Here is a 72,089-nt window from a genome sequence, read left to right as displayed (position 1 = left end):
AGTAGATGCACATATATACAGTTGTATAGAGCCTACATTCATCTTGTGCTTCATTTATACATTCTCATTTACCTTGCATGATACTAACGACATTTAAATTTCTATCATCAATGGCTGAAATTACAGATTTATACATCATGCTGAAGGAAACTACCTTTTACTGAGGCCTCCATCCTGCAGCAGGCCTACCGGTGCTGACCAATATATTGTGAATTTCCTTTAAAATCACATGCAAGTCAATGAGGATTCATCAAGTTCCTTCCAGATCTAAATACAAAATCTGGGCCTGAGTTAGAGTTAGGTTCCCGTCAATCACAGACATTACTTAGCAGGTTTTGAACATTAATGCACATGCCCACTGATTATAAAAATCAGACTCTAAGCCTTTTGTAATAAAATCTTACCTAGTTTAGTCACAAATAATATCGTTTTCACAAAGATTTGAAAATTAAGTCTCAAGAGCTGCAGTAGGTAAACTCTGAACTGTTTGTAGCTCTTCTAGTATTGTAATATGTATTTTGTCCTTATTAACTATTCTAGGATATTATTTTGGACCATTATCAAAGATCTGTTTAAATACAAACCTGGTGAATTTGTCTATGCAATAAGTAATCCAGATAACAACCCAATTGCATACTAATATTCAAAATAATGGTTCCATTATGTGGGAAGCCTTCAAAGCTGACCACTTATTCAGAGACAGCCCTATTAATTAATGATTTATGACAAGAAGGTTTATGATTATCTTTTTCTAGGTTGTCCCCATTCTGGGTGATAGGATCTGCTCTGCAGGATTTGTACGTGGAACCCTTGTGATCACTATCCAAATCTCAAATAAAAGGGAAACAAGCAAGCAATGACATCCGTCTCACATGAGGTATGGAAATGAGTTGTAACAAAATAAACCACTACTCAGCGGGAGGAAGAAAAAGAGGATTCAAACCTGGCCACAAAGGCCTTGGGCAAGCATTGTGCAAATAGAAAAACTTGTAAATAATAAACACATCTTTGTAGTTCTGAAGCCAGTTAGATAACTAGTGGCATGTTGGTGCCTTATTTATCCAGCAGCATGTGTGGTCGTCATCTTCCTTTCTTTGGTGAAGATCAATCAGACTCTGCAACATCCCCTTTTTCCTGGCCCAAACAAATAATTACATCAAGTTCTCCAGTTCTGAAAAACAGATTAAAGAGCCTAAGGTCTCAGAAGTACTACCTGTTACATGATAGAGGTGAATCACAGATGACTATCACTTTACAGATTTTCCCTCTCCTTCATTTTCTACACACATTTTCTCTTCATTTTCTAGTACAAAACACAACCTCTTTGCCCATCCATTTGACCCTCTCTTCTGGCTCTTTCAAAATTCCAGCAAGACTTTTTCATTTGAGAAAAATAATACCAGCTGTAGAAGCTCAAGAATTGTCTGATTCCAGAGTATCATGAGTTTTCCCTCTACCCCAAACTACCTGTAATCCCACCTCCCCAAAAAAGCCAACAATAAAACATACTAAAGAACAGACATCTGTCTGCGCAACAGCACAGCTTGCTCTTTTAGAGATGAGAGGGCCTGGGGCCAGTCAGCTCCACACACTTATGAGGGTCAGCTGTTGTTTACTAAAATAAGTATTAGAAAAGAGATTGCAAAAGAGAAACCGGCTCCTTCCAAGGGCCCTGAAGCAGGGGGCTCTGAGGGAGGCACTCATAATAAATAGTAAAGTTTCATTTGAGCACTTCCCTAATTTTCATGAGTCAGAAAAATTCCCTTTGAAAGAGATGTGATAGCAAGTGCTCCCAGCACTGGATAAACAAACTGATTGCTCCAAATGTAGAAGGGACAACCTTTCATTCAGTGAAGAGCATAACTGCATACTGGGTCCCAGCTGCAGCCAGACAACTTTAGCCATGCCACTCTGTCCCAGACCAGTCAATGTTTTACCTGCCCTGGTGCCCATTTCTCTGTACGTTTCTGTTAATTTCTGCAAACTTATAGGGTGGCAGTTTTGAACCTTATTCCTCACACAATTAACTTTTTTGTTGTTTTGTTTTAAATGCAGACATCCTATATTTTTTCCATCACACTTCTACCTTTCTTACTCCTCTGAAGTCTCTCCACCTTTATCAGAGCTGATAACAGGGCATTTCCAGGCATTTTCAGCTTCTCTTTGTCCCAAAGTCCATTGCTATGGAAGCGTCATAGGAAAGGAGGAAAACGCTAGTGTGGCTGTCTTTAGGAAACCAAAGACCAGAGGGCTCCAAACTGGTCACTACCCCATATTAAACACTTCCATAATCCCCTGAAAGGGCAGAGACCTGCGTCAGCATACTGAAGTACTTCTGGTTCCTTCCTCATACTCTCTGTATTAAGTGGGGAAAGTAGGCATGACAATAGGATTTTCTCACAGTTTTATAAAGTGTGAGGAAGGATGCAGCCTTTTCCTGTTGGGGGAATTTCCAAGAGCAAGAGTAAAAACCACATTTCTGGTATGTATAATCTCTTGAGTCAGTAATATGTTACCCAAACAGACAGAAAATTGGCTTTCTTTCTTTTCTGGCTGCACTTAAGCTCTCTGGTTTCCCTTTGTTAGCATATTCAGTGGGCATCTCCCACAGCTCCCAGGCATTTTAAGACAAGTTAATACACTTTGGAACTGACCTGAAAACAGGTCCAGAGTGGTCCTTTGAGTCTCTCTTAATGGACTAATTTAGCCTACAGTAGACCAAGTTACTCGGTTTGTACAAAATACTTTGGTTAGGATTGCTTATTAAGCATATCTGTTCTTACTTTCACCATGATGTTGCTAGAAATACATCAGATGGTGAACACTCCAAGTGTGAATTTCTGAGTAATGGTGTATTACAGAAGAAAACTGACAAGTAGTGCTCATTAAGATTACACAAAATCATACCCTCTCAACACTTCCCACCAGAAATAGAGAGGCTGTAAGCTCAACATAACAAACAAGAAAGGTAGTGACTTACAGGACTCAGTAAATCAGATGAATTCAGCTTTAAGTTGAAATTAATTTTAGTAGTGCAATTAAAAAAAAAAAAAGTACTTATTTTACCTGGTGATTTTGGGTTGGATATCTAATATAAGCAAAGTACCAGCTCTCATATTCTCAGGTGATAGAATGCAGAGATGAGCTAATTCACAGCAGCTGAAGTCTTTTCCAACCTTGTATTCCAGGGCTGAGAGGCACAACTGATTGAATATAGCTACAAATAGCTATAGGCTTTGTCCTGTTTCCATGCATTTATGATTTCATCTTAAAGTCAATGTTGTTATAGCATTGTTTACTGAAGGTTTTAATTTGCTGAGCACACAGAATTCCAGCTGAAGCTCATGTGAATTGCAGGTGCTTGAACTGCTGAAAAATAAACTGCCCCTTTTGTATTTAAATGTATGTTAATAGGGATCTATCAGGTTGCTGTGCTTCCATAATGATTAAAACATCAAAGAAGTCAATAAATATATTCATAAATAAATAGTAATTTGAAAAACAAACAAACAAACAAACAAAAACATTAAATTATTCTTTGTGTCCTTCAGCCCAGCTTTTCCCCAAGGGCTTGATCAAAACTTCCTGACATCAATTAAAAACCTTTCTTTTGCTTTTAGCGGACTTTGAACCAGGCTCTGGATGCTTGAGAAGAGAAATGAGCCAATCTGACCTGAACAAATGCCAGCCTTGGCCCCTGCCTTCCAGTGGAGACAAAGTCAGCACTAGAGTATGGGACGTGGGAAGTTGTGCATGGCTTTCCAAGCCTGGTGCTGGGGCAGCAAGCCCAGAGACCCCAGCATGTGGTGAAGGGTTTGGCAAAATGCAAAACAGGACAGGGCTGCAAAAATACATTTGTAGGCAGGGGCTTTTTCATCCTGCCAGCTCTGCAAGGCACAGCTCATGGGCTAAGCACTAGGCCATGTTAACAGGATGTCAGGGGAGATTATGTATCATTTCTGCCATTCATTTCCTTTCCTGGACTTCAGCCTAACTCTTCAGTTCTTTTCAGGACATTTCAGAAAGCATTACATAAAGTGAAAACCTCAGGCTTGCATCTAAACTCCAAAATTAAACTGTTATTCATATCTCCTGGTCACCTTCAGAGACAGAGAAAGAACGAACAATGCCACTGGCCAATATACTGGCCAACTTTTTGGGGTCATCTGGCCCTGACTGTGTGATTGAGAAACTGCTCAGACATTAGGTTCATAAGCAGGGGAGGACAGAGAGGAAAAAATGTCCCCTAGCCATCACTGTGTAGTAATATTACAAATTGTAAATTAGGAATTTTAATTTTATAATCTTCTCTATGGGTATTTCACCCCCCTTACCTTCCTCCCCTCACTATGGGGAAAGCTAAAAGGTATGGGGGTAAGGAGGTTGGTTGGCTTGGGAAGAGGATGTTTTTTTAAAGACTTAAAGTTGGGGGTTAGGATCAGCTATTGCCCTTTAGCATTTTTTTAGAATCACTTATTTCTGCATTTGTGAAGGAAATATAACATTCTTGTAAATTGTGGCCTTTCTCACAGGCTTCCAACACATTTCTTTCTGGGCCTTTTGTAGAATGAAAACCCAGCTGACGTGTTGTGTACATCTAGGACCAAGTGTTCACCATGCCTCTCTCCTGATTCAAAACTGCAGACTTCTGAGAGGAAATTTATTTACTGTAGGGGCAAGAATGTATTGTGAGTCACAGTGTTTTTCTGCTGTCTGCATTACGCTGGAGCGAAATTGAAATCATACTTCAGTCCCTATTTAAATGCCTTCTCTTGGCAGGAAAAAAGAAAGTTTGGCCTCCGAACTCTGATTGGCAGCATGCTGCTTGGTTGGTAGCTGACTCAATAAGGTTGGTAGCCTTATTGGGTCCTCCCTGTTGTCAATATGACAGATCTTGTCCAACAAAAGCAACATCCTGTCAGTTACTGCTTCTTCCAGGAACCTGCCTTTTCCTCCCCCACAGCTGCTCTCTTTCTCCAGGTTCAGGCAAGAAAATACATGAAAATGACAGAGCTACAGAAGGAATAGCCATCAGACCTTAAACACGTGCTTCCTGTGGGACTTTAATATCCTCCCCCATTTCTAAGGACATTAAGAGTGAACAAAATCTTGACTAACAACTAAGGAGAATCAGATAAAAGGGGAAAAATACTTTCAAGTGAGGAAGTCATAGAAAAAGAAAGGTGGATATTTTTAGCCCTCTCTCCATGTATCTCAGGAATATGAACTTGGAGTTGTGGCTACAGGAATTTCAGCAAGGAAGACCAACTTATTCAGAACAGGGAGGGCGGCCAGTCAGGTAATACAGAGACAATGTTTGGTGGCTTGCCAGCATCCTGCCACCAAGGCAGAAAAATCCCACACTTTAAGACTTATAAGGGCATATGATAATTTATCTCCAGACGTTAGAAAACAGCTGTGTAGAAATGGAGTATGCTGGGAAGAATGAGAGAAGCAAGAGGGAGTGTGAAGGGTTGCAGAGGTTTCATTTTCATATTGAAGGCTGGGCAGGAGACATTCTTCTCTTTCTTGCTCTCTTCTCTGGGAATTACTATTCTTTCTTCTTTAGCCCCCAAAAAATGGGAGAGAGAAGGCAAAGATACCCATTCTGTCAAAAAGGAAGGTGAAAAGAGCCACTCACTGGGATGCAGATAGCAGAATGGTACAAAAGCCCTTCCATTACCCAAAATGGTAACTCAGAACCTCAAGACTGTGAGGGAGTAGGAGGAGTCCAAGATTTCCCAGCCAAGGACTGGGAGAGAAGGTACAGGAGTATTTTTCCTCAGAAAGAATATACATGGGAGAGAGATTGTTTTCACAAAGGGAAGCAAAAAGGCTGAAAAGCTGACCTAGAAACAGGGTATAACACACACAATGGGGAACACGCAAGAGAACTGATGACAGCCTTAGGCATGGTTTCAATATAGCCTAATAATTTACAGGAATGGATTAGCTGAGAACATCCCATAAAGAGTCCACAGTGTTTTCAATTAATACTTAGGTATATACCATGATTATAAAATACCTTAGGGCTATCCATTTTTCAATGACATGTCTATATTAATCCTGTATTTTTTTCACTAAGTGATGGCTGCTACTGACTGCTAAGAATGTTCTGCTTCAGTAAACTTTGATTTCACTTGCAGTTGTGCATTTATTAGGCAAGATTATCATCATCCAAGTTTCCAGGGTTGGGAATTCGTTTGAAAAATATGGTCTATTTGCATTTAATTATCACATATTTACTGAGGAAAAATATAAACACGCCTGTTCTTCAGCAAGGAATGGAGCCAGTAATGTACTGCAGACTTGGGATTGTGCTTTTTAATATAATCAAACTACTGTTATAAATAATTCACAGTTTCCACTGTGGAAAAAAATAAAATGAATAATGTTTTCCTGTTAGTTTTTTATTATTTTTTCTACTTAAAAGGGCAGAAATTATTTGCAATATACTAAAATTACTGAGACAAATTGCTCATATCATATGAGATATAATTAAAATTCACCTTGAAAGAGGATGTAAAGGGGAAAAAATATCCCCTATATGAGAAGTAGCTACTAGTTGCAGCTGCTTGAAGAAGAAGAAAGGAGAAATATATTGTTTGTAAGATACCGAAACTAAACAACAAGACGACAAGATGAGGAAATGTCAAATTGATTTTTGGGAAACAAATTATCTGTTTAAAGTTCACCTAGTCATCACACAGACCTCTTACAGTGTCCCCAGCACAAATGACTCACAAAATGGAGATGAGGGATTTGAATTTACATCAGAAAGGCAGAATTATTGAATTGATATTAGACAAGAGAAATTTAATGGCATTGCAAAATTTCTGCATGAGTGATTTTTCATCCATTTGCTATGGCAATCCTTTGTATTAATTCTGTTAGGCTGAAACAGAAAGAACAGCTTCATTTCAGCAAAGGACTTCCATCCTTTGACAGTGACCTGAAAAGACCATCAGAGGCAGTCACTGAACTATAAACCAACACCTTGCCAAAAACACCTACTGCTGGTTGATGAAAAACTCAAAATGAGCCATCGATGTTATGTGTGCTTGCAGCCCAGAAAGACAACTGTATCCTGGGTTGCATCAAAAGAAGCATGGCCAGCAGGTCAAGGAGGTGAATCTCCCCATCCACTCTGCTCTCATAAGACACCTCCTGGAGTACTGCACTCGGGTCTGGGGCTTCCAGGCCATGGACCTGTTGTAGCAAGTCCAGAGGAGGGCCATGAGGATGATCAGAGGACTGGAGCACCTCCTGTATAGAGACAAGATGAAGGAGTTGGGGCTCAGCAGGGAGAAGAGAAAGTTCCAGGAGACCTTATAGTGGCCTTCCAGTACCAAAAAGAGAGCTACAGGAAGTCCGGGGAGGGACTTTGTCAGGGAGTGTAGTGATAGGACAAGGGGGAATGGCTTTAAACTAAAGGAGGGTGGATTTAGATCCACCCTCCTTTAGAGGAAAATTTTCTTTGCTCTGGAGGTGGTGAGTCACTGGAACAGGTTGCCCAGAGAAACTGGGGATGCCACATTTCCTGAAGGTGTTTCAGGCCATGTTGGATGAGACTTTGAGCAACCTGGTCGAGTGGAAGATGTGGAACTAGATGATCTTTAATGTCCTCTCCAACCCAAAACATTCTATTAAAACAAAACAAACTAATAACAGCAACAACAACAAACAACTCACTCTGTAGAACGTGCTGCACTCGGTTTGTTCTAGGCTAGAAAAGATAGACCCTAAAGGGGACTGGTGGGCTAGCAGGTGAGTTCTGCCTGCTGAGACACTGCAAGTAGGTAGCCTGGGGGCAAGTACATAGGCCTGAAGTGAGGGGATATACACCAGTGAGAAGAAAAGCTGAAGATGTCAGTACATTTTTTTATGCATTTCATGGGGCCACATGGAGATGTCTAGAATGAGGCAAGTAGCTCTTTTAATCCATTTACAGAGGAGATGCCTACCTTACATGTAAACACCTATACTGGCCAAGGCTTAAACAGGTGTCTTGTGATATCTGAGGTGCACAGGATGCACTGGTGTGACAGACACGACATGGAAGACCTGCACATCCTTCACCAGCAGCTGGAGGCTAGACAGGTTAGCCCAAAGTTTCCCAAATAGTGCCAGACAGCTACATTAGGTAACAAAATCCTACCTTTTTTACCTCTTGTTTATTTTGATTTTATTTTGAGGCTCTAGAATATTTGCTTGAAAAATATTGTAAATAAAATTTATTGCTACAGTTTCTAGATATTTTTATTTAACAAATGAATACTAATGCTTGTTCCTCTTATACCAGAAGCATAATACTTTCTTTCATTAGCTTATTATTTAATTACTATTTTTTCATGTTTAGCTTCCTTCCTCATCTTTAGATGATATGAACATTGTCAATTGTGTCATGTCTGTTTTTCATAGTCTTGGGCTTGGTGTTTATTTTATCAAGTAGGATAATGATTTCTCTGCACTAGAGTGTGCTTCTAAAATCAATGCTGAGTGTGATGGTAATAGCATGAGACATATCCAACTTCATATTTTTACTCAGCATTTCAAGAGCCCCTATCTGGCACTGCCCTAACTACATCATTCCTTGCTTTTGAAATGACTTGCATAGCAATTTTCTACTTCTCAATTTGATTTCTTCTATCTCTCTTTTAAAAAAATGTAAAAATGCTATATGAGGGTATATATGTTGCCAGAAGGAAGTGAATTTATACCATCAGCTAAGGATTTGTGACAACTAGCACTTCAGTCCTAGTTTTAAAAGATAGTGTCAAGCAATCCTTTTTTGTTTGTTTGTTTTAATTCAATTCACCGCTATTGTCAACAGGTCTACTTAAAAACATACATGTGTGTAAAACATTCATATGAATAAGCACTTTCAGTTACATCCCATGAAGAAAAGAAAAAAAAAAAAAAGAAAAAGAAAAAAGGCTTCAGGCAATTGGCCAGCTGATTGTTGATGACTTGACATTTATACAACTCATTCCCCCCATGAACAATAACATTTATTGTGCTGAGAGTTCAGGAACTAAGTATAACAGGAACCAGCAAAAGATGGCTAAAAGTAAAGTAAGGCAGAAAGGAAGGCCATACTGTAGAGACATGGCTATTATTTAATTTCCCTTCAGAAATAACAGGGAAAAATAGGACTATTCTTTCATCCATACTTATCCCCTTAAATAGACACGCAAAACCAACACAGATGCACACCTCAAAAACTCAAGACCAGAGATCCTGCTTTGTAGCGATTCAGCTTCTGCCAAATGGGCATAATTAGGAACTCAAACAACTGTAAATGAAAGCAAAATTAAGCTGGATGTGAAGTATCTCATCCCAATATCTACTGGTACTAAAGAGATGTGAGGAAACACACTTGTAGGAATACATATTCAAAGGGAGAGAGGCATGACAAGGGGCAATGGCCAAAAAATGGAGCACAGGAAGTTCCACACCCACATGCGAAAGAACTTCTTCACAGTGAAGGTGATGGAACACTGGAACAGGCTGCCCAGCGAGGTTGTGGAGTCTCCTTCTCTGGAAATATTCAAAACCTGCCTGGACACCTACCTGGGTAACCTGCTCTAGGGAACCTGCTTTGGTAGGGGGGTTGGACACGATGATCTCTTGAGGTCCCTTCCAACCCCTACAATTCTGTGATTCTGTGATTCTGTGTGATTCTGTGTGATTCTGTGATTGCCACATAGAAAGACAAGACAAAAAATATGATCAGTCCTCTTGTTGGATTTGTGTGTGTGTGTTTGCTTGGTTGGTTGGTTTGGTTTGGTTTTATTTATTCATTTTCCTGGGGGGGGGGGGGGGGGGGATGATATGTATATATATTTATTCCAATCACTTTGCTCAATAAGGAACCAAATTCTGAGAGAACATATGGCCATTTCTTTTGACGAACAATATGTATTTTTAAAGTTTTTACTTTTCTTTAGACTTTCATTTAGGAATCAGGATCAAAAGTCATTCAGTAAACTTGTAGGGCACATAAAACAAAATTCTGGTCCCAAAGAGATACAAGCTTTCCACCTCAGTACTTTTCAGAAATCCATGTAGAAGATAGATGGCAGATTCAGCTTTTGTTTTTCTTGGTATTGGCCAATATTTAGTTAATTTACTCATGGTATCCAACCAAAACAGTTGCAATTCTCAGAAAATACCTAACAGATAAGAATTAAGTAAGAGGAAGAGGAAGAACATATCCCTGTTGGTTATGTTCGTAAGCTGATTTTTGTGTGTGCCATAGTATATTATGTAAGACACACAAAATTGTAAGTCAAGGAGAACATTCCTAAAAATAGAGGACTGACCCTGATTTTAACCTGGAATAGCTTGGATATCCTTATCATGGTTTAGAAAGAAGTTTTGTGCTGGAAATAGTTTCTGCTTAAAAGTGTGTGTTTTCCTGTAACATCTAGTCCAGAGTATCTTGAAGAAAAACAAGAGAAAAATTAAGGCAGATAAGGTTAATGTCAGAAAACCTATCCCTCCATCTGAAAAGTATATTGGATATGTATGGCTTCATATTTAATCCCTTTTCTGATGGTGATTAGTGATTAGCAACATTCTATTTAGATGACCACATGAAGAAGTTAGTACTTAACCAGATTTGTGATATTGGCCAGGAAAGATGAAAACAGTCTTTCTTGAGAGATTTCTGGCTCGTGCTCACACAGAAAAATATTGTAAGAATTCCCTTTCATATAGCATTTTCCAGTTCTGCTTTCAAAGAAAAAATAAACAGCTGTGAAACAATAAGCTCTGAAAAGCAAACAAGCGAAAATTCCCTGATGTGTTTTGATCTTATTAGGTTGAGGTTGAGTAGTTTGGGTCAATTCTTCTTTTATCTGTGTAGCTGACATGTTGCCACCATACATGCTTAAATAGTTTGTATTTGCAAACTATCATTTGCTATATAGAACAGAAAAGACAAACAAAAGTGTTAGAATGACCATATTCTTACTGCATGCTCACCAGTCCTGCTTCAGCAAAGAAAAGTCTTATTGTTTGACAGATTGAGACATACTAAAGTGAAATCAAATAACTTGCTGGCTGCTAGATAAACTGTTGATTGGGACGTAATTTATGTTGATTTCAGAAGGCCCAGTCTTACAAAATATACATGAAATTCTGTTAGAGCGCATTCAAGTTTGACCAAATGTAATAAGAATTGGGGATACTGGTTTTTCTACAGCATAAACCCTTAACTGTCTTGAGGCAAATACAACAATCTAAAATTACCCTCTGTCTTCAGTTTCTGCATGTCTCTCCAAACCTGTGAGGAGTAGAAAGGCAAGGGATACAACCCTTTTAGAACGTAGATTTTACATGTCAGAAACAGTGCAATAGTGGCTTTTTTATAGCAATAATTTGCTACGTCAGATTCACCGCACTCCTAAATTCATCACAGGAGAGGAGGGGAGATTCAAATCAGCAAGACATAAAATGACTGCGGACACTGAAGTTCTTTCTATCAGTTTGTTCCATTCTCTCTGTTCAAACTTATCCTTACTTTTGTTGTCATTGACTCCATCAGTCACCTGAGTCCTTCCACCCCAGAAGATCCCTAGTGAGAAAGAAAAATCTGTTCAGTGAGTCATTTGCAACCTGTTCCTTTCTTGCTGATGACTCTGCTAGTTCTGTTTGTATGAAAAGAGCAGGCTAGTGAAATAGCCCTCTGTCATGCAGAATGAGAACAACTTGTTCCTCACCTCACTGAACAGAGGATATTACAAAATGGACTCTGTTTTTTTTCTATTAAAAAAAATATTTATATAAATACATAAGTAATTTCAAAGTATCTATATAATGTACCTTTTATATACAGTATATAATATATTACATGCTAGAAATTACATACAATATGTATGTAAGCTATATTTTAATAATTGCATTTTATTTATAAATACAAATAATTATGTAAAATATGATATCAAATTATTATAGCGTTATATTAAATAATGATGTGGGTAATTGTTCAGTATGGACAAATAATAGCATATCTCAGCATCAGCTACAGTTATTTCCAAACACAGATGTTAAGTTTAACAGAAAGCTATGCTCAGCATATCATGGACCACAAAGATGACCACAAGTGCTGGGGGGAGAAACACCAGTACTCTTGGAGGATCCCAGTGTGAAATGGCCATGTGAATGTTTTTCAAAATTGTCTTGATAAGGTGCATCATTTTTATCTTTCTTATTTCTGAAGTTCAGGATATTTTGCAAAGGAATACTGGGTTGCAAAAGCAATATTGTATGTTATTCAAACACCAAACCACAAATCTTTTAAAATCCTCTACTCTTAAAAAAAAAAAAAAAAAAAAAAAAAGTGATGGAATGGAACAAATTAACTTTTTTTTTTTTTTTTTTTTTTCTCAAAAAGGACCAAGCCAGGGCTGCATTCCTTGCAGTGGTCATATAAGCCCTCAGCAGCTGAATGAAATAAATTTACAACACAGTAGTTAGAAAGTCGTGCTTACAACATTTCTTGGCTTTTGCAGTTCAGTTCAGCTTCAGCACTAAAAATAACAAACAAATCAGGCCTCCAAAATACACACAGGTTGTTTAAAAACTGTGAACCTTAAAAAATAACACATCTGAAGATACTTTATTTATTTCTGTCATTTTAGCCTTACCGTACCGTCATAAGAGACATAAATGTAAAGTTTAAATCAGAAACAGAAGAAAAAAACTCTAGAAGACGCAGTCTTAAAAATACTAAAACTACAGAAATTTTGGTAAAGGGTGAGAGGAGACAGCACTCCAATACAAGCTGGAAAGATTTCATGCATGAACCTATAAAACTCTTGTAAGTGTTGACTACTGCCTGGGAACTGTGCATTGCTATGGGAGGTGGGAAAAGTGACACAGCAGCAACCAAAAAAGAAAAAGGGGACTGAGGAAAGTATCCAGCTGTGAGAGGGGAGGAGCGAGTACTCTGCATTGCTCTTTGTTGAAATCACATTTTAATTTGAAATAAAAATTCAGTTCTTTTTAAAAGATAGATTAACCTTTACTCTTCCCATCTTAATTCCCAACCTCCTTCATGAGGATTGTTCATTTCGAGTAGAAGTGTGAAGTGCGAGAAACCCCAGAAGGAAGGGGGGGTTAGTTATAATTAACCTACTGTAATTAATGGATCAGTAAATGTGTGTTGAATTAACCTCCAAGTGCTAAGCACAGGCAATTTACAACCATATCCCTTCACAATACATTTAGTGTTTCAAGAAACATCATATTTGTTTGTAAAGCAGAGGGACACATGCATTCATTGAGTTATAGAATTGTGGAATCACTTAGGTTGCAAAAGACCTTAAATATCATCAAGTCCAGCCATCAACCTGACCTACCAAGTCCCATCACTAAACCATGTCCTTTAGTGCCACATCAACATGTCTTAAAAAATCACCTTTTGAATTCACCTTATTAAGTTTGGCCTCGCTACGCTTTTTTTTAACATGGAACTACCTAAAGGCTGGATGAGGGCGTTCGACAAAACAGAGCCATGCCTCTTAGGGCTCTCCTAAGCCCAGCACTACTGCAAACCCTAGCTTCTACTGCAGTCACAGTGCAGCCATGGAGACTCCCATAGCAGCTCCAGCCTGATGCTCACTTGGGTCTGCCAGTGCTGCTTACAGTAGAGAAGGTGCTCTGAGACCACATTCAGCAGGACATCCTCAGAGAACTCTTGCTTAGGGGTATTTGAAATGGAGTACAAACCTCAGAGATGAATCAATGTGAGTAGCTTGTTAGGTGAGCACAAGCACCTTGCAGTCAAGCAGTAGGGAGCTTCATGGTCATTACTATCATGACAAAAGCCTTGTTCCTAGCAGTGTTTTCACTGCTAACCAGGACTGAGCGAAAAATAAATATATTAACAAAATAAACAGCAGCAGTAAACCCAACAGAGCTCCACAAAACATCCGTGTGGGTTCAGAAGGATTCTTGTTGACACTGTCACACCTTGTTTGTTTTTATAAACAAGTAAACCACATTTTGCAAAATGGCAACCTTAAACTTTTCAAAAATCTTATGTTATCCTTTTTTTCTCCCCCGTCATAATTCTGAAGGAGGTGATTGCTTGCTCGTGTATAGTAATATAATATACAATGTAATATGGTCTGGGTATAACTAAAAATACTATTGCTTTAAAAAACCTTCAGAGAACATCCTGGATGATTTCTCTTGGACTGATATTGCAAGGCATACTGGGAACATCTGAAATGACAAACAATACCTCAGCTTATGAGATTTTTATGTGACCTTTTCAGAGCAAGACCATAAAAAGAAAATTATTCCATTGTTTTCATTTACTCTTAATAGATTATCTTCTGAGTACAGTTGCTGAAGTAGATTATTATATTTTGCTTTCCTTTCAAAAGCTGGGTTAAAACCTGCTTAAGTTCTGTGAGAAATGGGTTTCGCAATATTAGGTCAGTTGCAGCTGAAGTTCATACACAAAATTTGTTCCCTTTTGTTCCCACAAAAAAAAAAAAAAAAGGAAAGAAAAAGAAAAAAAAAAAAAGAATTCAATTAGAACAGAGCAGATGCCTTGTCTGAAGAATAGGAGGCTGCTGATCTCATAAGATAGGACATATTGTACTTGATCCTAAAATTGTTCAACCATTCTAATATATTAGTTTTACTTCAACAGTCACAAGGACCTCCAGTCCTAGAAGTAGACTTCATTATGCTGCTATGTGCAAATATACAGAAAAAATAAAATTAAATAAAATAAAAAAATCCATGTTCCAAAGATCTTGCACTCTAATTACAAATTTTGATATGATTAACATATGAATAGTTATACTCTGCTATTATTTATAAATGCATAAAAATACCTGTTTGTACATACAACTTTTTAATTATTATTTTATTATATATATATTTTTTACTATTTATTTTTTATTTCCCGTGCTGGTCCTTGGTCAAGACCCATGTAAACTAACGTGAATGACAATTATAGCACTGATTTTCCAAGACTCTGTGGAAGACTGGAAGTGAGATAGAGCTCTAATTTCTGGTGTCTACAAAGTAACTATATTTATACTAGAAGTTTACTCTCCTGTTTAAAAATAAATAAATAAAATAAATAAAATAAAAATGGAGTTCCCATGCAGCAAGCATAGGGTGCCACTCATCTGATCAACAATCAGTGGCTACTTTAGTATGAGGTTAACCTCTCTTTAGGCTCCACAGTCTGTACTGACTAAATCTCCATATAGTCTATAAGATTTGAGACACTTTTCATGCAGAAACCTAAATATGAGGGGACTGAAACCTAGCCAAGGTATTTAAGAAAGCCAGAGATTGAAGGGGTGGGTTCACCTATTATTTTTTAAACATGCAGAAGGAAACACAGATTTTCAGTTAGAAAACTTGTATATTTATGTGGGCAAGGATTTTCTGAAAAGGTGAAGGAAAGGATCCTGCCACCTCCTATCAGCCTTCCTCCCAAACAGCAGTCATAGCAGTGTGCAAACCACTTGTCTATACAAGTGCCAAACATCTCCCCAGCTCTTAAGGACACTTCTTGTTGAAGAAATAAGCTGTGATTCTCTGAAACAAGTGGGGAATATGTCACTCTTTCCTTTTTCAGCTTCTTAACCAGCTTACTGCAGAGATATGTGAGAAGCAGAGCTCTACCGTCCCCACCCCTTCTCTAATTCAGGGATTTTCATTTATGCATGTGCACGTACACCCTTATGCACACATGCAAACATATAAACCCATCCATCTTCACTTTTATGTAAGATCCCGGTTGACTGAAGAAAGACAGAGAAAAGATTCAGAATACAATTTTGCAACACTTACATGTGTAATTCGTCATGGGTGATGAGGTTGCAACATTACCCATGGAGCAATTTATGTACTGCAATACCGTTGGCTAAAGACAAATGGACAGCCAGGATTTTGTTGCTATTTTTGAAGGAGGGAAGAAAGAATATATCATTGCTTGGACATCATATCAATATTGAGGCTGAATCTCAGAGACGCGATCTTTGATACTCTTCTGATGACAGCTGTTAATTGTCCCAGGATGAAACAGGGATGGGCATGCACTAAGTGCCAAGCTGGGATGATAGTAAATGGATTTTTTTTATGTCTTTTCAAATCTACCATTAGATTTTTCTTCATTTTTTATAAATGTGCTTTTCCCCACCAGCACAGAAAGAGAATAAAAGACCCATACCAAACCCCACACATGCTTGTGGTAGATATGGGATGGCTCAAGCTGCAAACCCAACTCTGATCATCAGCTGGGAGCCACACTAATCATTTGTTGTGACCACATATTTAAATCCCAGGAAGCAGACAAGATGTCAAGCTACCATCACAACACTGTTTTCATCTTTGCAGACTGAAAAATTAGTGTTAGATCTTCAGCAAAACTGTAACACCAAATAAATATTATGTAAAGGCAGTACATAAATAGGTTAGAGAAGGGCAGAATAACATCATAAAGGGAAAGTATTTGTGACTCATTTATAAGTGAGTTTTCCTAATGTGCAGTGTACAATTGAAATAAACGGAAACTTTAAGAAATATTCTACATAAGACAGAATCCAAAAATGCAGGAGGTTATGCAAGGCTAACTGTAAAAATAAGCAGATGAGTCCTCTAAAATAATATTGCAACATTTTTTTGGCTTCCATTTATTGGTTGCCATAGGATTTTTACTCAGTGAGCAACTGCTAAACACAAGGCTGCTTCATACCATAGCTTGGCTTTTAAGAGAAGAAAAACATTAACATTGTTTAATGAACACACTTGTCTGGAGAAGTATTAACAAATGCTAGGAACTAATTTTCCTACTGACTGCCTAAAACCAGAGAGATTTGCAAGTGCTGTTTATGGTGCTGTGCCTGATTTGAATCTTCCTTTCTGACAACATGTAGATTCCTCCCTCAAATAAAAAGTTACTTGTTTTTGCAGGCAGCTGAGGGGGAAGTAAGTCTAAGAGTAAACAGGTTAAAGTGCCATGTACACAACAGAAAGGATCACAAGGTACCTTTAACATGCTATTTGAGCTACACCAGCTGCTTCTGCAGCCAAAGAGTACATCTTCTGGTGGATGCTAAAGGAATGAAATGGGAAATGCTTTTCTAAAACATTTAACTTCTCAACATAGCAGGTTTTCGATTTTGCTTTTATTACTGCACACCCTACACTGAGGTGTGAAAAGAGGAAAATGAAATAATGACATGATATAAAAAGTAAACAAGCTAATTTTTATCTTCATCTTTTATTTCATCTCCCAGTATATCTGGTTATATCAACATTCACGACTACTATTTTTTTATGATGATGATATATACTACCTCTGCAGTTGGGTTTATTTCTGGGTTTTGTCCTGTGGCTGCTTGATGTAAAATTCTTAAAGCAGCCCATGTGTGTCCATGGCTGAGTGCTTACTCATGTATCACATAAGGGTCAGGCTTCCTTTGGCCTGAAATCCTTTTGGGCCAACAATTTTTGTAATCTTATTTTTCAGTGACCGTTTCTGAAGAGGGGAAGGAAAGCATTTTCCCACATAAACTACACATGTATTTGTACTTCTTAAGGTACCCAAGTTTTGACACTTAGACATCTCTCAAGCTAGTGAGAGAATAGTGCTGTGAGCTGTAAATTTTCAGAAGTCAAGGCCTTTTAGACCCTATATGAACGGCCATGTAGGTGTACCCACCTAGTGCCATCTGAAATGCCCAAGGTCACCCCATAATATACCTTGCTGTCTCTTCACAAGAGGTCATTCTTCCCTAGCTCCGGTGTCACATCTGCAGGTCTTGTGTAGATGTCTTGGAAACCTGGTGTATCTCAAAAGGAGCTAGACATTTCTGTATATGCAAATAAATTGGGGCCCTAGCAAGCAGGGAGGATTAATCCCATCTAACTTTAGACATCTATGCCTGGCCTAGTCACACTGAACTCCTTTTATAGCCAGCAGAGAGAAATATAGTTGTCAACATTTAGCAGGATAAATCCCACCCCTAAATTCCACTTGTGTAAGCCATAACTCCCCGCATGAATAGCATTATATAGTCTGAATCTTGTCCCTGTCCTCCCTGTACATGTAAAGCTGGCGGTGGGCTTTTCTGTCCCTCTGCAAGGAACTTTATTTAAGAGATGAAAGGCAGAACCAAGCATGGGCTTGTCTACATTGACTCCAGAAGTCCTGTCAGCCTCCCCTGTGCTCTGACAAAGTAACATTTTGTTGTAAAAACAGTCTTGGAACAAGATTTGAAACTGCCCTAAATATCACAGTCTTCAGTTGAGTTTTGCAGTAAAAGGATGATGATTTAACTTCAGAAAATGAAGCCTATAACCTATCTACTAACCTTGCTAAAGAAAGTTTTTCTTGGTTGTCTAGGGATTTGTCTGTTACTGATTCAGCTGACAGGAGCTCAGAGTAAATTGATGGTATCTAGAAATTGCAAAGAAATATTGAAAAATGTGGTTTGGATGCTTTTTTCTACTTCTCTGAACAATTGGCATCCAACATCTACAATGTTAGAAACATTACTTATGGATGGAGCAGCAATATTCAGTCTTTTAATCCCACAAGCCATTAAAAAGAAGATGAGAAGCCTTTTACCCTTCAGAAAAGGCTGATGATTCTGAGATAGCTTTTGGATATAATCCATGCATATTCCCCTTACATTTACAGTGTACTCAGCATGGTGGCCTACAAATGCACTCAGTGACCTCGCAGAAGAAACACCAATGTAGCAAGCATCACTTACAATTACAGTTGCCTTAAACAAAAGCAAAGTGTATTAGCAGAGCAGAGAAAGTCAGAACATATAACTGTTTAAACACAATGACCACTGGATTTCTTTCTTTGTTCTGCAATTTAGACAGAATGTCAAAAGACTATGATTGCATAAAATATCATATATTTCCTGCTTTTGTCACCTTTGTGTCATATTTTAGACAAGACTATCTGAAACCTAAAAACTTAATTTCTCTAAGTATTACAGAAAATGGCAATGGCAATGATGTTGAAGGAGTACTGTAGAAGGAGCAGAGCAATAAGATTGTTAAATCCTGGGGGAATTTTATCAATAGATTTCAAAGCATTTTGCAAGATCAGTTGAATAATTCCAGTTTACTAAATGGAAAAAATAACGCCCAGACTTCACTTTGCTCAATTAGCAAATAAGTAGAAATCAAAATATCATTTTTTCAGAGGCCAGGTCAGGATGCAAAGTCATTCTGGAATGGCTAAGCAACATTGCTCTATAACAAGGGGTAAGGGGCATTACCTTCCTTGCCTTTACCTATGCAGACAGAGTACTCCGAAAGAGAAAAGGAGAGGAAAGGCACAATCACTTTACATCTCCTGCACTTTGGGGACATAACTGCTACTTTGACCTTATCCTGACTGCCTACACACAGCTAAAGTTCTTCTGGCAAAATTTCATCCTGCAGTAAAATGTGGGTTATACTCATGGCCTGATCAATCTATAGGAATTAAATCAGATGATTCTGACGACTCCAGTTTCATCAGCCGCAGTAAATAGCAAAATGTCAGTGGATTTCTCTGAATCATGCATTTCATGCTGCCTGATGTTCCTTTTTTGAATTAAAGACAGCACATTGCTAACTTTCTGACAAATTTTTCTGCTGTCCTGAGGTTACATGAGATCACTGGTTATTCATGTTAGCAGCTCCTCAAACAGAGCAAAGATTCAATTGTCTACACAGTATCAAGAAAATGAATTTGTCAACATTGCTCATCACACTGAAAGGAAAAAAAAAAAATCTTTCTCTGCCATAAGGCCTCTGTTTCAATTGTGCTATTGCTCCTCCAAGATGTGTTCCTTTGACTGAATTATAAACTTAGTAAAAAGTAATAATTTCTACAATATGCATGTACTTACTCATCTTGAGCACATTGATTTGATTGGCCTTGATTTCAGTTACCAAATAGAGTAGACGCATTATGTAATTTTTGAAGTATGCTAATAAAAAGTTTGTATGCAGTAAAATCTTTTTACCCTAAGGCAGCCAGAGACCTGTCAGAAGCTTGGTACCAAGAAGGGCTCCAATTTTTACCCACTGATACACTCCATCTTACTGCTGCTCTGAAGGCTATTTGCATAGCTTAGGCACATTTCTTGCTAATGTGAATACTAATTAGTAATTACAAACACTTAGAAATTACAAATATTCTGCAGTTATGGTGATTACACATAGGAGGGAGTAGAATACTATAAAATATGACGTAATGAAATGCCCACTGGTATCCAGAAAGCATGAACTCCCCTTTTCTAACAGTCTGATATTGAACTTTCAAAATTAAACTGAAACTGTGTGAAATGGAGTCACAGAATCATAGAATATCCTGAACTGGAAGGGACCGACAAAGATCATCAAGTCCAGCTCCTGGCTCCACGCAGGACCACCCAAAACCAGGCCCTATGTCTGAGAGCATTGTCCAAACGCTTCTTGAACTCCAGCAGGCTCGGTGCTGTGCCCACTGCCCTGGGGAGCCTGTCCCAGTGCCCAACCACCCTCTGGGTGCAGAACCTTTTCCTGACACCCAGCCTGACCCTCCCCTGTCCCAGCCCCATGCCGTTCCCTCGGGTCCTGTCGCTGTCCCCAGAGAGCAGAGCTCAGCGCCTGCCCCTCCGCTCCCCTTGTGAGGGAGCTGCAGGCCGCCATGAGGCCTGCCCTCGGCCTGCTCTGCTCTGGGCTGAACAAACCAAGGGACCTCAGCTGGTCCTCATATGCCTTGCCCTCCAGACCCCCCTTCATCTTTATAGTCCTTCTTTGGATGCTCTCTAATAGTTTTATGTCCTTTTAATGTTGTGATGTCCAAAACTTCAGACAGTACTCGAGGTAAGGCTGTATCAGTGCAGAGTAGAATGGGAACTTTGCTTCGACCCATATTATAATTCTGACTGAAATAAATGTTTAAATTTTATCTTTATATCAACTGACTGAATTAGATCAATTTTTAACTATAAACTACTATGAGAGAAACAATGAGCATAATGAACTTGTAAAACAAAAACAAAAGACTGAAATGAAGCCTGGATTGCATCAGACAAGTGGTCATGAGTTGGGATTAGAAGTCCATGTGGAGCAATGAGACTCCTCTAGTGGAAGCACACACACATATCCAAGCCAGGTACTCATAGAAAACACTGAAATTGTCCTTTTGAGGATAAGCATAGAACATAAACTACTTAATGCCATCTTCATACAGCACAAGCGTAGGTGTCAGAGGTCATGTCAGATCTCAGAGTTAATATGAGCAGAAGTCAGACATTTGTCCACCTCTACCTCATACTTTGAAGAACTTGGCTTGACCCACGAAGAATACTATTCCTAGGTGTTGTCTTTTTGCAGATACTAACTTTTACAGGTGGAAATGTCTTTTTTAAGCACACATTCTGAAAGGAGGAAGACATCTGTATTCTGCTTCTACCCTCCACATCTCAAGCATGTGTCTGAAGACAATTGACTACAGCTCTTCTGCCCTCTTTGCTGTCTTCTACTGCACTCTTAGTCAAGCATGCAGAACAACATTGGCACTACTGTGTCACAACGTGCCTTTTCCCTTTGTCGTGTTGGTTCACTTTGGAAGTCTAGCGGGAGGTGTCCCTGCCCATGGCAAGGCAGCTGGAACTAGGTGATCTTTAAGGTCCCTTCCAATGCAAACCATTCTATGACTCCATGATTTGTGGAGGCCAAAAGTTCAGATCTGGACTTCCCTGCAAGGAAGGGCTGCCAACGCCCAAGTCAAACAAAGCCTGTTGTAACACTGATATTTGGAGATTAAAATTGGAAAAAGTCAAGTCCAGTAGTAGCTCTATACAGTTTAACAGTAGCCTTATCGAGCACTACGTGTTTCAGTCTTTCCAAGACCTACTACGGTGTGAGAGGGCTAGCGGGAAGCAGAGACAAACACACCATTTCCTCCTGTGTACGATGGCTTTGCATTTTGCTAACCTAATCAGATGAAGATAAACACCTTGCAACATAGTGTATAACTGACGTCAGCTTTATTTGTGTGCTTGGGATGATGTCAGCACCAGAGCTCTGCAACTACACTTTAATCTCTTGAGCAGAAATAAATGCAGCAGCTAACCTATTACTTTCCACAAGCTGCTGCACCAAGATTATTTTATGTTTTCCCTGCAGGCTACAGACATTGTGCAAAGGTTGCAGGAGATCCAGAACAATGGGATCTGCTCCTGTACTAAGGCTGTGCTGAACCTCTTTTTTTTGTGTGTGTGTGTGTGTGTGTGAGGAGTCTAAACGAATTTTAATTGAATAATAACTAGAATAAGTGACACCTCACAGCACACAAGTCAGGCTCATTCAGACCCTTAAGAAATGAATTCCAGGCTCATTTACATCAGTGCAAACAATATGAAATGATTTTCTAAGGATTTACACTGCTATCGCTGAAAATACATTTGTACTCCCATTTAAATACGCTCACCAATATGCTTAAAACTTTCCAAGCCAAATATGGCCGAGAGTTTCAAACTTGCATAAGGCTTCTGGGGGGGGATCAAAATTTCAAGCAGATAGGCTAAATCAGCTGAATTCATAAGTCAAAAACCAGAAATGGGGGCATGGGGACGATACCAAGAATGTAACAACAAGAACATGGGAAAAGCAAAAGCCAATGCCAGAACTGGTCTAGTTTAATTTAATTTTATTTTATTTTTCTAAAGAAATTCTCAGTTGCATTTCATGTTCCAGTGGAATTACACCATACTACAGGTCATTTATACCCTGCTTTCCTTACACTTTGATTTCAATTTGTCTCATTGTGTTACTAATTTTCAACATTTGCTTCTACTGAAAGAATAGGAAAGTTACAAGTTAGTTAAGTTGTTAGCTATACCCTCTCTTATTAAATTAGCAAGTTTTTCATAGAAACCTTAGACAAAACTTTAAGCATAAAGAACTGATCATTACTAATTCTTTTGGTATTCATTATGTTATTAGTCACAGGGCTCACTCATACATTTCCAAATTTTAACATAATCATTTCAGGATGAGTAGTATTATTTTTTCCCCCCTTCCCAATAATTTTTCCTTGGCATCACATTTCATACCCTTCATCTCTGCCAGGAAAGTGTGGTTTGGTGTATTAGGGGCTTTTTTTTTTTTTTTTTTTTTAAGGAAACATAGGTTTTCCAAGGTTGATTCATCTCTCATAGAATGAAGTTTTAAGGGATTTATTTATTCCCCTAAAAAAATGCACACCTCAGTAATGCAAAGGGATCAGGTTATATGACATCATGGTGCCAAAGAAATAATTGTCACTTGTGCATGCAGTCCTGAAGAGGAGGTTGTAGCCTGAAAACACTAGTATTGTACCAATGAACTAATGAAGTCAGAGTAAATTAAAAAAAAAAGTTTGTTTTGCCTTTTGTTTTGTTTTGCCTTTTGTTTTGTTTTGATTGGGTTAGAGGAGGGGTCATATTCTGCAAAATGGCATAGTTCATGTAATCTCCTTTCTATGCTGCAAGGTCAGCCCTTTCCCCTGGGCTGTGGGGGTAGCTGAACCTGGCCCACGGCCCCTGCTCAGTGAAACTCTGCACCTGAGTGCAGTCACTACCCAAGGCTAGGGTCAAACAGCACTGGGAAAGCTGTAAGACATTTCTTCAGCATGCAAGTCCTGTATCCATGTTCTATGAACAGCAACCATGCAGCAATAAATAAATAGAGGGAAAGAAATCAGCTGTTTGAATCACAGATCCCCCTCTCGGGTTTCATTCTGGGGATGAGGAAGCTCAGGAAACAGGGCACCCCTTCAGCATTTCACAAAGCTGACTGCAGCTGCCAGAGGATTCCTCAGCTCCAGCACCAAGAAAGCTTTTGCCTCCAACATAAAAAGCACTGCAAACGAGCAATCATTAGTCAGCCACATTTCTCATATAATTACTGGCAGTGAAAAAGCAAGCATGCAGGTTGCTGTAAAATAAGGTCTAGCTACTTCCACCCAAACAGAACAGAAGCCGTTCACATAAGTTTTAGTGGGGGAGAAGGAAATCCTCAGTGCCCCCCCCCTTCCCTCTATGACTGATTACAATCTGCTTTTTTTCCATAAACCACATTTATTGTGGGAGTTTGATTTGAAAGAGTTTCAAGTAATTTAAACTTTGGCTGCAGGCATGCAGATCATTTAAAAGCTGATCTTCAAGTGTTTCTACATGTTAATAACAATTCTGGTTGGTGCTATAATCAACAGTTTTAATTCTCAGCCTATCAACCAAAATACTCAATATGTGCCAGGAATTACCTGGACTAAAATCATGTAGCACAATGCTAGACAGCCTGATGGTAATCCCTGTGCTGGCAGTTTGGGTGCAATATTCTGTTATTTTGGAGTCAAACAGGTTTTTTGTTTGTTTTTTCTTTTGGGGCTGGACATCTGCTTCCTATAGCTTTTTTTTTTCCTCAAATTATACAAAAGCCAAAACCAGATAGCATCCTGGTTGAAATCACAGCCACATTAAACTGGTCTTTCCTTAATGGGCCAAGACTCATCTGTTTTGTCTCACATTGACAAAACACTAGTATTCCACATGCACTTCTACATAATCTCACTACGTGCATCTATAAATTATTAATCAAAAAGAATGAAAGTAGTAGAATCTGGCCTTGAGTAGGAGACAGTAAATTAGGTGGTGTTATTTCAGATCCATCCTTTCTGGAATTGAGAGGTAAATGCAAGATACACATTTTTCTAGATCTTTGGAAAGTAGAAGTGCTAGCCTGCTCCATTTTGGCATCTCTCTATCAGTGGAAGAGCCTCCCATTAACAAAAAGATATAGTTCTCACTGCATTTCAATGCCTTCCTTGAAAAAAAGTATATGGGCTTGATCAGTGGCAGGGACAAGCCAAAAAAAAATAAACAAAGTAAAAGCCAGTTTCATTCATAGCAGACTGTAAAATTTTTGATGAAAAGGCTTACAGTGTTACCTTGTAAATAGAAGTGCTAAGCTTTCTCAGCTCACAGGTCTGGCAAGAGCTTATTAGCAGCACAAAATATAGCAGCTAAGTGATCCTAACAGAGAAAACTCCTGCAGCACCTCAGACCTAAAGAACATCTTTCACAACTGAAATTTAGTTAAATATGCACAATTTTATTTATTGAAGAGATTAGGACAAAAACATTAAACCAAATACATGACAAAGCACCAGAGGCAGTAAAACCCCACCATGCACATCACCAATCTTTCCTCCTATAAGGTACTTATAAAATAAAAAAAAAAAGTCCTTCTTGACACAGCACCATCTTCAGAGTGTAAAAACATTACTCCTTTATATTCTTAGTTACCAAAATAGAACCAAGGCAGGTCAGCTGCAGCTAGCTTTGTCTCTTGATAAAGAACTGTGAAACATCCTCTTGAGAGTGGGACCATAACTTTCCTGCAAGGCAGGCAAATAGCATCCATACGTCAAATGCCAAGTAGCTGTACGCACATGCCACATACTATAATTAAGCACAAATTCAAGTAACATTTACATACTACAGAGTCCACATGTACCTACCCAAAAAACATGACCACTTCACAAAACGTATACAGGCAGTAATATCAGAACAACTGAGGTACTGGAAACACAAATATTTATGCCAAGAGATTTCAATATCATACAGCAATATAAAAGCAGTAATAAAAACATTTGCCAGTCTAAATCAAATAAAGCTATCTAGAAAAAAAAAAAAGCTAAATAAAAAGTTATTTAGGGACAGAAATACCTGAACAGAAAAGAAGTGTGTTAACTACAGCATGTAACATGTCATCCCAAGTCAACCCGTAATTGAAGTACTGGCTTAATACATCACTACTGTGACATTTTCTTCAATAAATAGAATAAGTCTTGACAATACAAAAGGTGCATATTACTGTGTATGTTTCAAGAGGAATATCTGTAATATAAATGTTCAGCTTATTAATACCCTCTTATTTCTTATTCTGGACATAAACAAAAATCAAACCCAAACAATTCTTTTCCCAAGTTGAGAGGAATTCAAAGAAAAAAAAAAACTCACAATACTCTTCTTCAATAATAAAGAGCCCTCTATTTACATGTGGGCCAGTCAGGTAAAGAAGAGATCGGTTCTCAGATAAAGACATGATTAAGGGCCTTCTGCCCTCTCTAGTCATATACGTGCAGCATGGCAGATATGGAAGCCAGTATCTCATATCTTTAAAAAAAAAAAAAAAAGAAAGTTACATAGTTTTCTTCTTTTTTTTTTTTCCCTCTCCTATTATAGCAGTAATGCATCTGGAAGTTCGAGTTATAATAGCTTCCTGCAACAAACCATTTGACACAAAACAGAACAGCTTGTTAAATGACAGTTACTTCCCCTTAAGGGAACAAAGCATTAAAATGTCATTTCCTGACAAGAATATTAAGTAGTTTATTTAGAAGAAATGAGTTGAAAATAGCTATCAAGAGACATGAACTGAAATTTTGTTTGTTTTTAGCACCCACTTTTCATGTCCGTCTTTGTGCACCTAATTTTTTTCTTAAATTAATCCCATTAATTATTAGACATCCGATTAAAAAAAAGTTAGCCAATTGTACTTTCCCTGAATAATGGCTGAAGTTAAATATCTAACAGTGCGATGCCAAGATGTGAGCTGAGGCAAAAAGTTTTTATTTGTTGTGAGTTACCACTATTTTTTAATGGAACAGAAACAGGAGTGATACAGCTGCACCAGAATTGGCATGTGCAGTCTCCTTGGCTCCAAAAAGGTGAGAAGCTACAATTGCTCCATGCTGCCTTTTCTCCTCCAAATCAATCTAACCTGATAGCAAGCTCCCCCCCACCCCCCCAATCTGTCCCCATGCTACATTTGTTATATTAGCTCCTTGTGGAGGTTCCTTCTCAATCCGAGGACCTCCAAGTGTCTTTTGCTACCAAGCTAGGCTGATGCAGGATGTGATTTAACACCGTCAGGAAGGGCTCCTTCATGTGTCCATCTCCAGGTTGTGTACCTTCTGAACACCAGTCTTTGTGCTCAATTAAAGAATGGGTCCAAATCTTCTTCCATGTTGACATCAGGCACCAGCTGATCTGATACTTCCTTAGCACCATATCCTGAATTCGATACATTAAAATCTGTAGAAAACCATGGATGGTCCAGAATTTCCTGTGAAGTCAGCCTTTCTGATGGCTCCCGACGCAGTATGCTACGTATGAGGCATTTTGCCTTGGGGGATAGAGTTTCTGGAATGTTAAATTGCCCACGCCGGATCTTACTGAAGAGGGAACTAGGCTCAATGTCATGGAAAGGATAGCGTCCAACTAGCATGGTGTAAAGCATGACACCTAGACTCCATACGTCCGCTGCTTTGCCAGAGTAGCTGCCATTTGTGTTCAAGATCTCTGGACTCACATATGCCGGGCATCCATGCTTATCAGAAAGAGAGTCATCATTTCCTCTTAAAATATAAGCATCTTCTAGGCTTTCCAATTTCACTCTAGTCCTGCAGGCAAAAAAAAAAAAAAAGCAAAGAAAAAAAACACACAAGGTAAGTAAACATCAAAACACACATATTTCAGGCTGTTACAATTACACAATTGCAATTGTAATAAAAGTATTCTACAAAATTCAACAACCGCAGAACTGCAACAGTTTAGATTTCCACTCACAGTACTTATTATTACAGGTAATTGATATTGTCTCTTCTATACCAGTTAAAAAGACATATAGGGAATATTGCCATACACGCAGCTACAAGATTTCAATTACACCTGTCCAGTAAATAAACTGGTAAGGTCTTATAAAATGGTAAAAGTAACTGCTGTATTCATGTGTTTAGTAATGTTTCTGTAAACATGACTTCCAAAAGGAGACACAAGCCTCAAGATTATTTGTTATCTGCACTCCAATCATATGATGTAGGACTCATGTTCAAATCCACGTCTAGCCCTAACTGGACAATGTTATTTTTACACTTTCACACTGGTGAACAGTTACTCGCACCTGTATTTCAACAAAGTTCGATGTGAATAAAAATTGTCACTCTGACCCTAAATCATCCTCTGACCAACCAACATTTTTCTTTATTCCAGTATTCAAGAGCAAGTTTGACAGATTTCAGTCTCCCTAAAGAGATCTTTGGGTAAGGGAGATCAGGTGAGCTGAATGCAGAGATGAGCTAATCTACCCAGCCAAACCAGAAGAGCTTCTCACATTGAAATTAATGGAGAGGATAGCAAAGGGCTTGCAGGGGGATGACATGGATGCTTTATCTAGATTGCACACTCCTTTTGCCTGCAAAGTGTTGTGAACTTGTCATTGTGCTGAAGTAATTATCTCTGCAAAAGGATTTTCTTCCATTATAGTATCACACAGGAGCAGAAAAAAACACCAAAGTTGCTTGTCATAGCACGAGTTTTACATAACCTTTCTTTCCTCTTAATTTGGACTGCAAGCGTCTATAACTATATTTTAAAATCTGTCCCTTTTAAAGGCATCCAAAAGGATTACCAATTATCCTTTAGACAATATGCCAGCTATAGTTGGCTCTAAGAGCAGAATGGGTACAACACAATAGGATTCGTCCAGTGCATCTGGATAGAAGAGTAACCTAGCAGCAGTGCAGACTTCCAACAACTTGGGGATCACAGCTCAACTGAGGGCATTTCTGTCCTCTTTCCTCAACCTCATGGGTCTGTATGATCACTCCCAGCCCTGTGTCGTGGCCATACTCCCATACCACAGACATTCACAGGCAATGCCTGAACTTCATCCCAGAAAGCAGAACTCGCATCTCTTGACTAAAGCACATCGTTTAATAGGCATTAAAACAGACAAGGAGAGCCCTGTTTCTTAAATGTTTACTGAAGACAACATTGCTCAGGCTTAAGTTGCAAAAGACAGCTGGGCCAGCTTTGGCTGAGACTTGGTTCCAGGACAGCTCAGTGCTATCTTCTTTGAACCAACAGAAGAGCATTTTACTCCATGGAGTACTCCAGAGGCAACTGTGCCATAAACTCTCATAATGACACTTGGACCTTTTCAACAGCTAGAGACATTTACTAGCAGAGGTGAAAGCCCCTTTGGCAACATGCCTTGAATCAGGAAGTCATAAATACAGAATGCAGGATACCTGGCTCCCAAGCACAGTGTGTCCAGGCAGCTCCTTCTCACATTAAACAGGCCAGTGTTTTCTCCTCCAGTGCGGATGCTGATGGGGTTTGCGCAACACACCTGCTTCCCGATTAATTACCCATTGCCAGCCTAACAGCAATTCTGGGGATGGACAACTGCTCGTCAGCACTCAAACAATACCCTATAGCAGCAATACCTCACACAGGAAGCTGGCTGTAAGGAGAAACTAACTGCAATTATCAAGACCACAGCAATTTCCCTCTGTGCACAGCTCAGAGGCTCCAAAATGAGAAAGTACTGAGGAGAAGGGTCCTTCCATCATGCTCAGCCCTATCATGTTCCCACACCTGCCCAGCATAGGAAGAACAGCAAGGAGAAATGGGTAGAGTGAAAAAACACCTCTAGGAGGACAGGGAACAGAGAGGAGGAAATGGAAGGCAGAGGCATGACTTGTGGTTCCATCTGCACTGCCCACCTCAGTTTTTCCATAGAAAAGCATGTGTGGCAATAAAGCGGGGAGGCCAGTTACTCAAACGTGCATTAAGTCACTGAACTGCCAGCCAGGAAAGCATCGACTCACTCCTGCTACCAGCAGCAGATCGCGCACAGGGAACAGGGCAGGGTATGCTATTTATAAATAACTTGCAGGAGGGAATTCACCCACACACACACTCTCTTGCTATCCAAGTGTCAACAGTGCAGGGAAATGCTCCTTACTCTCCTATCCTGTTTTACGTTTCCAATCATTGCCAAAAAAACTTAAAGAAACAGTTCATTCAGCAGCTTGTGTATTAAAGAAAATTATTTTGTTTCCTAAATCTCAAATTTTCTGTAATGGATGCAACACAAAAGTAGAAGGAGTGGATTGCAATGTGTGTTTAAAAAAAAAAAAAGCTTGGAAGTAATTTTCTTCGAGAGGAGAAATCATTTCTTGCTAGTAAACCAGACACAGAACACAAAAGGCCATATCCCTGCCTTAATTTTCATGCAAGGTGCTGCATTCTGCAGCCAGCAGCCCTCCGCGCATGCTACGTCGGGTTTTGTTTAAGCAAGCAAATGGAACAACAGCTGGCCCTTATCTGTCTGCTCCTCCATAATCTGCAGCCAAATGAAGCAAACACTCAACCAGGTTTTTCATCCTGCTGAGTTGACAGGCTTTGAGGAAACAAAAGGTCCCAAATCAAACAAAAAAACAACCTTCACCTCTCCTCCTCCCTTCTTGCCAGCCCCCAAACCTTCAGCTACTACAACACCCTTGTGTTTGAGGTAAAAAGCTGGGAATCAGCTCCTTCACCAGGCTGTGCTCCAGCAGGGGTACGAGCACTGGAGACCTACTCAAGTGCCCATGGCCTTCCTCACAAACCACAGTCCTGTATCTCCTGAGCTCCTACCTGCCATGTAACACAGCCCCAGCAAGACTCTTCACACCACCCCCTTCCCAATTACCACCAAAAGCAACTGGGATGTTCTCATTTTTTTGGAGAGTTGGGTTGCTCCACAGAAGGTGACCACACAGGCCTCCTGTGAGCAGAGCAAGGACACCAGGGGAGCACATCACAGCCCTGTGCACAGAAGCACTCATGAGCTTTTGCTGCTGAAGGCCCTGGCTGAGCTCTCCTGGGCTCCTTACCATGTCCCTGAGCCAGGGGAGACCCAACCCAGCCTCTCTTCCTAAGAGACAGGTGACTGCACACACCTCGGCAGTGCATACAGCACACAGTCTGTAATCACAGAGCAATTGAGCAGCATGCCATTTTGAACTCTAAGTGTCACTCCCCTTTTTTACAGTCATTTCATGGTTTTTTAGGCAATTGAGAAGGAAGGAGCAGCCTGGCTTAGGAGTTGCTATTTCCCAGTGCACAGCATCTCTGCAAGACACAGGTATCCCTGGATTCCAGTTCTCGTTGGCTTCCCATTTCTCCATATTTCAAGCATTGCCTAAGAGAGCTGGGTTTTCTGCAAGTCTGAGACCTTTCCTGTTGTTCCCCCATCCCATCACCCTGAAAAGAAAGAAAGGATCTAAATACAGAGAAATAAATGCACAGACACCCTGGATGAGAAGCAATCTTCCTTTCTACCTCCTCTCTCAGAGGAAGCACTGAAATAAAATACCAGGAAAAAGAATAAAAGCCAACAACAACAAACAGACAATCAAAACTGCAAGTAGTTTCTGAGAACACAGAACCTCTGCAGCGGAGGCTGGGAAGTGCATCCAACTGCAGCGCAAACAGACAACCCTGAATTCTGCACTTGGCAGGCAGGGGACAGACTCAAAACCAAATGCTGAAATGTGAAATCAGTTGGCTTTGAAGCACTTCCCATCACGGAGCAAAGAAAGCACAAAAAAAATCAGTCTCCTTCTTAAGAGTCACATTTCTAGAAAACAAACCTCTCATTCTCTACATAATTAACTCGCATCAGTCAGCTAAAGGACCCCCACAAGAGAAAAAAGTTTTCCAAAAGCATCAGCATTTGAGGTCGACCATTCAAATGGTTGCAACAAAATTAATCCCTGAAGTTGAAATGTAAGCTACTGCCAAAGCCGGATGAGAATCACTTTGTACACATACTGTAGGGCAACAAAGACTTTTGTCAAGGCTTACGTAATTACAGTACATAATTTCAAGTTTTAATGCAGACCCTGAATAAGCACTTGGAAAAAGAGCATTATGCATCTATCAGATCATTGATAAAACACTGCATTAGTCTAATGCATTAAAAAAAAAATACAACCCTGAATCATGGCTATTTAAAAAGGGGAAGCTATTCTGCCTATGAATGCTTTCCCATTACTGGTGAATGAAACCACAGAAGTGCAATCAGAGGGCAGCAGCAGCACTCAGACGGGAAATGCGTCTTTGTCCCCATAGAAACCGTCAGGGAAACCCATGAAAAACAATACCACTCTGAATTTCTTATCAATATGCCATTCATTACTTGACTGCATTCAGACTTTACTCTTCAGTAATGTAACAAAACCTAATCAATTAAACGTCTTCCAGAAGATTCTTCAATGCAGCCTCCTGAGTTAGCACCCGTTTCTGGCGGACGGCTTTGTTGCACATCCTACACTTTTTTTTTTTTCCAGGGTGATTCACATTATTTCTCCCTGCACAGCTCAGGGGTTACTGGCAAATTACTCTCCTGCCTTTTGACACTGAAGCCAGGACTGTAAGAACCCGGCATTCACGCTTGCTCCACTCTTATTCTCCAAAAGCAAACACAATTTCCATACCAGAATCAGTGGAATTATTCAGAAGCCTCTAAGCTCATGAGGCAGAGGGGAAAATATATATAAAAAGATGGAACATTTAAAGCAGAAATGCTGACTGAAAGTCTGAGTGTTTCAGAGGAAAATATCTCCACTGCACTGAATAAACAGTAGTAAAGGAGCCCATGCCTGAATCAATGAAAGCAGTTGCTTCTAGTTTGTCCTCAAAGCCATTTGATGGAAAATAGCACCTGAACCACAGCTAAGCCACTGTTACCATTTTGGGAACAAAAACTGCAGACCGAACCCACAGTATTAGTCCAGCAGCATCCCTGAGACGACGGCCAGATCAGCTGCTTTGGAAGGAGGCATCCTGCTTCAGAGCCTCCAGGCACGCCACCCACTTGCTATTCAAGTTGGGTCAAAATGAGATGATCCAGATTTACAGATTCTATACAGCAGCCACGTGCCTCCAGAGATCAGAAAACAACTGTCATCCCAATTGGAATTGCCATCCAGATTGCCATTTTACTGATATGGCTGCGGGCAAATATATAATGGCAACTTCTGAACAGGAGAGGTGCCTCACAGCAATCCCCCCTAAATTAGCCTACCCATAAAATACAAAGGCACCTATGCCACGCTCTCATATTTCAACATTGCCCTGACTGAGGCCAGAAAAGCCTTTCCCTGGGTGGAAGCACTCAAGCCATCAGCAGGAACTCGTTACTGCCCAAGAGATCAGGGATTGCTCCTGTGTGGCCAATAATTTACAGGTCATTTAATCAAGGTCAGTTGCTAGCACCCCATCACAAAGACAAGATGAGCATGAATGCAATTATGCCATCAGGCAGGAAAAAAAAAAGGGGGGGAAGCTCGACGCTGGAAACAATTCTCTTTTGCTAATTGATTATTTTAACTAAGGGAATCTCTCCTAAATAATGCAGAAGCATGCTGCCTTCATGCAGCCGGTGAGATGGGGAAGGCAGCTAATGAAATCCCATGCGGATGATTTGTAGCTTGGTAGAAAGACTTGTCCTGAACTCAGAACTACCCGATCTTCTCCCGGGGCAGCGAGGCATGCAGGATCAGAGGGGAAATGTTATGCCATCAATTCAAATCCTGCTCCTTTCACTGTTAAGATCCCTTCCAGCGCGTAACGGCACGCAGCCTGGGAGTTCACCACACAGCATCCTACGCAGCTCCAGTGAAAAAACCTGCACGGAGGCTGTCAGACAAACCGTCTCTTGCATGATGAAACAGGCTCAAGGATATGTTTCAAAAGGCAACTGGGATGCGCAGGCAGTCAAGGTTTTACAGGATGAACCTGGTTCCTAAGGGAAGATTCCCTCACTGGTACTTCCGCAGAATGAGGAAGCCTCTGAAAATTACATATCCCCACCCACCCTTCCTCCGACGAGATCCTATCCTGCCCCACATCCCCTTGCTGACATGCAGGATCCAGCAACTTAGGGCTTGTAACTCATTTTTGGCTGGTTTACACTTAAAAAAAAAAAAAAAAAAAAAAGACCACCTGCTCACACCCCTCCAGGTAGGGCTGGGGCTCCCCGAGACCTCTGCCCTACAGCACTCGGACAGGATTGCTGGGAACAGCCTGTCCTGCGTGCCATGCACTTAGCTCCTTCCACACCCTTATTGCCTAGGGTGACAACACACTCCCAAAAAAGCAGGCAAGAAGGGAGCAATGTGTGTGTGCGTATGATGGGGTGAGGGCTCTGAAGTCCAATGCAGACCCTTTCATAGAAGGGCTCAGTTACAACCCTTCAAGGAGGCCATTATATGATAAGCATCTGGCTCACGGCAGCTACTTCACCTCGCTTTTATCTTTTTAGATCACATGAAAGGTCAGTTTTAAAAGGCTCTGCTGTCAGCTCTATGCCACGTTCACCATCTTTTTTAGGTCTGTTCACATGATAAAGCTCCACAGGGAAAGGAGACAAAAAATATTTTGTGAATGGAACTGCATGTTGCCAGAAAAGTCCTAGATTTTCTAAGCCTGCAGTGGGTGCCCAGCACCTCTATGACACAGCAGATCCATTATTTTACAAGCTGACTTGCAAACCACCGCTGAGATGTCTGTAGCCTGTCTCCAAGCCGTATACATTACTAAAAAGCAGGTGCTTAAGACTAAGCATGCCCCAGGTTGGCTCCTGTTTATGGTCTCCTCCTTTCCTCTGTCTCCCTAGCCCGAAGTAATTTCACGGTGTGATAATAAGGACAATTAAAAAGAAAATGCAGGAGAATTTCACCGTGGCAGTCCATGGCAGCTGCCCCTAGCCAGCTCACTGCCAGCTCAGATGCCTGCAAACTTCCTCAGCCTTAGCTCAAAAATGGACATGGAGTATCCTGCACTGAGTCTCTGGATGGAGGTTTTTAAGTCTTCAAAACAGCAAGCTGGTGAACTCTCGGTGCAAAATGTCTCAAGAGACATCTGTTTCCAAGGACTGCAGAGTGCCTGCCCTCAGAGAGAGCAATCCTGTGACAGGTGTCTCATGATGGGCACCCAACCATGCCAACCACATCTGGAGACACAGCCAACGTGTAATGCAGCACTCATCCAGAAGTGCCTTTTGGAAAGATGCAAAGGAGTCCAGAAAGCCAGTGTGCAGTCCAGTGATGGGAAGAAACGTGACAACCCCTGCAAAGAGCCTGCCAGAAAGCTGGTGACCAGAATGCAACGTGTCCAAATCCAAACAAAATGCTGAGCTGTCGTAAGAAGTGATTCGGGAGTTTGCTAACACAAACCAGCTACGGACACAGCGAGGAAGGCTAGCCAGCGATTGTGACAGGGGAGGCTGAGCATCACATGAAGGCAACCTGCAGCCCAGGGTAAAGGCAAACCCCCAAGCAGTGCTTCTCTCCAACTCCATGCCCACTGCATGACTGCATCCCCACACCACCCTTCACAGAAGGAAGAAAAAAAGTTAGGTATTCAGCTACAAGTCAAATACCAAAAAAATAGTGCAGTCAGAGGGTAAAACCTGCTGCAAACTCTAGAGATGCTACCCCAAACACTCTCACCACTCGTGGTCGCACCGAAGAACCTCGAAGAGACTTGGTTCCAAGATCCACTTGGAGCTCAGTCCTTACCCCAGAACCAGCCAGCATCCAACTATTCCCTGGCTTTTGCTTTCATTTATGACCTTGTGCACAGTACTTAACCTCTATGACTCCGCATGCCCTCAGGAGGAGATTTACGCACTTCAGAGGGCTGGCGTGATGATCAACATCTACAGATGGCCTCCTGCACCCCACCAGGAAGGGGGACACAAATGCAACAAAACCCACAGCGTGCTGATCCCCAGACTGCCAGAAATCAGGAGATTTGCAAGCAAACCCCTTGAAGGCAACAAGGAGCACAAACCTTTCTGTAGGGGACAATTGTCTAACTGCTCCATCCTCTATCTGAAGTCTGACAGCAGAGATTTTCTGCCTGTAATGGAATTTGCTTTCCTTACCATATTCTAGTAAGAGGCAAAATAATAGTAATTTTTAGTTTGAAATTTGACCTATAATTTTCCACTGAAGCAATGCTTATTTGGTCCAGTGGCACCTTTCCTCTCCTTTCAGGGTAAGGTAAAGTACTTAAATAACAAAACAGATGAAGACTGACTTTATAATTCTTTTGGTATTCGAAGACCAGGACCAGGACATTAACTTACCTGTTCTCTACCGAATTGTAAGTAAAACAACTAGTTCTAACACCAGGGGAAAAATGAGCTGACTGCATTACAATTTGACAACTGAAGGGGAAGAAATTTACTGCTAACTATAAGAAAATGAAATGCCTACTTGGACAATGGTGAGCACATGTATTCTGTGTTTCTTTGTGGGATCAGGTTTGTATCACTAGGATTGCAAACAACATAACTAGGTCACCTTAAAGCACCATCCAAAGCTGAGAAGTTCTAGAAGGGAAAAAAGGATAAAACAATTCTAAGAGCACCAAATAAATATGTTATGTCTGTGTCAACAAGCTTTCTAAGTTGGTGGATTGTACTGGCTGCATTCCCCTGGTGCACAGCAGAAGGTGTCAAATGATATTTACTTTTATTGAATCCCACCTGCCTACCATTTCTCATATTTACTCAAGGAATACAGGGAAATTATGATATCTAAATACCAAAATTATTTTAATTTTCCCCTCAACAACTATGATGAATGTACAAGGTCTTTAAGCTTCAAATATTATGACAGCTAATATTTTAATATAATTAAAGGCTTAAAAACACACTACAGAAATTAATAATTCCCTGACAGCAGAAATGTTCATGTATTAAGAAAGCCATTGGAACAACCACCACAGAAATGCTTGATTTAATTCTGAGATCTTTGAGGTGGCTCTCTCTCAAAGCATCTGCTATATATCACACTGATGAATTGCTTTATTAGCTATGCTGTGGATTGTGCTATTTTTAGCACAACCAAAAAAAAGTCCTGCCCATTCTGCAACATCATTATGGGACACCAGAAGGGCAGAGTTGCTTTGCCCAAAGGCCTACTATGAAGGCAGGCTGTAAAAAAGGAAAAAAAAATAAATAGAGTAACAGGAACAGAACAAAAATAATCAAAAGGAAGAGTACCACAAAGATCAGCAGCAACGCTGACCTTAATATCCAGGATGAGAAAAAGTGACCACCATGCATGGAAATAGAAAATGTACAAAAGCATGTTTTATCTTAGCTCATCTCCAATATCTTGGATTCAAATTTTATTTAGAAGTTTTTAAATAGTCCGATTTTTAAATAGTCAAGAATCCTGTAAGCAATTTAAAAAGTCTGGTGAGATTCAGCATGGCAAATAAGCGTTTTCCATGTGTTCAGTAATCTGAAAGTCACTGCCCTCATTTAATGGATGTGCTGCTGCTTGCTAACCCAGTCTTACAAAACATTTCCAGCCATGCGGTAATGTCTTAGAAGTTCTGCTTCATCAAGATCAGTTGCAGGTTTAAGCTTAACTATGAAATTTCAATACTCTGCCTATTTCACATATAGTTTACAAATAAAAACAAAAAAAAACAAAAACACAAACACAATCCCTCTTCTTCCACCCCACCAAAACAACACCCCCCAATCTTCCTTTATATGAAACAAACAAAAATAAAACATAAAAGACCTAAGGTGCTTGCCAACAGTACACATCATTCTCATGGAATGCAATCTTCAAAATTTCTGCAGTTCAGGATTAAAGGAAGCTATAAGATAAAGCACCCTGAAACACAGATTAATTGTTTTGTTTCCATACTATGGAATTTTTCATTTCAAGTGCCGATGTATTTACATACACGCAATAGCAAGATGTAACACACCATCACAGTCTAGCTTTGATTTAGCACATCAAGAAAACACTGCTAGTAAGATTGGGACCCCTATAAAATGCTCAGCACCAGCAGCCTCCAACATTTTTTTTTCTACCTCCTTGCTTCCTGGTTCATTACCGATATCGCAAGGGCACTGCAATTTGCAACATTCAAATAACATGCATTCTTCGCAGTGACATCAGCAGGAGCAAAGAGCACTCCTGACACTAGATCAAGATCTTGAATCTTTGCAAATTCCATCTGTAGTTTAGATAAAAAGAACAAGGTGGGAAGAGTTCTCACGCCGTATGTACTTGTCTGCAAAACTACACGAGCTCTGACTTCATATTCAACTACCAGGGTAGCATTAGGATCAGTGGAAGGAATATGTGCTAAGAAATGCTTTGATTGATTTTCTTTTTTAGACAAATGGAACTGCCTCCACGTATCCTTCATATTCTCTCTGGCTCTTGCAGTCAGTCTGGCAGTCCATAGCTAAGGGCAGACAAATCTTACTTAAAAAAAAAAAGTTTCCACTCACATGTTGCCTGCATGCTGGATTTCCTATCTATTTTCCTAAAATAAAAGTTGTGAGTGTTTAATAAGAGAAAGTTTCAAATCAGTAGGTACTAAAGGCTTGAAGAAATAGGAAAAGAACTACTGAAAAAGGCCTCCTCTGAGGAACAGGTGTGGAGTTCACAGACATTTCTTAAAACATCATTTTCACCTTTCTTCTTCCTCCCTGTATCACTGCAGGTATCAAGCATCAGCGGATTTTGAAGCACCCATACCACAGGCACTCCCACAGGCGGCAGTTTCTGAATGCAAGGCTGCTCAGTGTGCGGGCATTGCCGGCAGGCTCACCGAAACACCAGTTCAGATGGGTGTGAGCAAAGCACAAAAACCTCCATGAACCCGGAAGGACCGGGAAGATTTTTCAGCCTAAATATAGCAGCAGACTGAAAGTGATGACTGATTACAGTCTGATGATCAGAGCACGTGAAAAAGCCAGTCGCTGTTTGGTTCTATTTCCATCTCCTGCTATTTAATCTCACTGCATCTCCGTTTATTTAGTGGAGAAAGCATTGCAATACCTCTATATTTACAAGTCAACAACACATCCAGAAGAAAACCACATTACAGTTATCTTAAAAATAACCAGCAAGTCATATTTGATCTTTAAAATTAATTAGTGGATAATTAGAAGAGACTGTTCAAAAGTGAGTAACTGTGATTTTGTAGACCAGTTATGTTAAAAACATTCATGAACGCAAACACTGCTGTTATAGTACGCACCACTCTTCTTGGGTGGCTGCAGGATTTGGCCTCGTGCCGTGTGTTGCATTTAGTTCCTAGTAAGCAGCAGGGTAGGAGTTCAAAAGTATTCGGCACGGCCTGCGTCCGCTCCCACTACATTGCTCTGAGCTCATTTTGCTCAGAGTAGAAAGGTAATTCCAGCCCTGTCCTTCATACAAAACCACACAAGTTTATGTAAAAGGCCAGGAAAAATTCACTTTAATGTTAGGACATGATCAGCTATAACACAAAACAACCCCACCTACTTGACACAGGTTTCCTTGTTATCTACATCAAAGATGTCATAACGATGTTTAATTATTAAACTCAGGATAAAAGTTGTGAATGTTTAGTTTACATATATCTGCTTTGAATTTCTCTCTTAATGGACATTAAATGTGTTTCATTTTAGACTTTCTTATTAGAAGAGGAGGAAACCGTAATCATTTATATTGGGGCTACAGTAGAAAAACAGGGAATAGCTGTGAATTGCCTGAACTGAACTGAGAAGTGAAGAGATGCCTTTTACTTTACTGCCTGTAAAAAGATTAAAAGAAGTTCATTTTGGAAAATTTGGCTTTTATTAGGTTAAATAAAGAATATTTAAATAGGATAGATGTTGCCATTTTTATTTTAAGGTTAGGAACCTCTCTTTAATGACTGAAGTGTCTATTAGTTTTCTGTCATTCTCAGATCATGGTCTTACTGTGCCTGCAGAAAACCTATTTGCCTCTGTTTTTGCTTATAACCCTGCAAACAGCCCCAAATGGAATTGATACACATTGGCTATTTTTAATGAAGATTTCCAGAACAGTTCACTCTGCAACAGTTTGACCAAGCTTTCAAACAATTCATAGGATAGAACCAGTAAGGAAAAAACACCTCCCCATCCTCTACCAAGACATGAAGAAGCATAAAGGCAGGCTCTGTCCCCATTTAATTTTTTCTTCCGACTGTCATCTTCCAATTTAAATTCCTCTGTGAAAGCCTGACATTACTCTGGCAGCGTTCATTACTCTGGTGGTTTATGTGGAAGTTGCAAGCAAATACATGATGTAACATAATTAATGAAAACTGGTAACCACAAGGAAAGAGACATGAAGTTTCCACAGGTTCAACGCTATAGCTATGGTTCAGCATCCGAAATAGCACTTCTACAGTGTATACCTAAAGTGTATACCACACTACTTCACTCCCTGTCTTCCACCTCCTTCCACAAATCATTTACCAGCCAATTATTGAGCGAGGAGAGCGTGCAAGGAGGAGATACAAATAAAACCACCACCAAAAAAAAAAAGGGTAGTTTCCCAAGCACCACAACAGTTGATACTAAAAGCAGGTACACACCAACAGCAAGGCAGTTTTAGTCTTAGTATGACTCCTGACCACATAATACTCTTAGGAGCAGCCTCCAGACTCTTCCAGCACTGGAAGCAAGAAGCTGTTCTCAAAGTGGTCCTTCAAAGCACTGGTGGCCCTTGCGTCCAACCTACGTCAGCATTAACCGCTTGGCTGTTCTTCCTCTTCATGTCTCCTCACTGGTATGAGCCATTTCAGTCCCCAGCCCTCTTTAATACACCAGATCTTTTACTCCTTCCCTCTTTAAACACCAGTTGTCTGGTGTAGGAGCTCTGCTAACACAAATACATCTACACAGAGCCTTCCCACAGGAGACTTCTCCTCCTCTGGAATGAGGGTGCTCCTCTGGGTGGAGATGCAGAGGCCAGACACAGATACAAACAGCACTCTATACTTACTTTACTCCTAAGCCAGAAGGTAAAATGGCACATCCATCCCATGATCAGGTTGCAGAGGTAAGTAAAGAAAGTGAAACACCTTGTGTACCACAAACGAACAGTATGGTGACCACAAAGAGCACAGCATCCTGCGACTCTGAATCTGACCTCAGGCTCCCCCCACCTGTAACGTCAGGGAGGCTCTTACCTTTCTTCATCCTTGAAAATAAACTTTCGCAGCTTGAGATCTCGCAGTACCAGTCCACCATCATGGCAGTGTGCAACAGCGGAAGCTATTTGATAGAAGAGTTTGGCTGCCTCTTCTTCTTTAAGCTTCTTGCAGGTACGAACAAACGAATGCATGTCCCCATAGCTCCTTTCAAAGAACACATACGCTTTTGTCTCCCCAAGAATTATTTCAGTAATTTGGTTGATATTTTTATGCGCAGGCAGACAAAAACATGGTGCTAATAACTCCTGGTAGCAGCCAATATCAAACACCTGCAGGAACAAGGACAGTAAAGCCAGGGTTAGCACTATGAAGGACAGTGAAGTTAGGACATATCTAATTCTGTTAACAGCACCACCTCTGAGTACAGTTTATGCTGCTGCTGAAGCTGTACCGATGTAAACAGGATGTCAGAGGCTCACGGCACAGAGGACGAGACAAAACAGACTGTACAACCCTACACAACAGATACACGTAGCCTTGATGGAAAAGGCTAGTCTTCAAAACTTGTAGCAAGAACAGTTTCATTAGCAAACAGCTGATCAAATTTAGAATGTAATCTGAATTAAGCTGTAAAGACCAATGACATGCAGAGGCGGTTCTTGGAAGGAAGCTTGTTTATCTTCTATTTTGCATCCAAATAAACTCATAGAGAACACGACCAGTAGCTTTGTGTTGAGAGAAGCTGTCAAATTAAATCCACCCTGATCCACATGCCTCTCTCTTGATTTTTATTAACCCATTAAAGCTTTCAGGATTTTCTGGTTTAAAATACCATCCGTCACCACTCACATTTACTTCCTGCATTGCTTTCATCTCCCACGAACAGCAAAGCCACTTTCACTTTCAAAGTCTCAGTTTTACAATGGCTGTTTATAAGATCAGAAGGACAACGGGGGAAATAGCCCTGCCTGTTGGAGCGCAGACAAACACCCTTCAAAAGGCAAAGACAAAACCACCCCAAAGTCTCTGCCTTTCAGTCAAGTGCTCCATTAAAAGCAAAGTGTCCCTTTAATAGTATGTTATCACTGATCTTATGAATGAGCTGTAGGAATTAAAAAGGCTGCTGGGAAACCCAAATATAAAAAGTTACTATAATCTAGTGATGACGAATGAATCAGTATTTGAGTCAATTGAGAAATGCCCATACTACACAAAGAAGAAAGACTTCATTAACAAGAACAGAAGTCAGTGTGCTGAAGGAGAATATAAGCCAAGTATTGATGGGAGTGATGGTTATTTTCAGTTATACCTGCTCCAGATGTAACACAAAGCAATTAGCATTTCCACCAGCATAAAAATTCTATCAATATATAACTCACTCTCTGGTGTTTTGTTACTTTGGTAAAAAGAATTTAAGGTGGTCATGTCTCATTCTAATTGAACAAAAAAAAAAAAAAAGAACTGGTAAAGGTATCAAACCTACTGGTTTAAAGTGCAATTGTTTTTCTTTTTTATATTCCAGTAGTGGGTATTTGTGTCCTCTCCAAGAAGCAAACCTCCTTGCTTTCTTTGAAACTTTATAAAGCATTGAAAGCTGAGCATCAGAGATGCAGTTCAATTCAAATTTACCTGAGGCTTCAAAACCTAAGCCTTTTAACACTTCAGAGCGCAATCATTAACTCCTTCCCCTGAAAAGGACCCCAAACCCACAAAACTGGGACACCCCCTCCTCACACACCTCCTTCCCCCCACCCCATACCTGTGCTGCTGTACTCCAGCACAGGCAAAAACAACCTTAAAGGCAGGCTGCCAAACAGATCCAACGCATTTTACAGGACGGTAGATTAACACTGAGCCATTCTGGTGACATGGTGAGCCAGGGAAGCAGAACTGGGGTGGGGAGGGGGTGTTGCTAAAATCCGTGGTGTGTAATTCAGTCCAGAGGAGAATTCATTGACATTTGGATCTCAAAACTACTACATTGCAAGTGAATGGCTCTACTACAAAGCGGCTGCTGTAAAATAAAATTTAAGCAGGAACATTCATGTAGCTCAAACCCTCACGTGAAAAAAAAAAAAAAAAGCCTTTCCAGAATTCTCTTCTAACCAGATTATCCTGACATAAATTAGTTATATTTTGTGGTTCTGGGGCTGTTAGGTAAGTAGGTCTGGATATATATCAGCACTATGCTTGCAAGTGGGGAGAGAGGAAGTACTATCACACTGCTACAGCCTAGAATACCTTTTATAAAGAGCTTCTTTGTATCCCAGCATGTAAGATCCCTGGCCTCAATTCAGCAAATGTCCAATAAGCTGCAGTTTGATTTAGTTCTTGCTGGAAATTGGAAGTGAGAAGTTACCATTGTTTGGATGCCACAGAGCCTCGAAGCAAATAACGGCATCTGTACAGTCAGTGGGCGCAGCCAAATGAATCTTGAGAATCATCAGTATGTGTCTGCTATCCAAACCAATGTTTGTGCAAGCAATCTCTAAGAGCATCTTCAATAAGATACCAGATAGCAGGTCTCTTAGCCGGAAGGCTACTTGACAAATACTAGTCATGATACTGCAGGCATTTTAAAGAATGCATTAAATTGAGTTCAGGGCTGACAAATGCGTATTCACGAGCTGGCAATTCAAGCTAAGATCATATTTTGGAGCCCAGCTAGAGGTAGTGCCTTGCACATATGGAAAAACTGACACTATTCAAATGTCAGGATCGGCTTAAAAACATACGGCTTAAAGGGAGGAGAAAAAAAAAAAAAAAATCAAGTCCACCCTTTGTGAGCTGCAGTCATGCTGCTCATACTGTTATCAAAACACTACCTTAATCCTGCAAAGCAAACAGGAAACAAAGACGAGCAGAGCCTCCACTTTACTACTTGTTATGCAAGTTCACCTATAATTTCACACAGAGCAGCAGCTTTGTGGGATCTGTTTATTTCATGAAAAGATGCCAATGTCCTAGAGTGCAGTACTGTACTGCTGCACCGAGCAGGGCTTTCATTCTAGAAATTCTCATGTTCTGTTTCAGTTTAGTAACAAAGCATTCACTTCAGCATGCAATATTAGTCCTTTGCAAAGTCACGGGCCCTTTTTTTCCCCTGAATAATCACACGAAGTCCTAGGTTGCCTTAACATCAGGTTTTATAACTCAATCAATGAGCACATTTAAATTGCCCTCTGAACTCCAGCCTTCACAAATAGCAAACAGGAGCAATTATTTTCACTTCCCTGCTACAAGCTAGTCCATAACTTCTTATGAATCGAGTACAGAAGTATGAAACCGTCAGCAATACTACCATTAATCCCTGGAATGTGAAAAAGCTACAACACATCTACTTTTCAGTTTTGCAGTTAGTTCGACACGAGACGCTTGCTCAAGATAGCTACATGGCACAATTCCATATTTCAGGAACAATGCAAACACTGCAGCGGGTGTTGCAAGGTTGCAATGTGCTACGTAGTTATAAAAACTACTACTGGGTACTGCCTCGGTTTGCCTGGCATAAGTCTGACTCGCTACAGACAATGAGAATCGCAATTTAGGAACAAAGGAAAATATTCCCTCAGCCCGAAAGGAGAACATCCCTCGACAGGCGTGCACGCATGGGGGTTTCTTTCTCCCACTGCTCACCTTTGAATAGTAGGAGCAAACTGGGAGGAGGCTCAGCAAAGCAGACAGGCTACAAAGAGTGGGATAGCTATTTTGTCTGCTCTTCTGAAAACCGTAGGTGTGCAGGTTTTGTTCTTGCTGAGTTGTGCAATGGGGGAGGATGCTGTTTGCAAACAACCTCCACGGTGAGGGAGCTCAGGCTGCTTAATTCGATGTGGATTTTTTAAATCACTTTTAAGACAAAGCTGATTGCAACCTCCCCCCCCTTCCGCATCCTCCCCCATACCCCAACTCGCAGAACAAGGGAGAGGGGCAAAAAAATCGAGGAAGCCGGCAGGTCCCAACACCTTAAAATTAGCTGGGGATTCCCTACTCCATTTTGAAAAGTGAGAGTGGGGAAGACGAGGTTTTCTCCTGCCCTGAAACTCCCTTTAAGACCTACTTAAAGGACGGCTCTTTCCAGAACAATATCCCCGGGGTAAGAGGCAGAACTGGCTCCCGGCCACCGCTATAACGTGGCCATTGTCTGGAGAGAGGGAAAAGTTACAGGATGCGCCTTTAATCCTGCCTCCCCTCCGTCTGTTCTTTTTTAAAGCTGGTCAATAACCGAACCCCCCGACCTCCTTTAAAGCCCCAGGAAACGAACCCGCGGCAGCAGGCTAAGCCCGGCAGAGGAGGAGGAGGAGGAGAGGGATTACCTTGCAAACCAGCTCCTCGCCGCTGTGCAGATGGACGGCTCGGAAAACGTGGTCTCCCTCGAGAGGCTCCAACAATAAGTATTTCCCGATGCAAGAAACGCAATGCGACAAGTTCGGGGTCTCCGGCGGGCTCGGCGAGCCTAGATTCGGGCTAAAACTCTGGCTTGGCTCGATGGACCGTATGGACGAGAGCTCCTCAAAATCCTGGGTTTTATTCCGCGGTCTCCCATATCGTGCTATCGTGATAGGGGTTGACCTTTGTATGTTCATGAGTATGGAGAAAACCAGCCGAGACGCTGCACCGGAGCCCTGGCGTGGAGCGCGGTCCCTCGCCCGTCCAGCTGCGGCTGCCTTTGTGTGCCGGCGAGGGGGGCGGGAGCGGCGGCGGGCGCCCAGCCTCAGCGCCGCGTCCTGGGCACAGGGAGAGAGCGCTCAGCCCGCGGCCCTTTGTTCCCCGCCGGCGGCCGGGCGCGGAGCGGTGCGGGGCCGGGCTCGGGGCTGGGGGGCGGCCGCCTTTCGGCCGCCTCTCCCGCTTAGGAGGGGGGATAAAGGGTTAGGTAAAAGCGCTGCGCGCAAGTGGGGGGGGGGGGGGGGGGGCTTTTTTTTTTTTTTTTTTTTTTTTTCCCCCTTTTCTCCTACTGCGAGGCTGAGCAGCGCTGCCGCCGCCGGGCTGTAGATGGCGCGGGAACGCCGCCGCTGGGAAAATGCCCCGCGAAAATAGCGAGGGAGCGAGCGCTGAACTTGGAGCGGGCCGGCCGACAAAAGAGCGCACGGAGCGGCGGGAGGCTCCGCGGGGCCGCCCCCCCCCTGCGGGCCCAGCCGCGCAAGATGCGCGGGTGCTGCGCGCCCGGCGGCGAAAGGGATCCGGCTGCCGGCGGCGCGGCTGCTGCGGGAGAGGGGGGGAAAAAGTGCGACCCCCGGAGAGGGGAGGCGAATCCCAAGCGCACGGAGGGATTTGGGGCTGGGGGCTGAATGGAGAAAAGAAACACAAAGAAAATAAAAAATAAATAAATAAAGCAGCGCTGCGAGAAGGGGGCCGGCTTCTCACCGCGGGGGACAAAGGTGCACAGAAGGACGCTTAAAAAAATTAAATCAAAAAAAAAAATCAGCAGATTGTATTTATTTTTTTTTTCTCTCAAGGGGGAGAGGCGAAGGGATGGCCGCGTCGCTCCCCTTTCAGCAGGGCATCGTCGCCCCCCCGGCTTCCATCTCCCGGCGTATTAATAGCTACTTACGTGGCGGGGACGCTGGCTGCCTCCGTGCCTCGCTGCCGGCCGCCGCCGCACGCCCGCACGGTGCCCAGCGCGCAGGCTGACTGTACTGCCCCGGCACCGCCGCCCGCCCCGGCCCGGCACGGCCCGGCCGGGCCCCGCCGCCCACCGCGCTCCGCTCCGCCCCGGCCCGCCCCGGCCCGCCCCGGCCGCCCGCCGCTCTCAGGGTAAACAAGGTGAGGCGTCCTTCCGCGGCACGGCCGTGCCGGGCTGAGCCGTGCCGAGCCGGGGGGGGGGCTGCTCGCACCAGTACGCACCAGTAAGGCACCAGCGCGGAGCTGGGAGCCGCTCCCCGCTTTTGCCAGGGATGCGGCGGGTCCTGCCTCTCCCGGGGTTGCCCTTGCGGTTGGAGGGGGAGATATTAGCTAATTAATTTTAATTAATAATAATTTCCCCCGAATAATTAAATACACCTAAAGGAGGAGTCCGGCCCCGCCGCCCGGCCATTGCATGTGCCGGCGCCGGAGCCCCAGGCGGCCGTGGGTTTTGTTTCCCTTTCTTTTTTCTCTCTCTCTTTTTTTTTTTTCTTTCTGTCAATGAAGAAATAGCTTTTTTTTTTTTTTTTCCGGGCAACGTGGGTCTCCGCGTACTTACGGGAGCCGCAGCAGCCGCTTCTCGGTGCAGTCTGCTGGGAGGAGCTCTCCCGACTCCGGGTTTGCCTAAATCCATCCCAAAATTAAAGCGGTACCGGGAGGGGGGCAGAGGGAAAAGGTAAACCCTTTCACCCTGCCATGAAGAAAGCCATGAATGAGAACTCTCTGTCCCCGCCCAACACCACTGCGGTCTGCTTTTTTTTTTTTTTTTTTTTGAACAAACATCCCTCCCTCCCCCATTTTATTGTTTCAGCTATGGGAGTTTGGATATACATGAAAATTTGATAAGCAGCTCCCTGAACTCCCAACGAGCCTGGCACTCACTCCCTTGAGTTTGGCCCCTCTTGTCCCCCATCATCACACGGAAGAGCCAGAAATGGGAGAAGAGTTATTTTGGTGTGAGGACCTGTGGATTTGGAGGATGCCTTGTGAATCAAAGGAGCCTGCTAATAATGAAAGGACCTTAAAGAGAAGGCTGTCCCAGAGATAAGTGCTTTGGGGCAGAGAGAAAATGCCTCTGAACAGGGCTCCAGAGAGGCTGTAGGGATTCCTCCACAGGGGGCTCGTCTTGGCAGGGGAGGTGTCAGAAATGGCAGTGGTGAGGAGTAGTTCTTCCCAAAGAGCATTGTGCCCTCTTCATCACTCCTTCTCCATGTGAGGGGCTTTACATGGCCTGATACACAGTTATAAGAGAAATACCACTCAGAAAGGATTGTCATGATGTTAAGCTTGGCACGGGACAAATGAGCCTCTGGCAACATGCCGGGATTTGGTCCTGGTGAACGTCCCTTAAGCAGTAGGGAAGGACATGGAACCAGTGATCTGCAACAACCTCTGGGATGACCTGCAAACCCAGTCTTTGCTGTCTGCCTTAAAATGCAAAGGTGTTTCCCCCCATTCCTCAGTCATTCCCATCACCTCTGAATACCCTGTAACTCTTAATACCATTTTTAGAAATGGGATGAGCAGTGCCGGATACTGAATCACTGCGAATAAGGACAAGCCATAAAGTTATGCAATACATTCTCCAGTCTCACATCCTGTGATCCAAATCAAACATTCTTTTCTTAGTAGATGGCTTTTTACACAATTTCTCCCTTCCTCTCCCCCCTCATACTCCTTCTGACGATGACAAAACACGAGAGAACTAGGCTCTTGCACCAACCTCTGTTCTCCCGACCAGAGTTTTCTGTTTAACTTGCTCGGTTACCCAGCATCAGCTGGAGCCGCAGTCCCTGGCAACTCTGGAGAGGCTCCCCAGAGCCTCCAAGCCCAGCAGGAGAAAGGAATGAAAGGAGGCAGGGGTGAAAAAAACTAATTCACTCTAAGTCTCCAGTTGGAAACTCCCGATTTTTAATGGGATCTGAAATGATTCATGATAGAATGGGATACGCTTGCCATAAATATAATCATTCAGTTTGGGAAGGGAGAAGATATAAATTTCAGTTTCTGGATTTAATTCTACCCTAAGAGACATGGAGGGTACATATGGCGTGACTGGGAGTGACACGTGTCTATCCAGGGGGGGAATTTGGCTCTTCCATTATAATTTAATAATTGTACCTTTGTTTCTACAGCATCTTTCCCCAAAACTAGCACTTCATAAACATTGCTTCTACTCTCAGATATGTCGATGAAAACATTACCATTTCAGTCTGATGTTAAAGAGACAAGCTCTGAATGAACAAATCTTCACATGCCTCATTGAGACATTAGGTGTACATAGTCCTGTGTCTGTTTTTTGTTGATGTAAGTCTACATCAGCTAAAATTTTAGAGCAAGGTCAGGATATAACACAGAAGATGTGAAAAGGAATCAAGTCCTAAAAGTCAGATCAAAGTCTGCAGACCAACTCAGCAGTAAAGTTTTGTCTGCTTGCCTTGCATAGCTGTAGTGCTTATGTAGTAGGCATTAACCAAATGAGAGGAAATGTTTGACTTGAAAACACATTGGCCAGAATGCCGAAGGGGTGCCATGGGCTGATCCATACCTAAATGTCATATTCCCAATTCTGGGAGACTCTTCTTTGAAATAAACTATGATGCTAGTGACAAGTATTGTTTCATTATATTTTCTCATTCAATTAAAAGAGAGATTTTTAGGGGTGCAAATCCTTATTTTATCCTCCTGTTCTTTGGACTCCCAGGGGTGTATATGAAGGAGGCCTTCCATTTTTAAGTTATAGAAAATATTCACCAAGGTCTCCTCTTCTCTGTATCCGAGGCTTATCTTTATCTAAACAGCAACAGAAGATGTAGAAATTCAGTTTACTCTGTCAGGGACTAAGAAAAAATACTAAGTGAAAAGACAAAAAGACATCTGATTGTGTTATAAACCTAACCTTGTGGAAGCAAAAGAGAAGTATCTTTTCTGTAACTCTATCTTTCAATATGTTTTCTCTTTTAGCATCTGCTTTTGTGTATACGGACTCTGTGTGGACAGGAGCCAGCCCCCCCAAAGCTGATAGCAGTCTTTCTTCCATTGATGTCAATGAGCTTAGATCAGAGCACAAGTCCTGTGAGTGATCAAAGACAGTTCTACATAAAAAAGACTTCCTTTTCCAGGTCAGTCTGCTCCTTGTCCCTTTACAGAAAATATATTATCAGCATACAAACACAAGCCAGAACAAAAAGGATAATAATTTTTGAAGTGGTAGAATAAAGACCTTCATTTTATTTTTTGCTGATTTACAAAGTGCAGGGCTGAGCCTACTGGGAACATTAAACAACTATTAAGTGTTGAGAACTGTCATATTGAGAAGACAGTCTCATTCCAGCAAAATTAATCAAAATAGCTAGCTCAAACTATGCTTGCAAGTACCTCCCCACCAGTTGTCACGGCTGGATCTCCTTGCCAACTTGGATATGCTTTTCTATTTTTCTGTTTTATTTTTTTTAATCATTTACACTGGAACTCTAGTGTGCTAGGAAGGAAGGTTAAGCAAAATGATAAATAGTGGGACAGTAAAGGAACAAGGCTTTCCTCCATACATCAAAAAGGATAATTCAAAGACATAGAGACAAGCATCTGTTCTTTAAAAAGAGGTGTGAATTTTACTTGTGGTATGCACGTCCATTTTTAACTAAATGAGCTACTGTCAAGAGGTAACTTGACAAGAAATGTACCCATTTGCATGAACTGCACATGTGAGGATTACATGCATGTTCAATAAGGATACAACAAAGTATGTAGGGATAAATACCTGTGTGCATTATCTGTAGTCAGAATCAAGCCTTAGGCTCCATTCTTCACTCAAACAATAAAAAAAGAAGGTGTTATTGAATAACTCAGTGCAAGATTTACAACTGACTACAGTGCAATAAAAAAAAAAAAAAAAAAAACTCTCCACAAAGTAATTTATGTACTGAAGCCTGTTAAATGAGGTAAAGAGAAGCAGGTCCAACATTTCTGCAAGCTGCCTCCTTGTTATGTTGTACAGAAATTGTAAAGAAAAAAAGCTGTTAGCTGAAGTGTGAAGTTTATCTTCATGTGCTTATTCATCTGGGATCTAAGAAGTGTCTTACTTGTTTGCAGGACAAATCTCTGCGTATAGGAGAGTGTTCTGCCTAAAAGGCAAACCCATCTTTGGCTCAAGAATCAGCAGTCTTTGTCTCTGGTTCTGGATCCAGTAACATAATAGATTTTTCATAGTGATACTATCACATAACCAGGTTTTAGCTGTGGCTATGACCACAGTACGTTCCCAGCCTAGCCAATCCTGGTGGTTTGGAAAGCTCCATCTGCATGTTGGATGCATTTCTGATGGGTCTCAGATAGAATGAGGAAAAGCAAGTCAACCTTAGAAATCACAGCACTGCCCTCCAAATCAGACTGTCAAGTCTGTGGGCTATTAGCTACCCCAGTCAGACCTTACACCTCTGTGTTACCAGTAGATCTGATTATTCGCAGATGGCGCCATTCCCAGAAGCTAAAAAGTGTTTGTGTTATGCATATCCATATTAATGTTATTCCTCACTAATTGAAATCAATCTCTTGTGGTGGAATTCTCTTCTGAACAGCTTCTGCTTTTCACAGGTCTTCCAACCCCCTTTTTTTAGTTGTGTGAAAGCACCTGTATTAAAAGCACGGCTTCGCTGGTCACATGTGAGAGAAATAAAAGGATGGGTTTATTTCTTTTGTAATGGGCCAAGTGAGCAAAGCACACATGAGGGTTTAAGATCAGTAAGAGAAATGCTATGTTTGCACCTTCTGGGGAAACCCTTATATACAAGAGAAGCTATGAAATATTAGGACTAGTTGTTCCTGACCTTTTGGGATTGAACTGACTCAGGAGGACTGCCAGTTGCCCTTAAGGTCTGTCTTTATTTAGGGAGGTCCATATGTCACAACTTATTCCTAAAGTTGCCTTGAGAAGTTGTTTTCCAGATGAGTATGCAGCCTGAACCAGGTTTCTTTTAGGCCGGGTTTTGCTACCTCAGTTGCACTCATCAGCATGAAGCTGGTGGAGGCGAATGTGAGAAGGAAACCTGACAACTGGATGTGCTTCTAGGAGATGTTCTCCAAAACCTCACTGCAATTTTGCATTGCCAGCTTTTGGGGCAGCACTGAAAAATGAGCAGATTCACAAAACAAAGCTAGAATAAAACACTGCTCCCGTCATTCACAAAGAACCATTATGCACACAAGAAGTTCCCATTAGCTAAATTTGGATAACATTCTTCACTCAGAAACATCTTTATTATTATTATTATTTTAAAATGTATGGTGATATATTTCACAGTTGTATTGACAGATGTTAAGGCTGTAAGCTGTCTTGTGATCATTTCTGACTCTTCAACACGGGTCATGAGCTTACCTGGAAAAAGAGCAGGATTTGAGAAAGACATTCAATTCTATCTATCTGTTCCACACAAATGCACTTACAAACCATAATCAAGTTATTCCTTAGCTTTTACTGGGATACACAATCTAAATAGACTTACTCTGTGGAGTTGCTCCATTTTATAGCCTTATGTTTTTTTCATTCATATCCTTGTGGTTCTTCTCCAAACTACCTCCAGTTTGACATCTTCCCTGAGCTGCTGACATCAGCAACTGATGGTATTCCAATAGCTTTTACCAATGCCAAACGCCAAAGTAATACAACCTCTTGATCTCCACTTTGATACTATCCTCTGCACACTGAAAAAGATTGCATTGGCCCTTTTTGGCAGCATGGTTTCGGAGGGTGCTCAGGCCCAGCTGGCTGTCTGCCAGGACCCCCAGTCCATTTTTCAGTCTCAGCATCCCAAAGGAGAGCCCATCCTGTGTGGGTAGGGCCTGAGATTTTTGTTCCCAAGTGGATACTTTATGCTGGGTTACATGTGAGATGCCTGCTACTTCTTTTGCATCTGCTCTTCAAGCAATGCCTAAAAGGCCTTCATCAAGAAATGCCCACTTCCAGATTTTGGTTCATTGAAAAACGCTATTTGCAGTGTCATTGCTTTCACCTGCATTGCCAATAACATTATTAATTAGCACAACACTGATAAGTAGTCCCTGCAGAACCCAATCTGAATGAGAGAATCAAAACAATTTGGTTTGCTGTGTGTGTTTATCATATTAGTTCTGATTTCTGCCAGTCTCTTGTGATACTGTATGGCAAATGCACCCAAAGTCAAAGTATACAATATTACCACAACTGTTTTTATCCACCAAATTTGTAGTCTCATAAAAATAGCACATTAATTTGATAAGATCTTTCTTCCATTAATCTGCGTTGATTGCCATTAATTAAATTGCACTGTTTTAATACTTTATTAATTGACTTTCCTATCAGCAACTCCATCACTCTGCCTGGAATAGACGTCAAACTGACAGGCCTATAATTACCTGGTTGTCCTATTTTGTCTGTAGAAATATTGGCAAAATATTAACTTTCTTCCCATCCTCCCTCAGAAAGATGTTTTTAGCCAGTGTGGGCTTCTTTCTTAATTGTGGATTTTTGGAAATCTAGTGAATTTTTTTCCGAGTAGCTTTAAAATATTATTCACATTTTTGTTGGTTTAAATTCTCTTCTCCAGACTGGCTGATACATCCATCCCTTAATTGTTTTCAGCCTTGTGGAAATGGTTCTTTTAAGGCAAAAGTATAAATTTTGCTGGTTAGGACTTTATCCTGCTTATGCGTAAAACATGTAAAATGCATTTAAAAAGCACATAAAACTAAGTCATTACCACTTCCACCTAAGCAAACTTTAAATTCTGTGATTAATATTTCCCTGTCAGGATGAGGTCTAATGTAGAAGTTTCCCATGCCAGATACAGCTCTTTTTGAGTCAGGAAGTTGTTTTGTGTATTTTTTCTTGAAAATCCAAGAATGTTTTAGTACTTGCATCATGAGACATCCCTTTGCTCTCCCTTCAGATTTATCTTGCCAAGACTGAAAGTGCCATATATAGTGAAAGGCTTTTAAAAGGTTAATCTGGAAGGTCACCCTACACCCAGAGGTAGAGCTGGTTAGATGAACCAGTTCTGGGTCATTTGGAGCAAAACCTTTCTCCATGCTATGTGATCAGTGTGGCACTGAAGACTGAAGTCTATGAGAGCACTAAAACCAGAGTTTTCCTTGAGTGCTGGCCTGAGTTTCGTCAGAACATATTAGCAAGGGAGAGTTACTGTCCGTCATGCTTTTGGCTCAATACTATGCTGCTACTGCCCAGGTGTGCCCTAGCTTTCAAAAGATAAGCATCAGATCTGCCATAATCTGGGGGAAAAAAAAGGAATGAGATCATTTCATTGTCCGTCTGCATCTGTGCTCTGGCTGCAGGTAGCAGAGGTCTCTTTCAGGTTCTGTGGAGCATGAAGAGTAGTAGCTCTGCAGGCACCAGCCTGTGCCTCTTTGTTTGCAAACTGCTTCCTGTTTGGATTTCCATGAGCATTTTTTTCCCCTCCACTTGCTTAAATGATGATTCAACCGAACAAAAAGGTATAGGATCTTACTCAGAATGGTCTTTTGTCATCTTCACGCGGCGGAGATATGTAAGCATGGTACAAAGTCAGACCAATGGTCCATCTACACCAGTGTCTTCTCAGTGACACAGGGCAACAGCAAACGTCCATGGGGGAAGGTAAGAACAGTGGAAGAGTATAATGATACTCCCTCAAAGCAGTCTCTCAGGCCCCTCTCCCAGTGATTTGCAGCCCATTTGCTCACTGAATCAGCAGCAGTGCCCTTCTGTTTGATATCCATCAGCGCGTTTTTCTCCAGCAGATTCTTCTGATTTGCTTCTGAGCCTTCATACACTCTTAGCAACCACAGCATCCTGTGGCCAGGCATTCCATAACTTAATTGTATATATGAAAAAGTAACTCTTTGTTTGAACTTCTGTCATTCAAGCCTCCTAATTTCATTTGATACCCCCTTGTTACTGCGTTAGAGGAGACAGCAAACAGTAATTCTGTACTTACTTTCTCCCTGCCGTTCATGATTTTATAGACCCTATATTATATCCCATCTCTGTTCTCAGCTGAAGAATCTCAGTCTTTTTAGTAATTCCTGTTATGAAAGATCTCATTTCACTGTTCCTTTTTTACTTCTGTTATACCCTTTGGGATGGGAAACCAGAATCCCACACAATATTCAGGATGCAACAGCAGCATGGATTTATAGTGACACTCTGCTGGCTTCTAGATTGTTCTGTATTTCTTTCTATTTCTAAGTTGATGTTGATTTGTTTTTTTCTGAGCAGTATTAATTGTTCTGCTGAATGTGACAGTCTGCGGCTATGGCTGTGTCATGACTCCAAGATCTCTGTGTCCCCTCTGTGATAAAGACCAGATCAAAGCCCGTTGCTGGGTCATGCATTTAGGGTTATTTTTTTCCCATATGTGAATTGCTTTGCATTTATCAACATCGGTTTGCCTCTGCCATTTTATTACTCAGTCCTTCGGTAGCATAAGGCCTTTCTGCAGCTCCTCAGCCAGTTTTCGTTTTTATTACCCCACATGAGCAAACATTGCAGGCACGTTATTTGCTCTCATTTCCTGATCGTTTTGGAAATAGCCTACAGGATGATGTTAGGTGTTGGGTACTGGGAGCAGCTGGCACCGCAGGGTAACACCAGAGCCAACCTCAAAGTCAAAGTCAACATATGGATGCAGTATCTCAAAAAGGGGAAAGGGGACAGGCTGTGAAGAGAGCTTGACTCCTTTTTTTTTTTTTTTTTTTCTCCTAAAGATGATTGAAGTATGTCACTGAGGCACCTAAGTTGAAATCAGAATCACTTTGGGCTCCATCAGTAGCCAACAATGGTCTTCCTTAAGGATAAGGTAAATCGTAGGTGATCTGAAATGAAGTTTTCTATCTCTTTTCATCAACTGTTGGAGAAAATTCTCCATTCTTAAGCATGCAGCTGGGCAATCTACAAGGTGGGATAAATCTAGACTTCAGTGTGTAGGCTTTTTTGGTGAATTGTAGACTGCAATTTTACAAGCACAGGGAAAGCAGAGTTATATGGTATCACCTAGGCTGGAACACTGACTATTTGAAGCATGTTATAGCTGATCTATAATTCACATGCTTATTTTGACAGGCTGGCTCTTGTTAGTTTTCAATGGGTGTGGGAGGAAATAGCAGTGCATAAAACTTGCACATTACTAATACCATTGCCATATAAAACAAATATTTGAATAGGAAGTTTCAGAAATGATTCAGTGCTCTAGCTGCAGAATATCCTACAGGAATTTTTTATAGTAACAGAATTAATGAAAAGCAAATCCTATTTCTCTAGCATGAGCATAGGGTGGTCCCAGTGCAGCAGAGCCAATGTGATACTGTGTCTCAGGGATAGAAAAAGCAGCCTCTACAGATTGCTGGTCCCCTGGGTGAGTGAAGCTTACTTTGAAAGGACTCCTTGAGCTGAGAGGTTGCTATATGCTTTTTAAGTGACTGTACCAGATCGTGTGTGGGTGCAGGGGCTAAAAGCCCTGAGCTGCAATACAGAAGCAATTGAAAAGCCTCTCTGTTGTTGCCACTCCACCGACTGCAAAGGAAAACTCTCTTACCACCCCTACAGACTATTCTAACCACATCCTTTGAAGGTACTGAAGTTATTTCACTCTCTTAGCCCACAGTTTTCTCAACATTAAGTCATAACTTGATAGCTATAGGGTGAGGAGATAATTGTTACGTCAGTAACAACATTTCATTCAGACGCTGTCATAAGCAGAGGATTTCTAGGTGCTGAAAATGTGATATGACCACCAAACAAAGAAGTCAAAATATCGCTTTAAAAATAACCGCCTTCACAAAATGGATTTTTAGTTCACTGGGAACAATTTGCAGGAACTTTGGTCTCAGATCTCCTTATCTGAAATATGGCTCTTTCACTGCACAACACTCTGGGGTTGCACTTAGGATCAGCCTGCAAACAGTTTGAGGCAGAAATTGTGTCTCCTTCTTGTGCCTTGTGTATAGTTTATCACAAAATCTCTTTGAAATTTCTCAGTTTGTTTGTCAGATCCCTACTGAAAAACAAGAAAAAAGCACTTCATTAACTCCTGGAGAACTGGGATTGTTTCTGATGCGGCAGTGAAAGGGGACATGCATCTGTGAGGCTGAGACACGTGTGACTCATCCCTAGCAGCACTTTGACAACCTCTGCTATGTGCAGTGACACAACATTGTGATCTTCAACAATATGGCCAAGGAAAAAATCATTTTCTTTTCCTTTTCTTTTTTTTTTTTTTAAATTTTCAGTAACTTTCATAATGTCGATGAATATATAACAGGTTTTTGACTCTGGAAAATCCACCTCAGACTGGAGAATCCCTTTTATCTTTCTGAAATATGGAAAACCCCGTGTCTCTTATCTGTGCTTTGTTCCTAGAATCATTTTTAGATTGAAACGTAGTATACTACTATTTTTTACTTGCATCTATTTTAATGATCACATATATATGATACTGCAACAGGTGGGGTTATTTATACACAGGGAAAAAGATGTTAGATCTGTAAGTTGTTCAAGATCTTAAAATAACTTGTGTACTGCAGGAATCCTTTCTGTTAACCTTAGAAAAGGGTGGAGGTGTGGGGAGGAAATGAACATAAAGTCGTTTTATTTCTGTCTCGCAAGACATGAATGAATCACCGTTGTCATCTAGTCTTTCGATGCTGATCCCCTGTCTGCAACTTTCGAGCATTTCACATTACTTGCTTCCCTAGCCTTCTCAGCTAAGATGGGTAAATGAATATTAAGCAGAGAAATTGTCATTTTATGCTTTCAAAATGCAATGAACTTGAAAAAAATATTTTTTTTTCTCAGTTCTTTGATATGTGGAAATTAAAGGAAATAATCCTAAAATGAAAGCAAAAAGCTGTCCCTTAAACTCAAGAGCTTGCAACATCCTGCAGTGGTGATGCAACAGCCAGTAAGACTGACTGAATAGCCAAGTGTAATTCTGATCCCTGCACTTTGCCAGGCTGTGACACTGGCAGGTTTCCAGAATAAGCCAATTTCAGAACTGTGGAGCCTCCAAATATGATCTTCTGTCAGTCACAGAGATTTCAGCTCCAGGAAAGGAAAGATTGATCTAGCAGATTATAATCACCACTGTACGAGACAGTGAAAGAAGTGATCTTCCCTGTAGCGGGATGCCAGCTATTCTGGGACTAGTCATCACCTTGAACTGTGCTGGGAAGCAGTGGTGACTTAGCTCAACTATCACTATGTTTCATCCTGCTCTTGTGATGCAAACCACTTTTTTTTTTTTTTTTTAATAGGTGCTACAGTGGCAACTCCCAACCTATGCTGAAACAACCAAATGCTTCAGAGTTTCCAGAGTCATTCCCATCCTGGCCTTTCAGTTCACTAAAAAAGAGAAATAAACAGTGAAACTGAGGCTCACACTTTCTCTCCAAGCACACCTGAGTTTTGGACTCTCGCTGCAGGACAGAGCAGCCATCCCTGAACCAGCTCCTGGGGGATGCTCTGCTCTCCCCATGCCATCGGGGAGGTAACAGCTACGCACCTCCTGGCTCAGCCCGCACACGTGCTGCAGTAATTGTGGCTTCAGTTTGCAAAGCTGTGGTCAGGGGGAAAGCTTATAAGTGAGAGGTGCAGAGGTACCTCGCCGCTCCCTTGTGGTTTCCCTTTCGCGTAGGACACAGCACAGTGCCAGTGTGCAAAGAGAGGTGAGTTTGGGCAGAGGCTGGTTGTAGGTTACCAAGGCAAGTTCCTCAACTCAAAGTATGGGTCAAACACCAGGATGGCTGCCAGAAATGAAATAACCCTGATAGACCAGCTGTAATGAACAAATTGGCATGAGTATATTTTCTCCAAAGCAACAAGAAGACTATTAGTTAGATAAGATGGTCTTCATAACCTTTTTCTAATCTGACTAATCAACACGCCAAATTCTCTTTCCTTGCTGATCCTAGAAACTCAGAGGAAGGAGAATATTGTATCTGTGACAGACCTGGATCTCTACAGTGGGGCTGATAACAGGATACCTGTTTTGGCACTAGCTTTAGTTTTGGTGACTTGTATGGCTCCCACCAACACCTCAGGAAGATTGCTACTTCTGGGAAGGGTGCAAAACATTAAGGGAAATCTAAAAAGGGACCAAGTTGTTTCAAGACAATAAAGCTGATTCTGTGGCCAGCTGGAATGAGCTCCATCAGCACTCAGATATTAAACTGGACAAACTGCAAAGGTCTAGTAGTCAAAACTCTGTGTCATTTGAACCCCCCCCCCCTTTTTTTTCCCCATTAAAATAAAATGAAAAGGATTTTAAAAAGTAAAACTCTATACATGTTTGCTTGTGAGTAGGAACAAACAACTATTCCTCCACCTACTGCTCAGCTGCTGCTTTATATAATGAATGACTACTCATTTTTAACATTTTTGGTGTTTTATCAAAATGAAAAAAAAATGAAGACAACATTAATTCAGAAAAACAGCTGCCAATCTTGATACCTGTAATTATGTATTATAACCTAATATTATGGGCAAGACTGCAATGCTCTGGCATTCAGTAGTTCCTTATTACAATTATGAGCAAAGCTAGTTCACTGTCTGTTGTTAAGGTTGACTAACTGGGTTAGTCAAGAGGAACATTGTTTTTAGTTGTTTATAACCTTATCAAACTCCAACCAACTGAATTGAAAATATCCCTGCCAGACATCTGTCTCAACCTCTTTTTATGCGTTTCCTTTTGGAAAAATTCAGCCAAAATGGTGTTTTAGAAAAACAAACAAACAAAACCAAAGGAGACTATGCTTGGCCTTGCCTGTCATTGATAAACTGTTACAGCCTTGTGCTTAAAAAGCAAAAGCTAGAGGAAAAGTCAGGTTTTTCTCTTTGTTTCTTTGTTTGTTTTGTCCTACCACCAGGGAAGTGGTCCATCAAATGGCCTTGGCCAAATTGTTAGCCTCTGTAGCATATGCTTATTAGAGGTGAGACCTAAGTTCAGTGAAGAGGCCTCTGCAATGATCGTGTTCTGCCAAGAGCTACCAAGGCTAAGCAGGATGGTCTGAGCATTACAGTAGATGCTTTGGTACTGCCAGACAGGAGCCAGCCCAGGTCATTCCCCCTTCTGGACTGTCCAGTCTACATCATGTGATGGATATGAAAACACAGAATAGGTACGTAATTTTCTTGTTTTAAAGAAGAGTTCCAGCTACAGAGCTGTAGGTCTTCCTCTGCATCTTTTTCATTGTCTTTTGCATTTGGGGTTTTCCAGTATCCTGGCTTCAAGATGAGCCTGTGCTGTGCATGGCCTAGGCAAGGCACTGTCCTCCTCTGTGGATCTTTTGGGTCTGCAGATTCCCCCCTTCCCAAGCACACATTCAGACCAGTAGATTGCTATAGAAATGACAAAACCCAGCTCCTTTTGTATTGCCATGTCCTTATCTGAAGTAACACCTGAAAGAAGACTTGGTGAGTTAGCAGATGTGCCTGAGGTACTCCAAGCTCCAGCACAAAGGTTGAGGTTGGGTGAGAAATCCAGTTGGCTCGCTCTGGGCAGCCTCCTTCCTCATGTGGAGATCTGTGGCTCAGCTTTAGGAAATGCAAAGCTCTTCCTATTGCCCCTGCTTACCCGAATCACTTGGCTGGAGCCTTTAAAGGATTGCATTTAGGTGTCTCTGCATCAGTTTCCAGGTGATAGGAATAATTGTTTCACAGCAGACAAGTTCTGTAATGATTATCTGTGGAGAGAGAATCACAGAGAGGCCAAACTGAGATTAGTATGTATCTTATACAAAGTACTATCTTAGGGTGATTTGTTAATAAAACTGGAGTCTTTACTTTGAGTAAAAGGGCTAAATAATCTGTATACCTAGCACTCAGTGTACAAAGTGGAACGGAGGAGGGAGAAAAAAGCTAAAAACTGTATTAGGATAAATATTAAGAATATATATATTTATGATAGAACCCATTATTCTTTAAAAATAGGTTTATCTTTTGTGAATGTTACTGAGTAGCACAGTTGCTACTTGGGGTGAGTAGTGTGTCTCACTGTGAGTAATGTTTGACTTCTTGCTCTTAAAGAAGAGGTCACTGTTTCAGTAACAGGAAAAAAGAAGCCATAGCATGTAATAAATGTTCAAAGTATCGATTGTATTTGCCAGCAGGTAGGAGGAAAATAGTACATGTAGCTGTTAGATCCAAAGCAGCCCCTTCAAATTATAATTACCTCTCTCTCTCAAATTAAAGGGTCAGACACCAGAATACACACTGGGAAAAGTTTGGGTAAAGGATCAAATGTAAGGCAGATTAATCAACAGTAGCAAAGAACTTGCAGTGAAAATTGCAGTGCTTTAGCAGCTCTGAGGGTACTTGGGGCAACAAGGTAAATATTCTGAGAGGGTATTTTTTTTAGAAGGGAATAGAAGAGATTTCGAAAGTTAAATCTCTCAGCTTTCTTATTACATTGTGTTTACATAATCATATCCAGATGCTTTAGGCAATAGTCGCTTCCTGTGCTTACAGTTTGCTGTTGTCTCATCATTCCTTTATTAATCTTTGTGAGGATTAGCAAAACAAACAAGATAACTGTGAAGCTGAAAATGATTTCATGCTACTTCCTATGAAAAATTGTTTTCCAAGGAGCAGCGTTATTATTATTATTATTTCTGCATATCCTGGATTTCCTTACAAAATGCATTGGGAATTTTGTTGCTATGTTTTCAATGTTAGAGACAGCAAGGCGCTGCACTCCTCTCTCCTCAGTGTCATGTATAGGTAGGATTCTGTATGCCCACAATTCCAGTCAGGAGCAAGGCACTGACTGGATTTGCAGGCTCTCGAGTCTGTCACCCAGCCTTTGTATATGAGACCATGCGCACCTACAGTGGCCTGTAAACAACATCCCTTTCACCTTATTGCCCAGCTAAAAATACACTATGCACTTACTATAACATGGCATTTACTACACAGATATTTCCTCCACATATCAACGGAATAATATATATATAAATATGTCCTGTACACTGGAAATAGCATGCTATAATCATCACAGTACACAGTAAGGAGTTATTGTGCAATGACAGCACACCTTGTTGAGTGATAGTGCGGGGCTGTTGCCCTTTGCTTAGCAACATACCAAAGCATGGGATCAGAGTCTACACCCTGTCTTATTGCTCAATTAGGATCTGGCAAACGTCCTTAGATGTTACCTTGGCCCACATCCACATATTTTACTTGCATATGTAACTTCACATTGACATTGTGAAGGGTAGTCCTGGTTAAGTATCTGCAGGATGTGGGGCCACATATATCTTGGTTCTCTTGCAGAAATCAGACCCATCAAAGGAAAGGAGCTTTCCTGGCTAATGTGGCATGGGTATTGTTTAATAGAATGTCATGGTCCTTTAATTCTTAATGGCTGGAGGAAACAAATGCATTGAGCTGAATATTGAGCGAAGAAGTTAAAATAACACCTGCAAACTCTTTGTCAAAATATTCCACATATTGTGTAAATAAAATTATACATAAAATGGAAAATATATATTCACAAGCATAATTATTAAATCTTTAGAAAATCATCTTTATTTTACTATTTTAGGTGGTTTTTAGGTGTATGGAAATGAAAGGTAGTGGTTTTAAAGCACTGACATCCCAAGACTTATCATTCAGGACTTTATCCTTCATCTGAAAAGTCAAAAGTACTGTATAGCCACATGTTCAAGGTATTGAAGTGAATTGGATAAGATCTAGAAAACCATGACTATCATCTGTTCCCCACTTCCCTCCAAACTGAAACATTATTTTTCCTGATCACAACAGAAGCCCAACATCATGAAAATTTTTCCATAAATATTCTCTTGTATTTTAAAAGACTTATTTGGGAAGGACTGACATGTCTGTTTTAAGTTCCTTTTTTACAGTTTCCACAGAAGGGTTTTATAAGCCCCGGAAATCAAAGAAACAATAAACTGAGGTCTCAGGTCAGCCTTAATCATCACCTGGATGGAGCTCAAAGCTGGAGTGGTGCCTACCTGACTACTGATTTTATTTTTTTATTGTTAATACATGTAGTTGCAAGAGGGACCCAAATCCTTGGAGCAGTAATGTCCATCACGGTCACAGGAGAGAAATGCATAATAGACAAATTTGTAGACAATAAAATTGGACCTACAGTTAAAATTTTAGAAAGGTATGAAATAATTTATGACAATAAACAGTAAGCTGAAATAAGATTTTTGAGTTCAACTAAAATTACAGCACAAGTTCAGCCCTTACTACAACTCAGTGAAACCGAGAAGACAATATTGAAGACAATAACTGAGAAATAGATCGCCCAATATCAGCTAAGGCACAAGTGCACACTGAAATTTATTTAATGGTTGGCACACCTTGCTTTGTGGATGCTGTGATGTATAATCAGGAGTGGGCTCATGTTGCACTCTTACTTCCAGTGAGCACAGCTAATATATTTCTGACCAAGTCCATTCCATATTTTCAAAACACCTTTAGCAATGATAACTTTGAAATTTCTATTTCTCTGAAATTGTCCAAGAAGTTCCAAATTGTGAAGCCAGACAGATAGAACAGCAGCAAGATTGATGGACAGGTAAGTACATCATGGTCAAGTTTTTGTCATCTCTTCCTTAGAAAATTAGATTTAAAAATAGAAAAGTTATGAAATAAATAATAATAAATATTTTTCAGCAGTTTTATAGCTTTAATGAAGTACAGTATTATTCCAGTTTTTGAAAATGTTTTACATAGTGATACCTTATTTTTTTTTCTAAAAGAAACCTAAGGTTTTTAAAAAATGGATAAAGATGCTGTTTAAGAGCTTGTTGCTACAATCCTGTATAAACAGGCCATACTCACACCAGTACAGTCATTACCCCTTATATATTTGGATGAAGGTTTCCCTGGCAAACAAGCACCTGGTGTTTCCTTAACAAAAGTAAACATATTAAACACTGGCGGTTTTGAGTGTTTCTGCGGTTATAATCTACAAGCCCATCGCTCATGTAAGTATCTTTAGTTCAGCATGTGGAAGATGAAGCTTGTTTATCTTTGTGGATCTGGTCCTTTTTATCTCACAGTCTTATCAAAGGTTCTTCTGGGAGTTGGTGATGGACAGAGAAGGAAATTTTAACTAACTGTAATCCAAAAATCTGGGACTTTAAAAATTACTTTCCTCTGCTGGAATTTTATTAAATAATTAAAATGTTTGTCACTTGAAACCAGAAGAACATTTTTTCCGGCTTACACATTCCCTCATTGGAGCTGTACAGGAAAGTCAAAGAGCCTTTCATATTCTCATCTGAGTACAACAGTGAGTGATGAGGCCAAACTTTTCAAAGTAAGGTTTTCAAATACAGATTATCCCACTCATACACAACACATCCATGAAAACCATGATCCTCATTAGTTCTGAGCACCTCTGGCTCCCATCAAAACATTTTGCCTACTGGATATTAAGACTGTAGTGCTTTACATTATAGAATCTTCCAGCAAATCTATACAATGATTTCAGAGACAGTGCAGGTTACTGTCACTGCCATTACCAATACTGCCACCAATGCAGTGATACTCATATCTCTCACACAGGGAGACATAATATACATATTTGAAAAGAAGACAAAAAAGAAAACCTAACATCTTTTAAGAGAGAATGGGACTTTCAAATAGCAGTATTATTTTTGCTGTGTGCTGGGGAATGTATGGCTGGACATACCCAGCAAAACCCTAGAAACCAAGCACATCCTAGAAACCAAATGCGTTTACAAGCTTGTGCTTGCTAGGTAGCAGGGTTGATCTGGCCTCATGTTGAGTGCATAATTCATTGCCAGTTCAGGATGCATAAATGTGTATTATCATAATCTTATATGAAAAAATTATGGTGTGATCTCTGGTTTTACAGATCTATATTTAATACCACAAAGGAATGTATTCACCATAGGTAAAATTGTCACCCTCACTGCATGCCTATGCAAGCCATACGGGGCCTGACATTTGTCCCTACATGACGTCTGCCCTGTGTGCTGGAGCAATGGCTGGAACCACCATTAATATTAATAATTGAAGGAATTTCACTCAAGCAAGTAATACTCCATTTTCATAAAATTTAAGATTATGATTGCTGCAATTTCAGTACCATCTATTAGACAGGCATGGATTTATCTGAAATATATCTATGTACAGTTAAGCCCTTCATTGGTACTATGTGTTTCTACATCGAGTGTTGTGGTGCTTTCACAGTCCCCATTTTCCCTCTTTAAGTCTACATCAGTGTCTTCTTAGAAATAATGAATATCTACAATACCAGTAATTTGTTAAGAAAATATTTGGTCACCTGTATGATTTATAAGGGCTGAAGCCAAATTTTTTAGCTATTTGAACATGCAGGTTCCTGCTACTGTAAGTCACCCCCACGAATTCAGTGCTACCATTCACTTTTGTGCAAATCCCCCATGTACATGCATTTGCAATATCATGTCTTTAAATAGCACTTTTGTCACATATTAAAGAGCGCAAACTCTTTCAATCTACATACTTCCCTCAGTCTTAAAAGAATATAATACTGTAAAGGAAAAATATACTCAGCACCAGACATTCAAGACTTCCAGGATTTCTGCATGCTGCTAAATTGCAGAAATGGATAAAAGGGTAAGTGTTAGTGTTTTTCTGTTTCATTGTAAGCACAAACTCTTTCTGAAAGCATGTTGTAGCTGTTTGTGCTCTGAAGAGACCAATATTTTTAGCTTTACCACTTACAGTACTGGGATATATTGCAAACTTTTTGATTAAGCATCATAGGCTACAAGAAAAGCTCAGAGCTGTAATGCCTCTAGCACATTTTTAGGCAGTTACCATGCCAACCATAAAAATGATGAGCAGAATGAATACAAGAAGTTTTTTGGAAAATAAAATACTGCAAAGTTAATGCAGTTCCAAAGTTTTGGAACGTTTTATTCTGCTGTTGGAAGATTTAACATGATCCATATATAAACCTAACGGTTATATCAGGAGTTCATCAGCTGTCACTAGCTCAGTTTGCAGACCTGCAGAGGTTTCACTCAAAGACTAAAATGTCTGTCTTAGCATTCAAAGAGTCTGGAATTGCTATAGGACCATGAGCAGCCCTTCAAGCAACGAATCGCTCCAGACTGTGCTAGAAAACGATATGATAGGTGCATGCATAGTCATGAAAGAGGCTCATGAGAGTCTATAAAAATCCCTTGATAAGATGTCCATGAAACTACATGAATGTTCAGTATATACAGAGAAACACAGATGCAAACAAATAACAAGTATTTCAAAACCAAACCTTACAACATTTGAAAATCAGAAGTGAGGATAACATAAAAGACATCTAACCAAGTTAGGACTGGCAGCATGCCCAAATACCCTGGGCTTTGCATTGTGGTGATATAAGGAAATAGCAATGCAGTTAGGGTGGGAATGTAGTAATGTCTGTAGCCTCAAAGTTAAAGTAACAAATTTTTAAAAACACATTAGATTTTTTTTTCTCATGTGGCAAAGTTCATGATATTCAGATACCATTGCATATTTCTATATATTTACTTGTTTGGGCTTCCATATTTTCCAAAGGTGAGTTGTTTTCAGAAGCTGGAGGCAAGGAGAATCAACAAAAAAACCTTTTCAGCTCCGCAACCTCATTCCCCTGGAGAACAGTGAGAGAAAACAGTTAATTTGAAAGAAGGAAGTTATTTGTGGAATTCTCTGTGAAAGAAGAATCAACTTTGAGTCTGCAAAGAACAGTTATTTCGGAACACAAATATAAAAAACATAGCATCAGTAATAATTGTAATATTAGCAATAGTAATAAGTCATTTTCCTTCTCCCTCTTCCCACATTTGAAATGGAGCTGAGAGAGAAAATCTCAGTGAGTTTTGACTGTTTTGGTGGTTCAGAGCAATGGGTGTCCACCCTTCCGGCCAGTGCAAGCCACATGTCTTCCTCTGGAGACCAGAAATGCATGTCATGAAATCAAATTAAGATAATAAGAACAGCTGTAGTTGGTCACACCAGAGACTGATCTAGAATGGTGTTCTGTCTTAAGCAATGGCCAAGAGCAGAACAAGAAACAACAACAACAATAAAACCATATTGTGATATTTTGCCCAGTTTCTTGTATTTGCTTCTCAGGGACTTGAGCAGCTGGAGGTGACACCCTGGTGTTTATTAAGGACCTCTTTCTAAAGGATCCATAGGAAAGGGAGCATTAGAAAATGGAACATATGTGGTGAATGCTGTGGCAGACTAGACCTAATCTGCAGGCTCTGGGTTGATATCTGGTTTGACATGATCTGCATAAGCATTTAAAAAAGGTAAGACACAATGTTCTTTAGAAACTGTTTGAAAATTAACTTGAACTTACACATGTACTAATTCACCTATAGAGTCTTGGACATTTCAGTCTGAGTCAAAGACAAAAATGGAAATGTTCTATTTTTTATATATTTTTATGATATGTTGTTCAACAAATCTTTTATGTTCATGCTTGAAGACAAATCTTTATGAAACTCCAAAAGAAATTCCTATGCTAGCTCTAGTAATCTTTGAATATTAACAAAAAGTATTTTTATTGATTTTTTTCCTCAACATCTTATTCCAAGTATGTAATTTCCTATTAAATTTTCATGGTAACCCTCCCCCACAATGGCAGAAAATATAGGACCTTCAGGTATTCTGCTGTATTTACTGCAAAACAAGGACTTTAACTCCTATTCAACAAACCGGTTCATTTAATATTAGTTTATCTCTTCAATTTTGGTATAGGCTATTTGGTGTTGGATGGTGGTCAATGGGATTACTGAGGTTTCCTTCTATGGGAACAGGTCCAGGCCACTGTCGAGGTGTGGTCTCGGGTGGGTGGGTTTGGAGCAAATTTACACAGTTGCAAAAAATCCATCTGCCCTTCTTTATTCATAGCTTGAGGTGGAGTAGGAAGAAGAGGAGGCAGTAGTGGTAAGTGGAGGACACCAAATTGTGCAATGCGTGTAGGAAGGAGCCAACATAAAAAGGAAAAAAATGTGAGCAGCAGCCAGCACGCAGGCTACTTTACACAAGTTAGATGAATGTTCATCTGTGTCTTGCACCAGGTCATGTAAAGCAAGGACAAGGGTGACATTTCCAGCTAATACCTTCATGTGAGAGTAATTGTGGTTTAACAATCCACATGACATGTATGACAATAATTAATTAACAGTTACCCCTTTCTAGTGCCCGCAGCCCAGTGCTTCTATGTGTGCATTTGGAGCCCTATGTGCATTCATTTACCAAAGCCTCTGTACTTGAAATTCAAAATAATCAGTTTACCCTTTGATGAGTTAATCCTCCTGCTCCCTTCCACCTCCCCTCTGCCAGACCCCACAAAGCCTCAGAAATTTGGGTTATGGAAAATTGCCAAATGGAATCAAATTAGGTTTGAATTACCAAAATGATTGTACCCTAGGATTATCCCAGAGTACGGGACACTGTCCTCTTCTCACACCAAGTTGCCACTGCTGTGACTCTGCAGCTCCATTGGTCTAAGCTAAATTTTATTCTCTGACATAGGCTGGTAGAAATGAGAGGAGATTCTGGCTCTGGTTTTAAATATTTGAACAGGGTAAAAGCCAAGAAGGGTTGGAAATTATTTAGCCTGCTATTAGGGGATATAATTAGACATACTTGGGTATAATTAGACTTGGATTAAATGAAGGGGAAAAAAAAAAGCAGTGTGAAAAAACAGCCTTGCTAACAGTGAGATCCCTTATACGTGGAATAAGGCGAAAATGTGTGAAAACCACGGGGGAAATGAAGTAGGTGACAGGATAGGTCTTTTATCTCTGATACTATGGGACAGTTTATGCCCTTTGTTGGTGAAGTGAGGAAGGGATGTCCGTGGAAACCGCAAGCACAGTCTATTTTGTGATCGAGGATGCCATCGTACCCGAGGTGTCCCCAGCTGGTCAGGGAATGTTAAATGGGATGTGTCATCTCTCTCCAGATCCTTGTGGGTTTCCTTGTGTGAGGCACAGTATTATACTAGGTAGGCTCCAGAATGAGCCTTTTTTACTCCTCTATTAAAGGTGAGTTTGTTCCTTGGGAGGCACCATTGGTAGAATGGCGTAGGAAAGAATGATACTGCTACATCAGGCAATGACCCAACACAGAAAGTCCTGATGCATTTCAGGTGATACACTGAGAATTAAGGCTTTTTAACTCCATACAGCAAACAATTTACAAGTTAGGCCACAACTTTTCAGTTGTAGCAACTGAGGCTTAGTCCATATTTTTCCTCAGAATGTTAGCAAAAATAAAAGCAAAACTACTGAAGATTATTAAGGAGGAAAAATCGAGGACTCAGAATGTAAGGAATTCAACTAACTTAAATTCAACTTGTATGCAATCCTAGTTCTACCCTTTTGTGTGTTTTGATACAGACTTTAATTGCATAATCACATACTATTTGGTGAATAATTCCAGACCCAGGGCCGATTTGGGATTGTGTGAACTAAATAAGACATGAGACCACACACAGTGAATAAACTGGATAAAAAGGAATATTGAACAGCTGCCTTGTTTACCGAGTACCACCCACTAAATGAGGCCGTGATTCTGCAGAATTTAAAAAAAAAAAAGTACATGATCAATATAATTAAATAATCATAATGCAGAAGTAAAATGAAGAGCAGAGAGTTTATATGGGCAACTCAAGCCCTCCCTCCCTAAATCTGCCACTTAGTCAAATCACACTTGGTGCACTATTTTTTTGCAGGTGCCAAGAATGCCTTCTCTAACTCTCCCCTCCCAGTGACTGCAGTGCATTTCTGATTCAGTTAAACTTAATCTAACCTACCCTCAATATAGCATCTGGAATTGCTTTCTCAGCCTGTTTTCCTTTCATATAGTGTTATAGTGAGTGTGAAGTTCCATGACTGCGTGACTAAGGGCATATATATGCCATCTATAGAACAAAGTGCATTGATCTGGCATACAGATAATGAATGTCACTCAGCGCAAGTAGTTTTTGTGTTAAATGTCAGCATGTCGTTGATTGTAAAACCATTTCTTTTTCCATCCTCTGAAATACAGAAATCTTATGAGGCATCATCTCCATAGATATCATGATACATCACTCAAAAGTATCACAGGAAAGTTTTGCAGTTCCATTTGCCAGGAATGTTTAGGGAGGATCTGGAAAAGTTAGCAAGCTTCCTAACAAAGGTGTGGTCTTTCTGAAAGCCTTACATTAAATATCTGTTTTAAAAAGCAAGGAAACATACAGAGAAATCACTCCTGAATAATCAAGAAAAAATATGTTTGAATCTACATGTTTTTCATTTTCAAAATATGTTTGCCTCTGCCCAGATTGTTTTGTTTTGTTTGTTTTGTTTTGTTTGTAAATCCCAGACCAGAATTTCCAGTATTAAAATCAATGGAGATTTTTGTCTAGATTCTAAAGGGAGCATATGGATCTCTCAGAAATGTATATGAGAGTATGTACAATCCAATGTGAAAAGTAGGGGGCCAGAAGGCCAGCAGTGGTCCTGTTTGCACCATATTAGTTTGCTGGCGACCTTTGAAAACCACATCTTCTGTTTGTGCACAGCTTCCTCATTTGTAAAACAGAGATAATGTGCTTCATAAATTTTATAATCCATATTGAGCTCTCAGATGGAAGTGATTACAAAACTGCAAAGTATCCGTCTTAAAATTTGTCCACAGCTGAAAGCCTATCCAGTTTAACTGGTATTTTCTTCAGGTCCCACTGAGACCTCAGAATCAATTGATCCTGATTTACTAAAAAGCTTGGTTCTTTGAGGTGTAAAAATAAAACATTTAGTCACCTGTGATTTTAAGAATGAGTAGCTCCAACACATCCACTCATCTAATTTAAGTACAACTATAAAGTTTTTTTTTTTTTTTCTTGACTATCGTTCAGGAGCTTGCAGGACTGGATCAATGTAACATGCAGTTTAAGAGCAATCTTGAGGTACATTGCCTCTCAAGAGAGTTACGACATTCCATTTCAAAGATACATAAGCCTTAACGTATGTGAAAATGTCTCTGGACATCTCTCGCCTTCCTCACAGAGGTGTTGTAAGCCTTAATGCTTCTGCAGTATTCTTTGAGCAGCTTGGATGAAAGATGCTCTGTGAAGTAAAGGTATTTTTATGTCTCATTAAACATGTAAAGAAGGATAAAGTGAGACTAGGAAACAAAGCAAAGCTGGAAGAGAAAAAAAAAAAACGTGGCTGTTAAGGGGATTTGAGTCAGTAGCATGAGACATGCCTATTTGCTGGGGTAACTGAAGGTCTCTTCATGTTCTGCAACTTTGCTATGCAGCAAAGAGGTCTTTAAATGGATAGTATACCTGCCATAAGTGTACAAATAATGTTTGAAATCCCCTGTCTTTGCTCACTGCCCTCACACACAATGTATCTTTGAACTGTTGCTGAATGGATAATGTATATTTCATAATTCAGACTGACTGTATTTCCTTTACATAATTGTAACAGCAGGAAATATATAAGGCCTTTGTGGAACTTGAAAACTCTATTGCCTTGGGCTATATTTAATATGTAATAAATTATTCAGCAACAAGGCACTCTTCATTCTATTTACAGTAAGTTAGAGCTAAGTGTGTGAGGTATACATAACTAACATGAAACAGTATTTACTATCGCTGCCAAGGCTGAAGTGTTTTCTGAAGGCGTTAGTCTCATATTCAGTTACGCAGATCCCCATCAGGTGAAAATTGACATAGCTTCATTGACTTTATGTTGAGACAAAGGGAAATGCAAAGGGTCACCTTTTTGGTCTGCAGCTGAGAATCGGAAAGGTCAAGAAATAAGTGTTGTGATATCTCACATTTAACCAGGTTATAAACTATTCCTTACATGTGTTTTTCTGTCCAGCTAAATATAACGCTCTTGAATGGCAATCTCTCAACTACAATGTTGTGGAAATCTTGTTTTTAAATGGAAAAAATATAGCTTAATAATATTGTCTTTTCTGACTGGATCCAGCAGTGCACATCAACATATGACTGAGATCTGTCCATGGACAGGAACCAGGAGAGGTGATGTGGCATGTCTAGTCTTTCCTCCTGACAGAAAGGAATTTTTGTTCCATGGAACGTGTTCATTGAGATCTAATTTTCAGACATCCATTTGACCCACATAAGTTTTCAAATAACAGTTGTTTTTTTCATGTTTAAACTGGGCCCAAAACTTTTATCCTTTTCTGCTAATGACCCAAACCATCCATCACAAGTACCTTAATGTTACTCTGGATGCAGCTAGTACATGTGCTTGTAAGTTTAAAAAAAAAATCAACAATAATACAAGAAAAATGTTATTTAAAAAAATATTTACCTTATCTAACAGGTGAAAGTTAGTTTTACTGAGTAGTGAGAGTCAAGGGTAAAAATCAGAGAAAGCAGAATTAAAATAGGGCATGCAATGCATTGTTGATAATTTTTAAAAATGGCAAGGTTTATGTGACAAATACAGGAAAGGAAAAGAAAGGAAAATAACAGAAAGCAAATGAAAATAATAATAATACAAAAGTTGTTATTTGTTGTCTTACATATACTAGCTATTTGCTGATTACTCTGTTCCCTGAGTCCCAGAAAA

General features: G+C 40.6%; 1 protein-coding gene and 2 long non-coding RNA genes across 4 annotated transcripts in view; 1 reads left to right on the top strand and 2 right to left on the bottom strand.

The window, feature by feature from the left end:
- Window positions 1-3,584, bottom strand: part of LOC308193440 — a 3,835-nt gene extending 251 nt beyond the window's left edge. Inside the window, exons 1-2 of the long non-coding RNA XR_013949635.1 lie at window positions 3,067-3,584; window positions 1-1,171 (exon numbers count right to left, since the gene is read on the bottom strand). The exon at window positions 1-1,171 is cut by the window's left edge and continues 251 nt beyond it. This is a non-coding gene — a long non-coding RNA (uncharacterized lncRNA). The remainder of the gene's footprint in view (window positions 1,172-3,066) is intronic.
- Window positions 3,585-25,116: 21,532 nt separating this feature from the next.
- TRIB2 (tribbles pseudokinase 2) lies at window positions 25,117-47,178 on the bottom strand. Of its 2 annotated transcripts, none has more exons than XM_080588193.1 (4): window positions 47,038-47,178; window positions 45,173-45,583; window positions 40,896-41,188; window positions 25,117-27,493 (listed from the first exon to the last, which is right to left on the bottom strand). In XM_080588193.1, exons 1-4 carry the CDS (start codon window positions 47,110-47,112, stop codon window positions 27,025-27,027), a joined length of 1,248 nt encoding a protein of 415 aa, XP_080444319.1. In that variant the 5' UTR covers window positions 47,113-47,178; the 3' UTR covers window positions 25,117-27,024. The 2 variants fall into 2 exon arrangements, with proteins under 2 accessions (XP_080444319.1, XP_080444318.1); XM_080588192.1 differs by lacking the exon at window positions 47,038-47,178 and adding an exon at window positions 46,408-46,549.
- On the top strand, window positions 46,491-63,472 carry LOC308193458. The gene is made up of 3 exons (XR_013949647.1): window positions 46,491-46,619; window positions 49,443-49,600; window positions 57,759-63,472. It is a non-coding gene; the product is annotated as an uncharacterized lncRNA (long non-coding RNA).
- The last annotated feature ends 8,617 nt before the right edge of the window (window positions 63,473-72,089 follow it).

Source organism: Anser brachyrhynchus (assembly GCF_964034855.1).
Source record: "Anser brachyrhynchus genome assembly, chromosome: 3".
Classification (NCBI taxonomy): Eukaryota; Metazoa; Chordata; class Aves; order Anseriformes; family Anatidae; genus Anser; species Anser brachyrhynchus.
This window is presented reverse-complemented; position numbering and strand designations above follow the sequence as displayed.

What these genes read in the sequence shown, in the direction of transcription:
- TRIB2 (XM_080588193.1), bottom strand. Translation starts at nt 47,112, where the DNA reads ATGGATTTAGGCAAACCCGGAGTCGGGAGAGCTCCTCCCAGCAGACTG. An exon ending in GCGAGGAGCTGGTTTGCAAG is followed by an intron (nt 41,189 to 45,172) that starts GTAATCCCTCTC and finishes TTGTTCCTGCAG; the next exon opens with GTGTTTGATATTGGCTGCTA. An exon ending in ATTTTCAAGGATGAAGAAAG is followed by an intron (nt 27,494 to 40,895) that starts GTAAGAGCCTCC and finishes TTTTGCCTGCAG; the next exon opens with GACTAGAGTGAAATTGGAAA.